The sequence below is a fragment of the Taudactylus pleione genome, unplaced genomic scaffold (genome assembly GCF_031769625.1).
Source record: "Taudactylus pleione unplaced genomic scaffold, aTauple2 ptg000393l, whole genome shotgun sequence".
Classification (NCBI taxonomy): domain Eukaryota; kingdom Metazoa; phylum Chordata; class Amphibia; order Anura; family Myobatrachidae; genus Taudactylus; species Taudactylus pleione.
In genome coordinates this window covers 9,584,444-9,656,532 of record NW_028284794.1, presented here as the reverse complement: position 1 = coordinate 9,656,532, position 72,089 = coordinate 9,584,444, and the positions used below count along the sequence as shown (strand labels likewise).

General features: G+C 46.9%; 1 protein-coding gene across 1 annotated transcript; it reads right to left on the bottom strand.

Annotated features, from left to right (window-relative positions):
- Positions 1-29,311: 29,311 nt before the first annotated feature.
- Positions 29,312-69,831, bottom strand: LOC148507466 (histidine N-acetyltransferase-like). The gene is made up of 4 exons (XM_088446047.1): positions 69,776-69,831; positions 41,795-42,153; positions 30,354-30,578; positions 29,312-30,159 (listed from the first exon to the last, which is right to left on the bottom strand). Exons 2-4 carry the CDS (start codon positions 41,990-41,992, stop codon positions 29,608-29,610), a joined length of 975 nt encoding a protein of 324 aa, XP_088302173.1. The 5' UTR covers positions 41,993-42,153; positions 69,776-69,831; the 3' UTR covers positions 29,312-29,607.
- Positions 69,832-72,089: the final 2,258 nt, after the last annotated feature.

The window sequence follows — 72,089 nt, the reverse complement described above, 5'->3', positions numbered from 1 at the left end:
GCAGAGACACAGGGGGCATGTGCTGCAGAGAAACAGGGGGCATGTCCTGCAGAGATACAGGGGCATGTGCTGCAGAGACACACGGGACATGTGCTGCAGAGAAACAGGGGGCAAGTGCTGCAGAGACACAGTGGGCATGTGCTGCAGAGATACATGGGGCATGTGCTGCAGAGACACAGGAGGCATGATCTGTATGGAAACAGGAGGCATGTGCTGCAGAGATACAGGGGGCATGTGCTGCAGAGACACAGGGGACATGTGCTGCAGAGACACTGCAGAGGCACAGGCATGTGCTGCAGAGACACAGAGGCATGTGCTGCAGAGACACAGGGGGCATGATCTGTATGACACGGGGCATGAGCTTCAGAGAAACAAGGCATGAAACTGCAGACACACAGGGGGCATATGCTGCAAAGACACAGGGGGCATGGGCTGCAGAGACACAGGTGGCATGATCTGTATGGACACGGGGCATGAGCTTCAGAGAAACAAGGCATGAAACTGTATACAGACAGGGGGCATATGCTGCAAAGACACAGGGGGCATGGGCTGCAGAGACACAGGTGGCATGTGCTGCAGAGACACAGGAGGCATGATCTGTATGGAAACAGGAGACATGTGCTGCAAAGAAACAGGGGGCATGTGCTGCAGAGACACAGGAGGCATGTGCTGCAAAGAAACAGGGGCATGTGCTGCAGAGAAACAGGGGGCATGTGCTGCAGAGATACAGGGGCATGTGCTGTAGAGACACAGGGGACATGTGCTGCAGAGAAACTGGGGGCAAGTGCTGCAGAGACACAGGGGGCATGTGCTGCAGAGATACAGAGGGCATGTGCTGCAGAAACACAGGAGGCATGATCTGTATGGAAACAGGAGGCATGTGCTGCAGAGAAACAGGGGACATGCGCTGCAGAGACACAGGAAAGCATGTGCTGCAGAGAAACAGGGGCATGTGCTGCAGAGACACAGGGGGCATGTGCTGCAGAGAAACAGGGGGCATGTGCTGCAGAGATACAGGGAGCATGTGCTGCAGAGACACAGGGGGCATGTGCTGCTGAGATACAGGGGGCATGTTCTGTATGGACACGGGGAATTTGATGCAGAGACACAGAAGGCATGTGCTCCAGAGACACAGGAGGCATGATCTGTATGGACACATGAGGAATGTGCTGTAGAGAAACAAGGCATGAAACTGCAGAGGCACAGGCATGTGCTGCAGAGACACAGAGGGCATGATCTGTATGGACATGGGGCATGAGCTTCAGAGAAACAAGGCATGAAAATGCAGACACACAGGGGCATGTGCTGCAGAGACACAGGGGGCATGTGCTGCAGAGAAACAGGTGGCATCTGCTGCAGAGATACAGGGGGCATGTGCTGCAGAGACACAGGGTAAATGTGCTGCAGAGACACAGGGGGCATTTGCAGTAGAGATACAGGGGGCATGTGCTGCAGAGACACAGGAGGCATGATCTGTATGGAAACAGGAGGCATGTGCTGCAGAGATACAGGGGGCATGTGCTGCAGAGACACAGGGGACATGTGCTGCAGAGAAACAGGGGGCATGAAACTGCAGACACACATGGGGCATATTCTGCAAAGACACAGGGGGCATGGGCTGCTGAGACACAGGGGGCATGTGCTGCAGAGATACAGGGGGCATGTGCTGCAGAGACACAGGGGATATGTGCTGCAGAGAAACAGGGGGCATGTGCTGCAGAGACACAGGGGGCATGTGCTGCAGAGATACAGGGGGCATGTGCTGCAGAGACACAGTAGGCATGATCTGTATGGAAACATGAGGCATGTGCTGCAGAGAAACAGGGGGCATGTGCTGCAGAGACACAGGGGGCATGTGCTGCAGAGATACAGGGGGCATGATCTGTATGGACAAGGGGAATTTGCTGCAGAGACACAGAAGGCATGTGCTCCAGAGATACAGGAGGCATGATCTGTATGGACACATGAAGAATGTGCTGCAGAGAAACGAGGCATGAAACTGCACAGGCATCTGCTGCAGAGACACAGAGGCATGTGCTGCAGAGACACAGGGAGCATGATCTGTATGGACATGGGGCATGAGAATCAGAGAAACAAGGCATGAAACCGGAGACACACAGGGGGCATATGCTGCAAAGACACAGGGGCATGGGCTGCAGAGACACAGGGGGAATGTGCTGCAGAGATACAGGGGGCATGTGCTGCAGAGACACAGGGGATATGTGCTGCAGAGAAACAGGGGGCATGTGCTGCAAAGACACAGGGGGCATGTGCTGCAGAGATACAGGGGGCATGTGCTACAGAGACACAGGAAGCATGATCTGTATGGAAACAGGAGGCATGTGCTGCAGAGACACAGGCAGCATTTGCTGCATAGACACAGGGGACATGTGCTGCAGAGAAGCAGGGGGCATGTGCTGCAGAGATACAGGGTGCATGTGCTGCTGAGACACAGGAGGCATGATCTGTATGGAAACAGGAGGCATGTGCTGCAGAGACACAAGAGGCATGATCTGTATCTAAACGGGGCATGTGCTGCAGAGAAACAGGGGGCATGTGCTGCAGTGAAACAGGGGGCATGCCCTGCATAGACACAGGAGGCATGTGCTGCAGAGACACAGGGGGCATGTGCTGCAGAGATACAGGGGGCATGAGCTGCATAAACACAGGGGACATGTGCTGCAGAGAAATAGGGGGCATGTGCTGTATAGACACAGGGGGCATGTGCTGCAGAGATACAGGGGGCATGTGCTACAGAGACACAGGAGGCATGATCTGTATGGAAACAGGAGGCATGTGCTGCAGAGACACAGGAGGCATGTACTGCAGTGAAACAGGGGCATGTGCTGCAGAGATAGAGGAGGCATAATCTGTATGGACACATGGGGAATGTGCTACAGAGAAACAAGGCATGAAACTGCAGAGGCACAGGCATGTGCTGTAGAGACACAGAGGCATGTGCTGCATAGACACAGGGGGCATGATCTGTATGGACACGGGGCATGAGCTTCAGAGAAACAAGGCATGAAACTTCAGACACACAGGGGGCATATGCTGCAAATACACAGGGGGCATGGGCTGCAGAGATACAGGTGGCATGTGCTGCAGAGACACAGGAGACATGATCTGTATGGAAACAGGAGACATGTCCTGCAAAGAAACAGGGGGCATGTGCTGCAGAGACACAGGAGGCATGTGCTACAGAGAAACAGGGGCATGTGCTGCAGAGACACAGGGGGCATGTGCTGCAGAGAAACAGGGGGCATGTGCTGCAGAGATACAGGGGCATGTGCTGCAGAGACACACGGGACATGTGCTGCAGAGAAACAGGGGGCAAGTGCTGCAGAGACACAGTGGGCATGTGCTGCAGAGATACAGGGGGCATGTGCTGCAGAGAAACAGGAGGCATGATCAGTATGGAAACATGAGGCATGTGCTGCAGAGAAACGGAGCATGTGCTGCAGAGACACAGAAGGCATGTGCTGCAGAGAAACAGGGGCATGTGCTGCAGAGACACAGGGTGCATGTGCTGCAGAGATACAGGGGGCATGTGCTGCAGAGAAACAGGGAGCATGTGCTGCAGAGACACAGGGGGCATGTGCTGCTGAGATACAGGGGGCATGATCTGTATGTACACAGCAAATTTGCTGCAGAGACACAGAAAGGATGTGCTCCAGAGATACAGGAGGCATGACCTGTATGGACACATGGGGAATGTGCTGTAGAGAAACAAGGCATGAAACTGCAGAGGCACAGAGGGCATGATCTGTATGGATACGGGGCATGAGCTTCAGAGAAACAAGGCATGAAACTGCAGACACACAGGGGCATGTGCTGCAGAGACACAGGGGGCATGTGCTGCAGAGAAACAAGGGGCATCTGCTGCAGAGATACAGGGGGCATGTGCTGCAGAGACACAGGGGATATGTTCTGCAGAGACACAGGGGGCATGTGCTGCAGAGATACAGGGGGCATGTGCTGCAGAGACATAGGAGGCATGATCTGTATGGAAACAGGAGGCATGTGCTGCAGAGATACAGGGGGCATGTGCTGCAGAGACACAGGGGACATGTGCTGCAGAGACACTGCAGAGGCACAGGCATGTGCTGCAGAGACACAGAGGCATGTGCTGCAGAGACACAGGGGGCATGATCTGTATGACACGGGGCATGAGCTTCAGAGAAACAAGGCATGAAACTGCAGACACACAGGGGGCATATGCTGCAAAGACACAGGGGGCATGGGCTGCAGTGACACAGGTGGCATGATCTGTATGGACACGGGGCATGAGCTTCAGAGAAACAAGGCATGAAACTGCAGACACACAGGGGACATTTGCTGCAAAGACACAGGGGGCATGGGCTGCAGAGACACAGGTGGCATGTGCTGCAGAGACACAGGAGGCATGATCTGTATGGAAACAGGAGACATGTGCTGCAAAGACACAGGTAGCATGTGCTGCAGAGACACAGGAGGCATGTGCTGCAAAGAAACAGGGGCATGTGCTGCAGAGAAACAGGGGGCATGTGCTGCAGAGATACAGGGGCATGTGCTGTAGAGACACAGGGGACATGTGCTGCAGAGAAACAGGGGGCAAGTGCTGCAGAGACACAGGGGGCATGTGCTGCAGAGATACAGGGGGCATGTGCTGCAGAAACACAGGAGGCATGATCTGTATGGAAACAGGAGGCATGTGCTGCAGAGAAACAGGGGGCATGTGCTGCAGAGACACAGGAAAGCATGTGCTGCAGAGAAACAGGGGCATGTGCTGCAGAGACACAGGGGGCATGTGCTGCAGAGAAACAGGGGGCATGTGCTGCAGAGATACAGGAGCATGTGCTGCAGAGAAACAGGGGGTATGTGCTGCAGAGACACAGGGGGCATGTGCTGCTGAGATATAGGGGGCATGATCTGTATGGACACGGGGAATTTGCTGCAGAGACACAGAAGGCATGTGCTCCAGAGATACAGGAGGCATGATCTGTATGTACACATGGGGAATGTGCTGTAGAGAAACAAGGCATGAAACTGCAGAGGCACAGGCATGTGCTGCAGAGACACAGAGGGCATGATCTGTATGGACATAGGGCATGAGCTTCAGAGAAACAAGGCATGAAACTGCAGACACACAGGGGCATGTGCTGCAGAGACACAGGGGGCATGTGCTGCAGAGAAACAGGTGGCATCTGCTGCAGAGATACAGGGGGTGTGTGCTGCAGAGCCACAGGGTATATGTGCTGCAGAGACACAGGGGGCATGTGCTGCAGAGATACAGGGGGCATGTGCTGCAGAGACACAGGAGGCATGATCTGTATGGAAAAAGGAGGCATGTGCTGCAGAGATACAGGGGGCATGTGCTGCAGAGACACAGGGGACATGTGCTGCAGAGAAACAGGGGGCATGAAACTGCAGACACACATGGGGCATATTCTGCAGAGACACAGAGGGCATGGGCAGCTGAGACACAGGGGGCATGTGCTGCAGAGATACAGGGGGCATGTGCTGCAGAGACACAGGGGATATGTGCTGCAGAGAAACAGGGGGCATGTGCTGCAGAGACACAGGGGGCATGTGCTGCAGAGATACAGGGGGCATGTGCTGCAGAGACACAGTAGGCATGATCTGTATGGAAACATGAGGCATGTGCTGCAGAGAAACAGGGGGCATGTGCTGCAGAGTCACAGGGGGCATGTGCTGCAGATATACAGGGGACATGATCTGTATGGACAAGGGGAATTTGCTGCAGAAACACAGAAGGCATGCGCTCTAGAGATACAGGAGGCATGATCTGTATGGACACATGAAGAATGTGCTGCAGAGAAATGAGGCATGAAACTGCAGAGGCACAGGCATGTGCTGCAGAGACACAGAGGCATGTGCTGCAGAGACACAAGGGGCATGATCTGTATGGACATGGGTCATGAGCTTCAGAGAAACAAGGCATGAAACCGGAGACACACAGGGGGCATATGCTGCAAAGACACAGGGGGCATGGACTGCAGAGACACAGGGGGAATGTGCTGCAGAGATACAGGGGGCATGTGCTGCAGAGAAACAAGGGGCATGTGCTGCAAAGTCACAGGGGGCATGTGCTGCAGAGATACAGGGGGCATGTGCTGCAGAGACACAGGAGGCATGATCTGTATGGAAACAGGAGGCATGTGCTGCAGAGACACAGGCTGCATGTGCTGCATAGACACAGGGGACATGTGCTGCAGAGAAGCAGGGGGCATGTGCTGCAGAGATACAGGGGGCATGTGCTGCAGAGACACAGGAGGCATGATCTGTATGGAAACATGAGGCATGTGCTGCAGAGAAACAGGGGGCATGTGCTGCAGAGACACAGGGGGCATGTGCTGCAGATATACAGGGGGATGATCTGTATGGACAAGGGGAATTTGCTGCAGAGACACAGAAGGCATGCGCTCTAGAGATAATGGAGGCATTATCTGTATGGACACATGAAGAATGTGCTGCAGAGAAATGAGGCATGAAACTGCAGAGGCACAGGCATGTGCTGCAGAGACACAGAGGCATGTGCTGCAGAGACACAGGGGGCATGATCTGTATGGACATGGGGCATGAGCTTCAGAGAAACAAGGCATGAAACCCGAGACACACAGGGGGCATATGCTGCAAAGACACAGGGGGCATGGGCTGCAGAGACACAGGGGGAATGTGCTGCAGAGATACAGGGGGCATGTGCTGCAGAGACACATGGGATATGTGCTGCAGAGGAACAGGGGGCAAGTGCTGCAGAGACACAGGGGGCATGTGCTGCAGAGATACAGGGGGCATGTGCTGCAGAGACACAGGAGGCATGATCTGTATGGAAACTGGAGGCATGTGCTGCAGAGACACAGGCTGCATGTGCTGCATAGACACAGGGGACATGTGCTGCAGAGAAGCAGGGGGCATGTGCTGCAGAGATACAGGGGGCATGTGCTGCAGAGACACAGGAGGCATGATCTGTATGGAAACAGGAGGCATGTGCTGCAGAGACACAAGAGGCATGATCTGTATCTAAACAGGGCATGTGCTGCAGAGAAACAGGGGGCATGTGCTGCAGAGAAACAGGGGGCATGCCCTGCATAGACACAGGAGGCATGTGCTGCAGAGACACAGGGGGCATGTGCTGCAGAGATACAGGGGGCATGAGCTGCATAAACACAGGGGACATGTGCTGCAGAGAAACAGGGGGCATGTGCTGCATAGACACAGGGGGCATGTGCTGCAGAGATACAGGGGGCATGTGCTGCAGAGACACAGGAGACATGATCTGTATGGAAACAGGAGGCATGTGCTTCAAAGAAACAGGGGGCATGTGCTGCAGAGACACAGGAGGCATGTACTGAAGTGAAACAGGGGCATGTGCTGCAGAGATAGAGGAGGCATAATCTGTATGGACACATGGGGAATGTGCTGCAGAGAAACAAAGCATGAAACTGCAGAGGCACAGGCATGTGCTGTAGAGACACAGAGGCATGTGCTGCAGAGATACAGGGGGCATGATCTATATGGACACGGGGCATGAGCTTCAGAGAAATAAGGTATGAAACTGCAGACACACAGGGGGCATATGCTGCAAATACACAGGGGGCATGGGCTGCAGAGATACAGGTGGCATGTGCTGCAGAGACACAGGAGACATGATCTGTATGGAAACAGGACACATGTGCTGCAAAGAAACAGGGGGCATGTGCTGCAGAGACAGAGGAGGCATGTGCTGCAGAGAAACAGGGGCATGTGCTGCAGAGACACAGGGGGCATGTGCTGCAGAGAAACAGGGGGCATGTGCTGCAGAGATACAGGGGCATGTGCTGCAGAGACACACGGGACATGTGCTGCAGAGAAACAGGGGGCAAGTGCTGCAGAGCCACAGTGGGCATGTGCTGCAGAGATACAGGGGGCATGTGCTGCAGAGAAACATGAGGCATGATCAGTATGGAAACATGAGGCATGTGCTGCAGAGAAACGGGGCATGTGCTGCAGAGACACAGGAGGCATGTGCTGCAGAGAAACGGGGGCATGTGCTGCAGAGACACAAGGGGCATGTGCTGCAGAGATACAGGGGGCATGTGCTGCAGAGAAACAGGGAGCATGTGCTGCAGAGACACAGGGGGCATGTGCTGCTGAGATACAGGGGGAATGATCTGTATGTACACGGCAAATTTGCTGCAGAGACACAGAAAGGATGTGCTCAGAGATACAAGAGGCATGATCTGTATGGACACAAGGGGAATGTGCTGCAGAGATACAAAGCATGAACCTGCAGAGGCACAGGCATGTGCTGCAGAGACACAGGGGGCATGATCTGTATGGACATGGGGCATGAGCTTCAGAGAAACAAGGCATGAAACTGCAGACACACAGGGGCATGTGCTGCAGAGAAACAGGGGGCATGTGCTGCAGAGATACAGGGGGCATGTGCTGCAGAGACACAGTGGATATGTGCTGCAGAGACACAGGGGGCATGTGCTGCAGATATACAGGGGGCATGTGCTGCAGAGACACAGGGGACATGTGCTGCAGAGAAACAGGGGGCATGAACCTGCAGACACACATGGGGCATATGCTGTAAAGACACAGGGGGCATGGGCTGCAGAGACACATGGGGCATGTGCTGCAGAGATACAGGGGGCATGTGCTGCAGAGACACAGGGGATATGTGCTGCAGAGAAACAGGAGGCATGTGCTGCAGAGACATGGGGGGCATGTGCTGCAGAGATACAGGGGGCATGTGCTGCAGAGACACAGGGGGTATGTGCTGCAGAGATAAAGGGCGCATGATATGTATGCACACAGGGAATTTGCTGCAGAGATACAGGAGGCATGATCTGTATGGACACATGCGGAATGTGCTGCAGAGAAACAAGGCATGAAACTGCAGAGGCACAGGCATGTGCTGCAGAGACACAGAGGCATGTGCTGCAGAGACACAGGGGGCATGATCTGTATGGACATGGGGCATGAGCTTCAGAGAAACAAGGCATGAAACTGCAGACACACAGGGGGCATATGCTGCAAAGACACAGGGGGCATGGACTGCAGAGAAACAGGTGGAATGTGCTGCAGAGATACAGGGGGCATGTGCTGCAGAGACACAGGGGATATGTGCTGCAGAGAAACAGGGGGCATGTGCTGCAGAGACACAGGAGGCATGTGCTGCAGAGACACAGGAAGCATGATCTGTATGGAAACAGGAGGCATGTGCTGCAGAGACACAAGAGGCATGTGCTGCATAGACACAGGGGACATGTGCTGCAGAGAAACCGGGGGCATGTGCTGCAGAGATACATGGGGCATGAGCTGCAGAGACACAGGAGGCATGATCTGTATGGAAACAGGAGGCATGTTCTGCAGAGACACTAGATGCATGATCTGTATGGAAAGAGGAGGCATGTTCTGCAGAGACACTAGAGGCATGATCTGTATGGAAAGAGGAGGCATGTTCTGCAGAGACACTTGAGGCATGATCTGTATGGAAACGGGGCATGTGCTGCAGAGAAACAGGGGGATGTGCTGCAGAGAAACAGGGGGCATGTGCTGCAGAGACACAGGAGACATGATCTGTATGGAAAGAGGAGGCATGTGCTGCAGAGACACAGGTGGCATGTGCTCCAGAGATACAGGAGGCATAATCTGTATGGACACATGGGGAATGTGCTGCAGAGAAACAAGGCATGAAACTGCAGAGGCACAGGCATGTGCTGCAGAGACACAGAGGCATGTGCTGCAGAGACACAGGGGGCATGTGCTGCAGAGACACAGGAGGCATGTGCTGCAGAGACACAGGAGTCATGATCTGTATGGAAACAGGAGGCATGTGCGGCAGAGACACAAGAGGCATGTGCTGCATAGACACAGGGGACATGTGCTGCAGAGAAACAGGGGGCATGTGCTGCAGAGATACAGGGGGCATGTGCTGCAGAGATACAGGAGGCATGATCTGTATGGAAACAGGAGGCATGTTCTGCAGAGACACTAGAGGCATGATCTGTATGGAAAGAGGAGGCATGTTCTGCAGAGACACAAGAGGCATGATCTGTATGGAAAGAGGAGGCATGTTCTGCAGAGACACTTGAGGCATGATCTGTATGGAAACGGGGCATGTGCTGCAGAGAAACAGGGGGATGTGCTGCAGAGAAACAGGGGGCATGTGCTGCAGAGACACAGGTGGCATGTGCTCCAGAGATACAGGAGGCATAATCTGTATGGACACATGGGGAATGTGCTGCAGAGAAACAAGGCATGAAACTGCAGAGGCACAGGCATGTGCTGCAGAGACACAGAGGCATGTGCTGCAGAGACACAGGGGGCATGATCTGTATGGACACGAGGCATGAGCTTCAGAGAAACAAGGCATGAAACTGCAGAGACACAGGGGGCATATGCTGCAAAGACACAGGGGGCATGGGCTGCAAAGACACAGGGGGCATGAGCTTCAGATAAATGGGGAATGAGCTACAGACTCAGAGGGGGAATGTGCTGCAGAGACAGGTTTTAAATGAAAGGTCGTCAGTAAAAAAGGACAATAAGCAATAGGTCGACACCAGATGGTCGACAGTCCATAGGTCGACAGAGACAACAAGTCAACAGATACAAACGGACGATACACAGAAGGTCAACATGGGTGAAGACCAACAGGTACAAAAGTTCAAGATGTACAGAAGGTCAACATAGAAATAGTCGACACAAAAATGTTTTGCTTTTTGTTTTATTAAAGTTAGTGTTAGGCACTAGGAGAGACTGTTAATGTTAGGCACCAAGGGGAGTGTTAGGGTGAAGATTAGGATTAGAAAACTAAAGAAAACCATGTGCCAACTATTTTTGTGTCGACCTACATCCATGTCGACCTTTTGTGTGTTGACCTTTTGTAACTTTCAACCTTTTGTCCCTGTCCACCTATTGACTGTTGACCATTTTATGTTGACCTATACACTGTGGACCTTTATATTGTCGATCTAATGAACCACACCTGCAGATGCACAGGGGGCTTGTTCTGAAGTGACAAAGGGGGCTTGTGCTGAAGAGAGACAGTGGACATGTTCTGCAGGGACACAGGGGGCATGTGCTGCAGTGACACAGGGGGCACATGCTGCAGAAAGACACACGGGGAATGAGCTGCAGTCACACGGGGTCATGTTCTGCAGAGATACAGGGTGAATGTGCTGTCGGGGCATGGGCTGCAGAGACACAGGTGGCATGTTCTGCCGAGACACAGAGCAAGGGCATGTGCTGCAGAGATTCAAAGGGTATGAGCTGAGGACACACAGTTGGGCATGTGCTGCAGAGACAGAGGGGGCAATAGCTGCAGTTACACAATGGGCATGAGCTGCAGACTCATAAAAGGAATGTTCTGCAGAGACACGGCAGGGGCATGTGCTGCAGCAATACAAAGGGCATAAGCTGCAGAAACATGGGGCATGAGCTGGAGAGACACAGGGGGCATGTTCTGTAGATATACAAGTGGCATGAGCTGCAGACTCACAGGAGGTATGTGCGCAAGAGACTTATGGTACATGAGATGCAGAGAAAAAGATGGTAGTGAATTCTGCCACATCTCTGTACCTACTGGTTAGGGATAGGGGGCCCCCAAAAACATGACTGTACCATGTCTCAAGATTTCTGTTGCTGGCACTGCTTCCATTGCATGGTTTCCCTCACCTTCCCATCTCTCACTCCTATCTCTCACTTTTTATTACATGGGCTCGGGCTATGGTAAGACATTACCCTCCCTCACCTGTGTACTTACACATTCCACTTCCTCACCTCTGTAGTAACACATTATCCTCATTTACCTCTGTAGTAATACATGTCCCTCCTTCCCAAGTGTTGTAACACATTCAACATTTTCCTTCCTCACCTGTGTAGAAATACAATCCCTCCCTCATACCTGTATTAACACATTCCCCTCATTCACACTTGTAGTAACTAATCCCCTCCATCACCTCTGCAGTAACACATTCTCCTCCCTCACCACTGTAGTTACACATTACCCCTGCTCACCCTGTAGTAACACATTCCCCTCTCTCACCTGTGTTGTAACACATTCCCTCCCCTTGCCCCATAGTAACACATTTGACATTCCCCTCCCTCACCTGTGTAGTAACACATTTCCCTTCCAAACCTGTGTAGTAACACATTCCTCTCACATACCTCTGTAGTAACTTATTCCATTCCCTCACCTCTATAGTAACACATTACCCTCCCTCATGTGTGTAACACATTCCCATCCCTCACCTCTATAGTAACACATCCCCCTCTCACTGCTGTTGTAACACATTTTTTTCTCTCACATCTGTAGTACCACATTCCCTTCTCTCTCTATTCAAATAGGGGAGACACACCAACTGCCAGTGATGTATGGCAGCACTCGGGGGTGACAGTTGGTTTTTGAATATTGAACCGTGCTCTAGCCACAAAGAGACAGTCAGGACATTGCACAAGGGGGAGGGAACTCCCTGCTTAGTGGGTACCTACATCCAGGGGCGTAGAGAGCCACATGGGGCCCCGGTAAAGAGGGGGGCGTGGCCTAATTGCAGAAGGCGTGGCCACGCCCCCTTGAAAAAAAAGCTGTGAGCCCCTCAGCCCGGCGCAAAGCCAGTGGGGGGCGCGATCAGTGTGATCGCTCCCCCCTTCAGGCATAGGAGATTGCTGTGGCTGCTGCTTAGTTTGCGCACGCGCACTGCGATGCATATGCATGCGCAGTTCGCAACAATCGGCCGATTGCGTGTGTATAAGCAACTGCGATCCTTGCCGACTCAGACCCTAAAGGCACCATGTAGGGCAACTGCCGATCCGTTGGCAGACAGATCATGCTGTCTCCGCCGGCAATCGTGCGGTCCTCTCAGACCGCACTACATGCCGGCTCCCCCCTCGTCCATTTGAATGGCATCGTACATCGCATCCCAGATCAGATGGTCCTGCAGGAAGACCTGGGGATGCGATGTATGACCCCGCCGAAGCGCACAGCACGATAGCAGGTACGATATCGTGCCCATACATGGCATGATACAGCACCTATATCGTGCCGATCCGTCGGATCAGCATGTATATCGTGCCGTGTATGGGGCCTTAAGTTGTTTCATAAAACTTTAAGGTTTTATCTCCTTAATTTAGATCCTTCCTTATCTTTTTTTTCCTGCATTTTACTGCATTCAAGGAAAGTCCTTACACAGGGTAGTTATCAATGTAACAGCAAAGGGTTACTCTGTGAATGGAAGCATCTAAGGGCTCTATTTACTACAATCCGCATATTGAATGCAGATTGTAATGTGATATTACCATTGCGAATTCAGGCAATATCACAGGGATTTACTACAAATCCCTTGCAGGGACAGAGCTTGCGATAAAGCTCTGTCCCTGCGAATCCCCTTCGGAGCCTTATCACGGTATTTTCGCAAAAATAATAATAATTTAAGTGAAGGTAGAAGAAATTCCAGTCAAATAAAACTTTCAGTATCCTCATCTTACCTTGTCTTATCTCTATTTGCTGTACTAGAAGATTAAACGGGTGTGGTATAGAGATAGACAGTGATTAGTTAGACAATGTCTAGATAGACACCAGATGTTAGACAGTTAATAGTTAGACAGGAAAAAGTTAGACACAAACAAAAGTCAGACACATTAAAGTTAGACATGTAAAAAGGTCGACAGGGTCAAAAGTTCGACATGAAAATGGTCAACAATTATTTTGTTTTGTTTTTTAGCCCTAATCTTCACCCTAAACCTAACCCTAATCCTAAAAAACAACAACAAAAAATGTGTCGACCATTTTTGTGTCGATCTTTTGACCCTGTCGATCTTTTGTACCTGTCAAACTTCTTACATGTCTAACTTTAGTGTGTTTGACTTTTGTCTGTGTCGAACTTTTATCCTTGTCTAACCATTAACTGCCCAACATCTGGTGTCTATCTAGACATTGGCCCTCATTCAGAGCCACTCGCTAGCGGCAGTACAATCGTTCCGAGCGATGTTCGCACATCTGCGCATGCGTACGGTTTTTAGTACGCATGCGCGAACCAGTCAGTGCGGCCGAAAATCATTTGTACGCAATATAGCAAGTGCCTGCTATTTTGAGTGACAGAATGAGGCGTATGTGGGTGGTAACAGGGGAAGGTGCTTGAAAACGGGGAGTGGTGATCCGATCGCAGGCGTGCTTAAAGGTCAAAACGGGCGTTTTATGGGTGTGCATAATTAATACAGCAGCGTCAATGACCACGTCACTTGGTTTTTTTTAACTCAGAACTGCTCGCAAGATTGTGGTAGCAAAAACCAACAACAAGAATAGCGAGCAGTTCATACGCTGTTCGATGTACTCGATTAATCTAATAAATAGCGGACATGACGTATGGTGCGAGCGGCCAGGGGGCGTTTTTATCAAATAAACGAGCGTATGTTTTGCTCGCTCGTTCAGACTTAGAGGTGTGAACAGACTGCAATGTGCGAACGGATCATTTGCATAGCCACCCCTTGTTTTTGAACGAACGAACGCAAATAGCGAACGGCTCTGAATGAGGGCCATTGTCTTAACTAATTACTGTCTGTCTATAGTCTGGAACCCGTTTAAACTGTGTGATCATTGTGACTGGGGTGCCCATCACCTGTTGCAGTGTACCTGATTCCCCATACCTATCCAGACCACTGAATCCCATTTCTGTGGTGATACACAATGGCTACTTATTCATGGTCATGCCTGTACAAGATGACTGCCTACTGATGGCAAATGTTATGCAGGGTGGGTACTTACTAGTGGCCATAGTTGTACAAAATGGCTTTAAGGTGTCTACACACTAGACGAGGGGCTCACAATGCGATATTGTGAGCGATTTCCCTTGAACTCCCCCCGGCAGCTCCCTGGCACTCCAGGACACGATATGGTGCTAAAAAGTGTCCAATCTGACCAATGATCTATCGGCGTACTTAACGATTTCCAGTGCGTTGTGTACAAGATTGGCAGATCTTACATGCTGTAGGCAAGATCTGAAGATGCGATGTATGACCAGCGGGTACACGCATCAGCATCGTGATCGCGAGTGGACACTCACGATTTTTACATGTTTTACCCGATTTGTCATGTCGACACGTCGAAATCGGGTGAATCGTGTAAAATATCGTCTAGTGTGTAGTATGTGTACACACCGTTAGACTAATGTCCAAAGCTGTGCAAGGTATTTATCTTCTAATGTCCACAGCTGTACAAGATGGATATCTACTAATATTCATAACTGTGCAAGTTAGCTATCTACTAATGGCCTAATCTGTGCAAGATGGCTATCTACTAATGTCCAAAGCTGTGCAAGATGGCTACCTACTAATGGCCTAATCTGTGCAAGATGGCTATCTACTAATGGCCTAATCTGTGCAAGATGGCTATCTGCTAATGGCCTAATCTGTGCAAGATGGCTACCTACTAATGGCCTAATCTGTGCAAGATGGCTATCTACTAATGGCCTAATCTGTGCAAGATGGCTATCTGCTAATGGCCTAATCTGTGCAAGATGGCTACCTACTAATGGCCTAATCTGTGCAAGATGGCTATCTACTAATGTCCAAAGCTGTGCAAGATGGCTACCTACTAATGGCCTAATCTGTGCAAGATGGCTATCTACTAATGGCCTAATCTGTGCAAGATGGCTATCTACTAATGGCCTAATCTGTGCAAGATGGCTATCTACTAATGGCCTAATCTGTGCAAGATGGCTATCTACTAATGTCCTAATCTGTGCAAGATGGCTATCTACTAATAGCCTAATCTGTGCAAGATGGCTATCTACTAATGGCCTAATCTGTGCAAAATGGCTATCTACTAATGGCCTAATCTGTGCAAGATGGCTATCTACTAATGGCCTAATCTGTGCAAGATGGCTATCTACTAATGTCCTAATCTGTGCAAGATGGCTATCTACTAATGGCCTAATCTGTGCAAAATGGCTATCTACTAATGGCCTAATCTGTGCAAGATGGCTATCTACTAATGGCCTAATCTGTGCAAGATGGCTATCTACTAATGACCTAATCTGTGCAAGATGGCTACCTACTAATGGCCTAATCTGTGCAAGATGGCTATCTACTAATAGCCTAATCTGTGCAAGATGGCTATCTACTAATGGCCTAATCTGTGCAAGATGGCTATCTACTAATGGCCTAATCTGTGCAAGATGGCTATCTACTAATGGCCTAATCTGTGCAAGATGGCTATCTACTAATGTCCTAATCTGTGCAAGATGGCTATCTACTAATGGCCTAATCTGTGCAAAATGGCTATCTACTAATGGCCTAATCTGTGCAAGATGGCTATCTACTAATGGCCTAATCTGTGCAAGATGGCTACCTACTAATGGCCTAATCTGTGCAAGATGGCTATCTACTAATGGCCTAATCTGTGCAAGATGGCTACCTACTAATGGCCTAATCTGTGCAAGATGGCTACCTACTAATGACCAAAGCTGTGCAAGATGATACCTACTAATGTTATAAGCTTTACAAGATAGGTACCTACTAATAGTCTAAGATGTGCAAGATGGCTATCTACTAACATACATAACTGTATATATACATAACCTACTAATGTCCAAAGCTTTACAAGATAGGTACCTACTAATAGTCTAAACTGTATAAGATAACTACCTACTAATCTCCAGAGCTGTGCCAGATGGCTATCTACTAATATACATAACTGTGCAAGTTAGCTACCTACTAATGTCCAAAGCTGTGCAAGATAGGTATCTACTAATAGTCTAAGCTGTATAAGATGGCTGCCTACTAATGGCCTAATTTGTACAAGATGGCTACCTACTGACAGCCAAAGCTGTGCAAAATGGCTACCTACCAGTGGTGTAACTAGGGTCTTTGGACCCCACGGCAAGATGAAAAACAGAGCCCCGAATGGTGAGTTCGTGCCTAAAAAGTAGCCGTGACCACATGCCACAAGGGGCATGGCCAATGAAACATGAGGGCGTATCAACATTACACACCAACATTTCTCGTCACTCTGGGAACATTCCTTTCCATTCCATATGCGCCTTAATACCCCCAGTAGTAGTGCCCCTTATGAAATGCTCCCAGTAGCAGTGCCCCTTATGCAGTGCCCCCAGTAGTAGTGCCCCTGATGCAATGCCCCCTTATGCAGTGCCCCCAGTAGTAGTGTCCCTTATGCAGTGCCTCCAGTAGTAGTGCCCCTTATGCAATGTCCCCAGTAGCAGTGCCCCTTATGCAGTGCCCCCAGTAGTAGTGTCCCTTATGCAGTGCCCCCAGTAGCAGTGCCCCTTATGCAATGTCCCCAGTAGCAGTGCCCCCAGTAGCAGTGCCCCTTATGCAATGTCCCCAGTAGCAGTGCCCCTTATGCAATGTCCCCAGTAGCAGTGCCCCCAGTAGCAGTGCCCCTTATGCAATGTCCCCAGTAGCAGTGCCCCTTATGCAGTGCCCCCAGTAGTAGTCCCTTATGCAGTGCCTCCAGTAGTGTCCCATTAGCAGTGCCCCTTATGCAATGCCCACTTATGCAGTGCCCCCAGTAGTGCCCCTTATACAGTGCCCCAGTAGCAGTACCCCTTATGCAATTCCCCCTTATGCAATGCCCCCAGTAGTAGTGTCCCTTATGCAGTGACCCCAGTAGTGCACTTTATACAGTGCCCCCAGTAGTATCCTTTACATATAAAACACACAGACACAACAGAAAACACAAAACTATACTTACCCGAATCCCCGCTCTTGCGCCTGCCACCATCCGCGCCTCCCATCCCATTCGGCCAGGGGCGTATCTATAATGGGTGCAGGATGTGCGGGGCACATGGACCCCTGGATCCAGGGGGGCCCCGCACCGCATGCCCTGCACCCATAGTATTACTTACCTCTCCGGAGTCCCGCGGTGGAGTGGGGGTCCGGCAACGTAAAAACGACTGGAAAATGTCCGCCACAGCCATTTTCCTGTCATTTGCGCATGCGCAGTACAGGGAAAATGGCGGCCGTGGCCCTCTAGTGCCCAGAGTCTATAACTCCGGCGCTGGCCACGCACAGCTCAGGTCGCTGCCGGCCACCAGGGAGGAGGGGGCCCATGTCGGAGACTGCACACGGGCCCCCTCCTCTCTAGAAACGCCCCAGCATTCGGCCCTATGGGAGAGACGTCATGACGTCTCTCCCTTCAACCCTTGCGGGAGCTGGAGGGTGGAGCTCATAAGTGAGATCCAGCCCGGTGCGGGCTGTGGGTGCAGCAGCCAATAAGAGCCCGTCTGACTCTTATTGGCTGCAGTGCTAAAACACACATACTGCCGCTGGCGGTGGTTTTTGTTTTACTGTGCAGTGCCAACGGACCGCACAGCCCTGGCGGCACTTCCCGCACAGCCGGGTCCAACATGCTTCACTTGACCCCCCCACGTTACGCCACTGCTACCTACTAATGTCATAAGCTTCACAAGATAGGTATCTACTAATAGTCTAAGCTGTACAAGATGGCTACCTACTAATCTCCAGAGCTGTGCCAGATGGCTACCTACTAATATACATAACTGTGCAAGATGGCTGCCTACTAATGTCATAACCTTTACAAAATAGGTACCTACTAATAGTCTAAGCTGTATAAGATGGCTACCTACTAATGTCATAAGCTTTACAAAATAGGTGCCTACTAATAGTCTAAGCTGTACTTGATGCATACTTGCCGACATTCCTGGGCAGCTTTCCAGGAACAGCAGGAGGGGACCTGCTGCTCTCCTCTTCAGGGGGCGGGGCCAGATGATAGACTGCATTAGGCCCCACCCGCTTTACAGAAACCCTCCCCAGCGATTCGCAGGTCCGCGAGGAGGGGGCGGAGCTAAATGACGCAATTTGCGTCATTTAGCTTCATCCCTTCCCTACGGACCCGAAAACTCCAAGTAAAATCTCCCCATCCTGCCCCCTTCACTAGGAAGTGTGCGGGATGCCAGAGATATGCATACTCTTCTGGGGGTGCGGGGGAGCTACCCACAAAATCGGGAGCCTCCCGCGATCCCCGGGAGAGTAGGCATGTATGGCGTGATGGCGTCCTACTATGGTCAAATCTGTGCAGATGAATGCTTACTAATGTCCAAACCTGTGCAAAATAGCTATCTACTAATATACTTAATTATGCAAGATATTTACCTACAAATATACATAACTGTGCAAAATGGCTACCTACTAATATCCTGTGCAAGCTGTGCAAGATGTCATAAGCCCTCACGTCACTGAGGTCTTGGGTTTGATTTCCACCATAGCCCTAGATGTGTGGAGTTTGTATATTCTCCTCGTGCTTGTGTGGGTTTTCTCCAGGTGCTCTGGTTTCCTCCCATACTACAAAAATATACTGGTAGGTTATTTACTAAGCCCCCCCCTCCCCCTTCCATGGGGGCCGGGACTGATGTGAATGACTAAAAATTCTCTGTAAAAGCACTGCAGAATATGTATACGCTATACAGTGTAAATAACTGGTAATGAATAAATAAATAAGCTTTACAGGATGGCTACAGTGCCTACTAAGCTTTACAAGATGGGTGCCTGCCCATGGTCTAAGCTGTACAAGATGGCTACCTACTAATGTCCAAAGTTGTGCAAGATGGCTACCTATGTTCACAGCTGTGTAAGATGGCTAGCTGCTAGTACCTAAAGTCACCGCCATGCTCACCATATTGTATAAGTTGAACTACAAGCGTCTTTTCAAAGCTGCAACTAAGATGGCTACTCGTTGGTTATCAGAATTGACCAAGATGGCCGCCACCCTCATCCCATTGCATTAGGCAGGGCTGAAACCCTTTCCCTTAGTAGTAATTACACCACACAGGTGAGGAGAAAAATATATGTTTAATAATGGTTTTTAACTCCTCAATTTCAGGAAAAGGAAAAGGCCAGGGGGGTCACAAAAGGGGAATAGAAATCATATTAATGTGTGCCAGCCCCCTGTCACTCAGTAAGTGCACTTCACACCCCTGAAATAATCATTCGCCCCTCTTCCCTCTGTGCTATACAACCACATACAAAATGCTTTTGTGCAAATACATATTTACAAGTACTGGAGGAAAAAACTGTGAATAAAAGGGGGAAGGGGTTGTGACCAACACCAATTACTGAAGGGTAAGTGGGAAATGCAGTTGCAGGGGAGCCAACAGGAGGTGGCGCTGTCCAGCCAAACAGATCTCTTGTATGTACATTGTTATTATCAGATCAGCCAAACAGGTTTCCCTGCCCACTAGAGCTTACAATCTAATTTATGGTACAGGGGAGGACAACATGCCAAAAAAAAAGATGCAGACACTGGGATTCGATCCACGTTCTCCAGCAAGTCTCAGTGTCATAGTTATGAAGTCAGTGACCTTTATTTTTTTATCCATCTCTTGTATAGCTGTATAAGTTCCCGACCTACAAAGCATCAATTATAAGTTAATTTAAAGCATTACACAGAGAAGTGGGGGTGGGGGGGGGAGCAGTGATACAACAGGTGTTTAATACATATATATAATTACAATATTAGAGTTTATGTTACATATATGCTCCTCATTTGTGCTATTGCACCCACTGTTAATTAGGGTAAACTATCAGGAGTGAGTGAAAAGTTGGGACTGTGGTATTTTATATGAAGGGGAAAGATAATAAGTGGATATAAATACATACTATCAGTAGGTAGGTATTTGGTGTCACACTGACACCTTGTGGTCAGAGTGGGAATAGCAACAAGGAGACCGTAATGTCTTTGACAGCTCCCATTGGTCTCTGTATCGTATCTACAGACACTTTAAAAAGCAAAAACAAGTCAAAATAAGCCCCTCCCATGATCCACCCAAACTACGCAGAAAGCCACTCATTATATAGTAAATGCCATCCTACGTTGAGGTCATTGTGACACCAACAGCACACACAATGTAAGAGCCTTCTGTGATGATTACAGTAACCAGCTGCCAAATGTTTATAATTTCCATGAACAGTCCCAGGATTTAAGCCTTTGTCCCTGCATTTTGCAGCCCCTGAAAAACAAAAAGGCCCTATTTTTGGAGAATGCTGAAATGCATTATATGTTTTCTCTTTTTCTGATTATAAAGTGCAATATTCAGGATATAATCCTATTATCTGGCCTTCATGAGTTAATATGGCCATGGAGGTCGTTTAGCGAAAACTGGGCCACAGGTGCAGACAATTACGTTTTGTGGCATTTTTAGATAAATGCAGGTTAGGACTATATACAGTGTCCCAATATTTTGTTTCTTTTTCAGAACGAGATTCTTTAGATGAAATTCAAAGGTAATTCAGATGCTGACATAAATAGCGGGGCTGGCCCGAGCAGTCATTTTGGTGGGCAAAGGAAAATTGTAATTAATGAAGAGAGTGTCCAAATACTTTTAGTAACATGGACACTTTAAGGGCCTGATTCTGAGCTGAACGCTCTGACCAGAGCGCTCGCTCTGAATCAGAGCCCTCCTCCATGAAAATGGAGCGTCCTCTAGGACGCTCGTATAGCTGTGGGTGACCACCCACAGCATATGCGAGCGGCCAAAAAGAAGATGGTCGCGATGGTCTTGACCATCACGACCATCGGGCTTGCGACGGAGACCCTGCGGTAGGGTCTCGCTGCCGCAAGCCCAGGAGTGATTTTGGCTCTATCAGAGCCAAAATCACTCCCACTGACATCACTAGTGATGTCAGTTGGTGCCGGCTTCAGACGGTAGGCATTCCCATGGGAACGCCTCCGTCTGGCAGGCACGCCCCCGGCACGCCACCAAAGGGGGCGTGCTGTCAATCAACATCGACAGCACGCCCCCTTTGGTGCGAGACCCGGAGCGATGGAAAGCCCGTCGCTCCCCGGGTCTTGCGCATGCGCACGACGGAGCTCCCTCCGTCGTGCGCATGTGCAGTGGGGAACATCGACCCGCTTGCGAGCGTCCTGACGCTCACGAGCGGGTCTGAATGACCCCCTAAGTCCCATGAGTTGCCCAAACACCGCCTCCATCTGCCAAGTCATGCCCGCTTGTGTTTAAGCTCACCCCACTTGAGCGTGAGCATCGGCCAAAATCGGCACAGTTGGGATGTTTGTGGTGGTCTTTGAAGTAAACATCGACCCCTTTCCCCACCATGTGCATCTCTACAGATCCGCAACACTCGAAACCGAGGGAAGAATGTTTTTATTTTTAAACGTGTCGGTTCCCGCACGAAAATATGACCGCAAAAAAAGAAAAAAATAGGCAAACAAACAAACAGGCGCATTTGCACAAAATAGAACCAGCCGAGCTCACGTATATGATAAATGCACCTTCATATTTTTAGAGCTGCTGATAGATTTCAGTGACAGATCAATCGGGAATAATGTAATTCTGCTGTAGTTATATGAGGAAAGGGTGGCATTGGGGTTACCATTACAGGTATTTCATAAGTGACCCCTTCTATTTAAATATAACAGATAATGGGAGAAATTGATGGTTCAAGAGAAAATTATATAAATCGCGTTCACTGACGCCGCTCGTGACGCTCTAATTACACGCCCATGAGACGCCCCCCTTTTTTTTTTTTACACTCACTTCAGGCCACCTCCCAGATGCCGCCCAGGGCTTTCCGCCTCCAGGTCAAATGGGAGCGATTCCATACACAACTGTACGTTCAGCGGAACGCACGCGCCTTAGGGCTTTCCAAGGCTTTTTGCACATGCGCAGCAGCAATTAAACGCTCAACTGCGCAAACATTGACACTTACTCCACCTCTCAATCAGGTCCAGAATTATGTCCTATGGGGGTCAATGTACTAAAGTACCAACCAACCAGCTCCTGTCATTTTTCAAACACAAAATGTAAAGTGACAGCTAGGAATTGATTGGTTGGTTCTTTATCTCTCTCCACTTTACTCCAAGGCTTAGTACATACAGTAGCCCCAAATTTTAAACCCCTAAATTTGCCTCTTAAGCTGGGTACACACTTACTGATGTGTACTGGGACAATATGTCGGTACCGCAGGTAGATATTGAGCGATGTAATGAACAAGGTTCATTACCTGCAAAGGCGCCGCATACGATATCGTCTGGTTGGCCGCTCAGCGCGGCCGACATGACGATATCGCGTGTGACCGCCGGAGCACGCAGATTGTCCTTACAGATTATGCTTTCCACACGATCTGTCGTTCCGATCTGCGTCAGAGCGATAGATTGTTCAATGGATGGCAGAGCGTGCATCCAGCTGTAGATTGTATTGCTTGTGTATGGTTTAAACTTTCCCTTTGAAACTTTTTGGTTTTAATTTTTTTTTGTTTTTGTTTTAGAAAAACATTTCCATTGTGGGGCTATAATGAATGACGATGATCATTATAATAATAATGACTTTATTTTTTAGTACCCTATTCCCCTGAGGACACCATCTTTGTGATCGACCCCTAATATACATTGATCGCCAGCAATATTGGCATCAGCTGTTTTGCCATTGGGAACACTTTGAATTTCTGCTAAATTTCGTTTTTCACAGCTGGTGAATTAATTAATGAAAGGTCGCAATTACATATTGGGGGGGCAGGGGAATCGTCTCTTATAATACCATTTCCTGACATTCTATTTAAACATTTCTTAACAGAACAATAGTGTGCAGCTGCGGATTATTGTGGCACCATATAAATATACAAACTGGTAATAACAACTAATTACAGGAATATATGCAACCCCGAAAGAATCTTTTCTCTGTCATCACGGACGTGCTTCATGTCCACCTTTCTGGATACTTTTGCTTTGTAATGTTAAACACAGAAGACCGGTACAGAACTTCCTTAGATGCTGGTACAGTTTGTCTAAAGATTACCTGGGCCATAAAAATAAATCTTATTCTGACTGCTGAGGGAGTTGGGGTGATGCGGAGAGGAATGAGAGGGGTCTGCTCTGTACTAAAACATATGTAATGGCAGTATCATTAAAACTAGAAACATTTATGTGAAAACCAATATAACAAAAACTCATCAGCAATGCATCATTTTAACGATTTCAATTGTTTTGTTCCTTTTTGTTGTCGTTGATCTTAATGAAATGCAGTACATTAGATTAACCTGCAGGTGTCACTATTGCCCTGTCTTTCGGACAACAGCTCAAGTTCTTCCCATCGCTCTGTATAGAGGAGTGGCAACAGTGACACCTGCAGGCTACAATTGGAAAAACATGTTGTACAAACTTGCTGATAAACGGGGTCAATTTACTAAAGTGAGAGTTTATAGAAGTGGAGATGTTGCCCATAGCAACCAATCAGATTCTACTTAACATTTAACTAGCACCTTCTAGAAGATAGTAGCTAGAAACTGACTGGTTGCTATGGGCAACAACTCCACTTCTAAAAACTCTCACTTTAGTAAACTTACCCCAACATTTGAATGGTTCAATACATAGCAGTGGCAATAGCCATATTTCAATTAGCTAAAACAGCCTTATGATATACACCGTCTGCTGGTATAATATATATATATATAGCCCAATCCTAGGAAATATAAGAGTTAGTGTGGAACAATGGTGTCAGCACTCAGGCAGTATGGTCGCTGTTCAACCCATTGTCCTTTATTTGCATTTACTTATATAGCGGCAGAATATGCAGTTGTCCTTCATAGTTGGTAATTATACAGTATGCTGGGGCTATTTTGGTGTTAAGGGGCTATAAGAAGTAACCTGTAAAATAGGAGAATGGGTTGCACGTTACATATTTTACACTGGTCTGCTACAAATGAAATATCTTTCACATCAGCAAATGGAGTTAGGTTGGAAAATTGGAGGAAGCATCTGACACATAGGGCCGTATTCAATTAGGCTGCGAAAACCCGTTCTCTGCTAAACTTTTGCGCCGATGACGACATTTTCGCCGATTCCACTTTTCCCCGTATTCAATTTGGCCAACTTTTCGCCGGTGCGATCAGTCAATGCGTCAGACTCGGCGAAAAAGTATCACCTATGGCGAGAAAAAGTGCAGAATTGGGGTTTTGGGGTACAAACTTCTAAAAACCACCCTGCACCCCTTGGACAGTCCCCCAAAGGTAATCTGTGTCAACGTTTTTTTAAAAAGTACTTAGGACACCCCAAAAAAGTACTTTCGTTTTGGCGCGCAAAAATAAACAAAGTTGGGGGCAAACTTCTAAACTAGCGAAATAGACTCAGGGGGGGTCCCCAAGTAGGCCCCAGGTGTTGTTTTGATTGCAGGTAGTTACGGCAGGTGGATGTTTCATGTTTTTTAATATTTCATGTTAGCAACTTTAAAATATGCTTGCACCCATTTTCATGTACCCCAAATTTGATGGGACTACTTATTTTGCCAAAAAAACCCCTAAATGCTATTCTTCACCACCTTCTTAAAAACGCAAAACAGTACCTATTGAGACCGTTTAAAGACCCCACATATCTTTAACAGGGCTATTTTGGGGGTACCCAAAGTAAACCCCCATGTCAGAGCATCTTTTTGGGGGTGTCAGGCTGATTTTCCCAAAAATGACTGCACTTTTTTGCCGATTTCGTTATTCCCGGGTCCCGTTTTCGCCGATTTGGAATTGAATACGTATTGAATACGGGGACGAGCGCGATAAGTTTTCGACAGCAAAACCTCCGATGACGGCGAAAACTCCAGCAACTGACTTTTCGCTCCTAATTGAATGCGGGAATTAGTCTTGTTGTTTAAACCTCCTATTCCAAAACGTCACCTTCTAGTACCTGATTAAGCATCCTCAAAACATTTATTGTACAATTACCTGGCAATTTATATATTAAACTCTCCACACTCAGCAATTCCAGGACCCCCCTTCCCACACACAAAATGCATCGTTTACTACAATCTACTTTAAAAGCCAGGGGCGGCATGTTAACATATCCATTGCCTTAACAATGTCTCTCGGTCATATAGTTATTCATCTGTACCAAAAGAAAGACACACAGAAAACGCCTTTGAATCTTAATGATTGTTAATTAACTTAGGGATAATATTAACATTTTGTTTTAGGATAATGTCGTCACTACGCGGTTTTTCAACGCATAAACGCAAGGAGTGGACGCCTTCTTCATGTTTTACAGGAGGTTCATTACGTGTTATAGTAAGTGCGTGCACAAGGTAGGGTTAGCTTGCAGGTCAGCAGGAAGTAGTGTATCAGAGTAAGTGCTTACACGGGGGGGTAATAAATGCGCACAGTGAGCGAGTGGTGGGACACGCAGTATTTGTACGGTAAGTGCATACACAGGCAAGTGCTTAGAAAGTAGTTATGTATAAAATGTCACATTGGCATGGCAGACAGGTTGCCTGGAAGGTCATCTTTATTCGTTATGTAAGATCTGGAAACACCAGGTCTATTATTTTGTGCCACTGGCTCCCACTGTGCAGTCTGTGGAGAAAATAATTGTATGTACCTAGGACACCCAACATCACGGGATGAAAACTGTATATGGGGATTTACACTAAAGCAGCCTTCCTGGGTAAGGTGCTCCCATCGCCGGAGCCCCACACACTGTACGCTGGAACCATTTTCCCAGTGTTCCTTTAAGTAGTATTACTGTAGATCCCCATTTTAAAATGGCCGCCGAAATGGGTGTGAGCAGGAGGACCAATAGAAAGCTGCAATCTGCAGGAAGGCGGCTTGTTAGTGCTCCGCACGGTCACACTGCACTATGCCGCTTCACACAGCAGCGGAGCCGTAGACAAAATGGCGGCATGGGGCAGCCCCCGGGGCTCCAGGGAAGGGGGAACGGAGGGTTGGGGGAATTGCTTTTAAGGGTTATAGGTGAGAGTGCATTCTCAGTGGTGTAAGAAAGGAAGGATAACAGCTTAGCTAGCAAACAGTGAGGAAACAGACAACAAAAACACCACGACAGCGACGCGTTTCACTGTCTGTCTCAGAGATAGAGAGATGTCTGATACTTGCAGTCATTGTGCTGGGTGCACTGACAGTATGCTCCATAGCTGCCCCATGGCAGGTTCAGGAGTTCGGCCAGAGTTAGCGTGTCATTCAGTCTGATGACCTCCTTGTCTGCGGCAACAGCATGCAAGTAAGGTGCACTGGTTGGCTGTCCTCTGATGTCATAGGTTGATGCAAATAAGGTGCACTGGTTGGCTGTCCTCTGATGTCATACTGTAGGTTGATCAGATAACTGGGGAAAGGTGTTAGAAGTTGAACATAGATAGCAGAACAGTAAGATCATTAACGTCCTTTTCATGTACTGGGAGATGTATTGGGGATGATGGTGGGTCAGGCGCATCTGCGACGGGGCAGTTTGCAGACCTGACTCAGAACCAGGCCCATTGTTTACAAGAGTCCCCGATCTGTCAGATTTAAGGGCTCGGCCGGACACAAATCGCTTCCTACAAGGTCTAGGCATGACGACTGCTAATCCCGATCTGTAGACGATCTGGACCTTTCCTATGTTAATTGGGACTAATGCGTAATGCGGTTCTTCCTGTGGGAGGCGGTTGGTCAACCGCACTAATCACGCCATAGAGCAGGAGTATTTAACATGCAGCCCTGCAGCCGTTGTGGAACTACACATCCCAGCATGCCCTGGCACAGATTTGCTATTAGGGACTGCTAAAACTGTGGCAGGGCCTGCTGGGATGTGTAGTTCCACAACAGCCGGAGGGCTGCATGCTAAAGATGAAAATATAATATAGGATCTGGATAATTACAATTTTGGCCACATGTGTGACCTCTGGTCAGGCGTCCACATCTGCCCATGGGCACCTCCTCCTGCTGAACATGACATACCCTTCCAGCAAGATGGCGGCTCTCAATGGCACACAGTGGAGTAAAGAGAATTCACCGTGACAGGGAGACTCTGAACAATCCGTGTTGGCTGCCGTGCACAGAAGTCAATGCAGCGGGCAGGATGCCAGAAGCACATTGCCTTCCATTCATAGCAGCAGAGAATATGGATTATTTCATGCAAATCCCTAAGCGTGCTCCAGTTATCCTGTCAGTGGTATCCTAGCTAAGGATTCCAGTGACATCTAATGGTGGTGACTATATGTATATTCCATGGGCTATTCATACTGTCGCTGTGTGTATATAGTGCTAGTGGCAATCTGCCGTTACTCTATGTTTCCCCCTATGGTTAAATGCACACGTGGTTACTGAGTGTCTATAGGGCACCTACTGTGGGCACTACATGTCATTACCACAGTGGCGGCAGCCATTTTGTGGCCTGAACCAATATTCATGCGACACTTTAGTATAGACAATGCTCGTACCTCAGTGCGGTCGCTGGGCCTGACTTAGCAACCAACGCTAATGCAATCGCAACTGCGATCGCCTACTGATCGCAGTTGCCAAAATAGGCTAATGCCTGCCAAAGCACGGCCGACATAAAGACGCCCACAGCTGCTCTCTCATATCCGTCTAACGTCGCTCTTCTGCCAAAACATCGCACGTCGGCCAGTCACGCAGAATTTACAACAAGTCTAACCAGCGCAAACACTGCCAGTCTCCTCGCACGCAGAGCGCTATCATACCGCGTATGCGATCGCAGCAGCTAATTTATGCACGCCCAGGGAACGACGTTCCAACAGACAGGCGCGCCTGCGGTTTTCCTGCCACCCCCCCAGTCACCGCCCCCAAACGTTGGCAACCTGTCACTCACTCTGCGATGGCACGATGGCAAACAATCGCTCGATCTGCGTCCATCATTACCTTCGCTGCTGAATCAGGCCCACTGATCCTTAGTGAATTGATATACTAGGCTGGAATATTGGTTTAGCCCACAACATGGACGTCCCCAGGTGTGTATAGTCAGCAGGCGCACTCTAACGTCCGGATGTGCAGTGCAAATTATTGCATACTTAATTCTCATATACAGCTAAATATTACACCTAGCTATCTGCATTTACACTAAAAAAAGGCTTATGTGTATGTATATATACACGGTACAATACATTACCCTTACCCTCTTTCTGTAAAAAGTACAATAAATATATATATAAATATATTTTATCACACAAAACTCCCTACCCACCCTTACTACTCCTCACACTCCCCTAAACATACCCTCACACATTATAGTGCAATCTTAGCAACAGAGCATGTAGAGAAAGGCCTCTTCTCATCAGTAGTTTCCATATATATATATTAGAGATGTGTGGGTCCGGATATCTGAAATCCGAACACACCCGAATTTAGGGGTTACGAACAGACCCAGGTTAAGGTTCGGATTCACCTTTATGATCTGGTTTGGATCTGTTGCCGAGTTGGAACTTGGATTTACAAAAACTAACTTGGGTTTTGGATTCGGACATTTTAGCTGTTTTCACCGATTTTTATCCGAATGCAAAACCAAAACCCAGATCTGAAACCAAAACACAGGGACCCACGCATATCTCTAATATATATCCTGTATATATATATATATATATATATATATATATATATAATATTATGTATGTGTGTATATTTGCACATTAATGTATCATCTAGCTACCGGTATAGCATTGCTATGACTAGAGGTTGCTAAACGTGATGTGGGATTTAGTTCTGGTGGGGGATGGGCTAAGCATATAATTGTGGGTAGTTAGCGTGTAAGGGGGCGGTGTATATTTAATGGGTGAGCCCGGCTACAGGAAGTGGTTAGTAAAACAAGGGCATTTCCCACCCTCATTGTGCATATGGGGATATTTCAGGAGCCCCATAGTCCCTCTATATATCGGCCTCTAGTAGATATTGCTCTGTGTACCCTTTTTCCAGCTGTAAACCCAGTGTGGAGGTGCAAAACTCAGCCATGGGCCTCCACATAGTAGGGGGCAGGAAGAGCTGACACTTCACATCGCCCGGCAGCGAGGAGACATGAGCAGCCAGGTGGGAGAGTAACTGCTCCTGGGCCCCTCGCAAGCCAGAACCGAAGACGTCGATGTTGAGGTAGAAGCAGAGGGGCCCGGCCGGGACAGGAAACGGCGGGGTGCAGAGAGTAGCCACCCGCGGCCGGACCCTGTCGTCCGCCATCCAGCGGATGGACTTGCGGCGCACCAGGTCATAGTTGTCAGGCAGGGCCTGGAACGGTTGCCAGTCCTGGACTAGGGTCTGGCTGGGCAGAAGATTCTTCAGCAGGCCGCCCTGCTCCAGGAACACTCCGCGGACTTCCTCGGGAGACAGGAGGATGGGTGGAGGTGGGCGAGATGGCCCAGGGGGCAGTGAGATGGAAGGTAAACGAGAGGAAAGGTCAGGTGCATTAAAACGGACAAGCAGTATGCCCTGCGTAAGGAGATCAAAGAGAACAGTGTAAGACGAAGGAGAGATGTTGATATGGACAAAAAGGGCAAAGGAGACAAGGACAGAGAGAAAGAGAAAAACAACCGTTAAACATTTCACTCTTCACACAGTAATAATTAATAAGTACGGCACGTCCTACCCAAACGCTGCCGCCATCTCCTCTCACCACGCCATACCTGCTTCGCAATGACTCTATATTTGTTCATCTCCTTGGCAGTCAGCTTGTCATCTCTTGTCAACCTCATTACTCCCACACTTGGGTATCGGTGTTTCACCAGTTGGCAACAGAACCTTTGTAGCACTCCCGCCACTCCTCTGCCGCGCTCCCATGGTGCCACACGGAGCCCCTCCAAAAGGGCGGTCTCCCCTCCATCCACCACAAACATAGAGAGGAGGCCAATCTGAGATTGAAGATAAAACATTAGGGGCTCCATGCTCAGGACCTGTCCACCTCTGACCTACCCAGAGAGGAGGTATCATTTTTATTAGGAACTAGCGACAACATTCAGTGGTGCATTTAGGAGAGGGGGGTTTCGTATTGCCCAGAAACCTGATAGTAGTTTTCTGGGTCAGAAGGAGAAAACTGCTTGTAGGAACCTCACAATTAATGTTGGCATGAAGAAACTGTAACACTTTATAGTCTAATTATCATCTTTACGGGAAACTGACGATTTTTTTATTAACTTGGGCTGCTCTAGTATATTGTTCTTGTTATATTTTGTCTCAAGTGTATTGTTTTACTTACATTTTGGCTCTAGTTTATTTCTAACTATAACAATAATTGTGAACATTTTTTATACATTAAATAGATGTGAGGGGTCTTAATTTTGTACAAAGTATTGTATTCATTTGGTGGGGTGATCAAGATGGATTTATGTAACAGAGGTTGATATTATGCGGGGTTTTATTTTACATTAATGTACAGTACCTCATTCTTTCTTTATTATTATTTAACGCATGTTATTACATTTAAATTTATATACATTGGGCTTGATTCTCTACGGATCGCTATTGCGATTACGCGGGCAGTTCAACTGCGATAGTATGCTAATCCATTGCGATCGCTATGCCGTCGCTGCACTACATAAGGACGTCCACTTTACCTTACACATATCCGTAATGTTTAGCAAGATTGCGAAACCATCGGTACAATCGAGTACCATCGCAGCCTCACGGACACTTGCATAGGTCTGACCATACTCAGGAAATGCTAACCTCATCGCACGCTATGAGCCCTCAGGCTGCGTACGGCATCGCAGTGGATCATATATGCACGCCCCGGCAACAGAGTTGGAAAGCACTGACGCGCCTGCGTTTCCCTGACCACGCCTTCCGTCATCACCCACAAACGGCACTTCCTGTCAATCACTCTGCGATGGGTCTACGGAGTCACTTTCGATCACAGTCCCGATCGCAGTGGTCGATTCGCGCACGTGCACTGCGATGCATGCGCAGAACCCAACAATCATCCGATTACGTGCGTGTTCGCAATTGTGATCCTTGCTGAATCAGGCCCATTGTGCTTTTCTAATATGTTTTTTTTGCTTTGTTTCTAAAGTGTTCGGACAACCGTAGAAATCCTGCGTTTGAAGCAGATGTACTGTCACTAGTTCTTAGTGTAGCAATAGACTGCCTTCTTATCGCCGTGAATATTTGTACGACGCCACCACGCATGATGGCTGCTTCCCCTATACGAAGAGTGCACTCTCAGCTCGTTGTACATTGGGTAACATTACCGGGCACAGCCTCTGGCGAGCTTTCAAAAAAATTGTTCTACTTATCCTTTTTGCAAAAATGTTGACCTAGGGAGAAAATTAATCATAATTGTTTTATTTTCGCCTTCTCAAGGAAGAGGGACAAGTTATACTGGTGCTCGACAGTGAATCAGGTAACAAGAGGGCCAAATGGTGGTATGAATTATAGAGAACAAGTCACATTTTGTTTCCTGACTGGCTTTTGTAGTGTATGTGTACAACAAATCGGAGTTTCCTTGGCTCCTTCCGCTCGGGAGAAAGCATACAGAAGCACAGCATGTTATATGCAAATACAGGGACCCTATGGCTATGGGAAAGTCAGTCAATTGTCTGTATTATATTCTCTCCCCGTGGAGAACTTTCTTATGTCACAGCTCTCCAGCCTCACCAATCACACTGGGCCCCCACAATTGCAGATAGCACACTGTATTCTCGGCATACCAAACGGCTATATAACATTATACAACAGTAAATAAAAGTACATTAAGAAAAATTAAGTAAAATTAAAATTCATTAATAATAATTCAATTAGGTAAATATTAAGAATATTCAGTAAATTCAGAGAAGCCAAAATATCTGTATTCTATGGGGATATATTTACTAATATGCGGGTTTTTAGAAATGAAGATGTTGCCCTAGGAGTACACCCGTGCTGGGCCTCAAGGTTCTGGGGGGCCCCGAGGTGAGCGTGCCATCGGGCAGCCGCCGGGTATGCAAAACAAAAATGGATTAACAAGGCCCCCCAAAGGGCCCCCTCCGGTAAACCCCATCATTTGGACCTGGTTCAGTCCCCATCCAGTCCCCGTACTGTGGCGCAACGCACATATGAATGGCGTCACTGCAGATGACTCTACCGTTCCATATCCTGCCGCTGCATCTGAGGAGCAGGGAGAAAGGATCAGGCGCCGCAGGGTGAATGGAACCCAACAGCAGTAAGTTTCACCACCACTGTAGAACCTCCAGCTCCACTGTAACAGACTGTGTAGGTAAGACGGTGTGTTTATACTTTATTTAATTTTGGGAGGGATGTGTGGGTTGTGTGGAGCAGGGATTGAAGGGGGATGGGGGGGCTGGGAGATCAATGTAATGGGCCCCAAGATTTCTGTTGCCGGCCCTGCCCATAGCAACCAATCAGATTCTAATTAACATTTAACTAGCTCCTTCTAGAACAGCGTTTTTCAACCACTGTGCCGTGGTGGTCAGCTCAAAGCACTTGTATTGTAGTGTGTTTTATTCATACTTGCCTACCCTCCCGATTTGGTCGGGAGCCACCTGAAAATCGGGGGCCGCTCCTGATCTCCCAGGAAAGCAGGCAATTCTTCAAGCTGCCGCGCACCCCTCCTATCACCCCCGCAATAACCCCTGCAACCCCCACAGCGGGGGGGCCGGTGATGCGATTTGCTTCATTTTGGCCCCGCCCCCTGCTTCACAATACCTATTTTATCGGGATTGTGTAGCGGGTGCGAGGCCAAACTGACGCAATCGCGTGACCCCACCACGTGCTGTCACCTGCCCGGCCACTCCCCCTTGTCCCAGCCATGCCCCCACCTATTCTGCCGATCTGGCTGCTCCCTCCCAGAAGGAGCAGCCATAAAGTTGGCAGGTATGGTTTTATTCCTAAGGGGCCAATGTAGTGTGTTTTATTCCTGTGGAGGCCAATGTAGTGTGTTTTATTCCTGAAGAGGCCAATGTAGTGGGTTTTATTCCTGTGGAGGCCAATGTAGTGTGTTTTATTCCTGAGGAGGTCAATGTAGTGTGTTTTATTCCTGAGGAGGCCAATGTAGTGTGTTTATTCCTGAGGAGGCCAGTGTAGTGTGTTTTATTCCTGAGGAGGCCAATGTAGTGTGGTTATTCCTGAGGAGGCCAATGTATGTGTGTTTTATTCCTGAGGAGGTCAATGTAGTGTGTTTTATTCCTGAGGAGGCCAATGTAGTGTGTTTATTCCTGAGGAGGCCATTATAGTGTGTTTTGTTCCTGAGGAGGTCAATGTAGTGTGTTTTATTCCTGAGGAGGCCAATGTAGTGTGTTTATTACTGAGGAGGCCATTGTAGTGTGTTTTATTCCTGAGGAGGTCAATGTAGTGTGTTTTATTCCTGAGGAGGCCAATGTAGTGTGTTTATTCCTGAGGAGGCCATTGTAGTGTGTTTTATTCCTCTGGAGGCCAATGTAGTGTGTTTTATTCCTGAGGAGGTCAATGTAGTGTGTTTTATTCCTGAGGAGGCCAATGTAGTGTGTTCATTCCTGAGGAGGCCAGTGTAGTGTGTTTTATTCCTGAGGAGGCCAATGTAGTGTGGTTATTCCTGAGGAGGCAAATGTATGTGTGTTTTATTCCTGAGGAGACCAATGTAGTGTGTTTTATTCCTGTGGAGGCCAATGTAGTGTGTTTTATTTCCGAGGAGGCCAATGTATGTGTGTTTTATTCCTGACAAGGCCAATGTAGTGTGTTTTATTCCTGTGGAGGCCAATGTAGTGTGTTTTATTCCTGAGGAGGCCAATGTAGTGTGTTTTATTCCTGAAGAGGCCAATGTAGTGTGTTTTATTCCTGAGGAGGCCAATGTAGTGTGTTTTATTCCTGAGGATGCCAATGTAGTGTGTTTTATTCCTGTGGAGGCCAATGTAGTGTGTTTTATTCCTGAGGAGGCCAATGTAGTGTGTTTTATTCCTGTGGAGGCCAATGTAGTGTGTTTTATTCCTGAGGAGGTCAATAAGTGTGTTTTATTCCTGAGGAGGTCAATGTAGTGTGTTTTATTCCTGAGGAGGCCAATGTAGTGTGTTTTATTCCTGAGGAGGCAAATTATTCCTGAGGAGGCCAATGTAGTGTGTTTTATTCCTGAGGAGGCCAATGTAGTGTGTTTTATTCCTGAGGAGACCAATGTAGTGTGTTTTATTCCTGTGGAGGCCAATGTAGTGTGTTTTATTCCTGAGGAGGTCAATAAGTGTGTTTTATTCCTAAGGATGCCAATGTAGTGTGTTTTATTCCTGTGGACGCCAATGTAGTGTGTTTTATTCCTGAGGATGCCAATGTAGTGTGTTTTATTCCTGTAGAGGCCAATGTAGTGTGTTTTATTCCTGAGGAGGCCAATGTAGTGTTTTATTCCTGTGGAGGCCAATGTAGTGTGTTTTATTCCTGAGGAGGTCAATAAGTGTGTTTAATTCCTGAGGAGGTCAATGTAGTGTGTTTTATTCCTGAGGAGGCCAATGTAGTGTGTTTTATTCCTGAGGAGGCCAATGTAGTGTGTTTTATTCCTGAGGAGGCCAATGTAGTGTGTTTTATTCCTGTGGAGACCAATGTAGTGTGTTTTATTCCTGTGGAGGCCAATATAGTGTGTTTTATTCCTGAGGAGGTCAATAAGTGTGTTTTATACCTAAGGATGCCAATGTAGTGTGTTTTATTCCTGTGGACGCCAATGTAGTGTGTTTTATTCCTGAGGAGGCCAATGTAGTGTGTTTTATTCCTGTGGAGGCCAATGTAGTGTGTTTTATTCCTGAGGAGGTCAATAAGTGTGATTTATTCCTAAGGATGCCAATGTAGTGTGTTTTATTCCTGTGGACGCCAATGTAGTGTGTTTTATTCCTGAGGACGCCAATGTAGTGTGTTTTATTCCTGAGGTGGCCAATGTAGTGTGTTTTATTCCTGAGGAGGCCAATGTAGTGTGTTTTATTTCCGAGGAGGCCAATGTATGTGTGTTTTATTCCTGACAAGGCCAATGTAGTGTGTTTTATTCCTGTGGAGGCCAATGTAGTGTGTTTTATTCCTGAGGAGGCCAATGTAGTGTGTTTTATTCCTGAAGAGGCCAATGTAGTGTGTTTTATTCCTGAGGAGGCCAATGTAGTGTGTTTTATTCCTGAGGAGGCCAATGTAGTGTGTTTTATTCCTGTGGAGGCCAATGTAGTGTGTTTTATTCCTGAGGAGGCCAATGTAGTGTGTTTTATTCCTGAAGAGGCCAATGTAGTGTGTTTTATTCCTGAGGAGGCCAATGTAGTGTGTTTTATTCCTGTGGAGGCCAATGTAGTGTGTTTTATTCCTGAGGAGGCCAATGTAGTGTGTTTTATTCCTGTGGAGGCCAATGTAGTGTGTTTTATTCCTGAGGAGGTCAATAAGTGTGTTTTATTCCTGAGGAGGCCAATGTAGTGTGTTTTATTCCTGAGGAGGCCAATGTAGTGTGTTTTATTCCTGAGGAGACCAATGTAGTCTGTTTTATTCCTGTGGAGGCCAATGTAGTGTGTTTTATTCCTGAGGAGGTCAATAAGTGTGTTTTATTCCTAAGGATGCCAATGTAGTGTGTTTTATTCCTGTGGACGCCAATGTAGTGTGTTTTATTCCTGAGGAGGTCAATAAGTGTGTTTTATTCCTGAGGAGGTCAATGTAGTGTGTTTTATTCCTGAGGAGGCCAATGTAGTGTGTTTTATTCCTGAGGAGGCCAATGTAGTGTGTTTTATTCCTGAGGAGGCCAATGTAGTGTGTTTTATTCCTGAGGAGACCAATGTAGTGTGTTTTATTCCTGTGGAGGCCAATGTAGTGTGTTTTATTCCTGAGGAGGTCCATAAGTGTGTTTTATTCCTAAGGATGCCAATGTAGTGTGTTTTATTCCTGAAGAGGCCAATGTAGTGTGTTTTATTCCTGAGGAGGCCAATGTAGTGTGTTTTATTCCTGAGGAGGCCAATGTAGTGTGTTTTATTCCTGAGGAGGCCAATGTAGTGTGTTTTATTTCCGAGGAGGCCAATGTATGTGTGTTTTATTCCTGACAAGGCCAATGTAGTGTGTTTTATTCCTGTGGAGGCCAATGTAGTGTGTTTTATTCCTGAGGAGGCCAATGTAGTGTGTTTTATTCCTGAAGAGGCCAATGTAGTGTGTTTTATTCCTGAGGAGGCCAATGTAGTGTGTTTTATTCCTGAGGAGGCCAATGTAGTGTGTTTTATTCCTGTGGAGGCCAATGTAGTGTGTTTTATTCCTGAGGAGGCCAATGTAGTGTGTTTTATTCCTGAAGAGGCCAATGTAGTGTGTTTTATTCCTGAGGAGGCCAATGTAGTGTGTTTTATTCCTGTGGAGGCCAATGTAGTGTGTTTTATTCCTGAGGAGGCCAATGTAGTGTGTTTTATTCCTGTGGAGGCCAATGTAGTGTGTTTTATTCCTGAGGAGGTCAATAAGTGTGTTTTATTCCTGAGGAGGCCAATGTAGTGTGTTTTATTCCTGAGGAGGCCAATGTAGTGTGTTTTATTCCTGAGGAGACCAATGTAGTCTGTTTTATTCCTGTGGAGGCCAACGTAGTGTGTTTTATTCCTGAGGAGGTCAATAAGTGTGTTTTATTCCTAAGGATGCCAATGTAGTGTGTTTTATTCCTGTGGACGCCAATGTAGTGTGTTTTATTCCTGTGGAGGCCAATGTAGTGTGTTTTATTCCTGAGGAGGTCAATAAGTGTGTTTTATTCCTGAGGAGGTCAATGTAGTGTGTTTTATTCCTGAGGAGGCCAATGTAGTGTGTTTTATTCCTGAGGAGGCCAATGTAGTGTGTTTTATTCCTGAGGAGGCCAATGTAGTGTGTTTTATTCCTGAGGAGACCAATGTAGTGTGTTTTATTCCTGTGGAGGCCAATGTAGTGTGTTTTATTCCTGAGGAGGTCCATAAGTGTGTTTTATTCCTAAGGATGCCAATGTAGTGTGTTTTATTCCTGTGGACGCCAATGTAGTGTGTTTTATTCCTGAGGAGGCCAATGTAGTGTGTTTTATTCCTGTGGAGGCCAATGTAGTGTGTTTTATTCCTGAGGAGGTCAATAAGTGTGTTTTATTCCTGAGGATGTAAATGTAGTGTGTTTTATTCCTGTGGACGCCAATGTAGTGTGTTTTATTCCTGAGGAGGCCAATGTAGTGTATTTTATTCCTGAGGTGGCCAATGTAGTGTGTTTTATTCCTGAGGAGGCCAATGTAGTGTGTTTTATTTCCGAGGAGGCCAATGTATGTGTGTTTTATTCCTGACAAGGCCAATGTAGTGTGTTTTATTCCTGTGGAGGCCAATGTAGTGTGTTTTATTCCTGAGGAGGCCGATGTAGTGTGTTTTATTCCTGAAGAGGCCAATGTAGTGTGTTTTATTCCTGAGGAGGCCAATGTAGTGTGTTTTATTCCTGAGGATGCCAATGTAGTGTGTTTTATTCCTGTGGAGGCCAATGTAGTGTGTTTTATTCCTGAGGAGGCCAATGTAGTGTGTTTTATTCCTGTGGAGGCCAATGTAGTGTGTTTTATTCCTGAGGAGGCCAATGTAGTGTGTTTTATTCCTGTGGAGGCCAATGTAGTGTGTTTTATTCCTGAGGAGGCCAATAAGTATGTTTTATTCCTGAGGAGGCCAATGTAGTGTGTTTTTTTCCTGTGGAGGCAATGTAGTGTGTTTTATTCCTGTGGAGGCCAATGTAGTGTGTTTTATTCCTGAGGAGGTCCATAAGTGTGTTTTATTCCTAAGGATGCCAATGTAGTGTGTTTTATTCCTGTGGACGCCAATGTAGTGTGTTTTATTCCTGAGGAGGCCAATGTAGTGTGTTTTATTCCTGTGGAGGCCAATGTAGTGTGTTTTATTCCTGAGGAGGTCAATAAGTGTGTTTTATTCCTAAGGATGCCAATGTAGTGTGTTTTATTCCTGTGGACGCCAATGTAGTGTGTTTTATTCCTGAGGAGGCCAATGTAGTGTGTTTTATTCCTGAGGTGGCCAATGTAGTGTGTTTTATTCCTGAGGAGGCCAATGTAGTGTGTTTTATTTCCGAAGAGGCCAATGTATGTGTGTTTTATTCCTGACAAGGCCAATGTAGTGTGTTTTATTCCTGTGGAGGCCAATGTAGTGTGTTTTATTCCTGAGGAAGCCGATGTAGTGTGTTTTATTCCTGAAGAGGCCAATGTAGTGTGTTTTATTCCTGAGTAGGCCAATGTAGTGTGTTTTATTCCTGAGGATGCCAATGTAGTGTGTTTTATTCCTGTGGAGGCCAATGTAGTGTGTTTTATTCCTGTGGAGGCCAATGTAGTGTGTTTTATTCCTGTGGAGGCCAATGTAGTGTATTTTATTCCTGAGGAGGCCAATGTAGTGTGTTTTATTCCTGTGGAGGCCAATGTAGTGTGTTTTATTCCTGAGGAGGCCAATAAGTATGTTTTATTCCTGAGGAGGCCAATGTAGTGTGTTTTTTTCCTGTGGAGGCCAATATGTGTGTATATTATTTTTATGTGGGAGCGAATGTTTATGTTTTTTAATTAGTCACGCACACCCAGGGCCGCCATCAGGGGGGACTGCCGGGCCTCCAGTCCCGGGCCCGGAGCGTGGCAGCAGCAAGCTGGCAAGGAAAATCATCAGCGCTGCGGCATGTAAACAATGGAGCTGGCCATGAGCCAATCATAGCTCACAGAACGGCAACCTATCAGAGTAGCCTCTCCTGATTGGCTGCTGCTCCGCGAGCTGTGATTGGCTCACGGTCGGTTCCAATTACAGCTCACGGAGCGGCAGCTAATCAGAAGCAGCTGCTCTGATTGGCTGCCGTTCTACGAGCTATGATTGGCTCATGGCCAGCTCAATAGTTCACATGCCGCATCGCTGATGCTCTCTCTCCCACCCAGTGCATTCCTCGCCCCTCTCTCTCAGGACAGGAAGTACTATGAAAAGAGCAGGTATGTTGATCCTGCTTTGTGCCCCCCGTGAGTCCAGCCAGGCTGCCCACCCCCCAGTCCAGCCAGCCTGCCCACCCCCCAGTCCTGCCATCCAGCCTTCCCTGCACTGCCCCCTAGTCCTGCCAGTCTGCCCACCCCCTAGTCCAGCCAGCCATCCTGCCTTCCCTGCACTGTCCCCCCCAGTCCAGCCAGCCTTCCCTGTCCGCTCCCCCATCCCCAGTCCAGCCAGTCTGTCTTCCCTGCCCAACCTCCATTCCAGCTAGCCTGCCTACTTTCTCTGCCCCCTCCCCAGTCCAGCCAGCCTTCATTCCCTGCCCACCGTACCACAGTCCAGCCAGCCCTCTAGTTTAGTCAGCCTACCTTCCCAGCCCCTCCCTCAATCCAGCCAGCCTTCCCTGCGCTCCTACCCCCTCCTAGTCCTGCCAGCCAGCCTGTCTTCCCTGCTCCAGTCCAGCCAGTCTTCCCTGCAGCCCCTCATCCCCAGCCTGCCTGCCTTCTCTGCCTTGCCTCTCCCCTAGTCCAGCTGGCCTTCCCTGCCCTTTGCCCCCCCCGAGACCAACCAGCCTTCCCTTCTTTATGCCACCCCAATTTACTCTTGCCAGCCCAGTGCCCCCACTTGTCCAGCCTTCCCTGCCCTGTGTCCCCACAGTAATGTCCATCCTTCCCTGCCATTTACCCCCCCACCACCATGTTTAGCATCCCTGTTTTATGCACCAATAGATGCACCACCCCCGAAGTAGCTCCACCCACATCCACAGCTCCAGGCAAAGTCTGCCCTATGCCCCGGGGGGCCCTGTCTATTTTGTTAGTACTGGGCCCCACAATTTCTGATGGCAGCCCTGCGCACACCGCATTGCCGGATAGTGTGCCTTGGCAATTTTAAAATCTTGTGTAGTGTGCCTCCAGTTGAAAAAGGTTGAAAATCACTATTCTAAAAGATAATAGCTAAAATCTGATTGGTTGCTATGGGCAACATCTCCATTTCTAAAAACTCTCACTTTGGTAAATATACCCCCTACTAAATAGTCTGTAATACAATATACAGTACAGTATGTCTCTCTCAAACTATAATTCCCTTAGGACAATGCTCTTCTGATCTCTTCGGCGGTTAGTATTCACATTCTGGGAATCTTTCAGTGATGATTAATATGAAAAGTAAAGGAGTTAGGGGGAGATTTATCAAAGCTTGGAGGGGGATAAAGTACCAACCAATCAGCTCCTGACACTTTACAGGTTGTGTTTGAAAAATGACAATTATGGAGCTGATTGGTTGTTGTTACTTGTTCTCTCTCCAAGGCTTAGTAAATCTGCCTCCTAAATCTTTCTCTACTTTAACTCTCTCCAAGCTTTGATATATCTGCCCCAAAATCTAACAGATGTCCTTGAGAGAGAAACGATGGCTGCCGTCTGAGCGTTAGGGTTAGTGTCAACATACAGAAGCCACGCAATGTTCTCGGAATCAGAAAGATGAAGATAATTATGAGGAACATGCTAAGGGTGGATGTCTTTGGTGTTTGAAGCTGACAACAAACATTCCAAGTGGATCATTCAGTCTGATCTTTGCTTAGAAAAAAAATGTAAGAGAAAAAAATAATTTACGTTTTAAATATATATATATATATATATATATATATATATATATATATACATATGTGTCCTCATACACCTTTACTTTTTTGCTTCATTTGGCACAGGTTGCCAGCATGGCTAAGATGCTGCAAGGCACCTAGCAATTGGATAAATCCCAATTTTATTTTCCTGCAAAAGTATTCATATAAAGTAGCGGATCAAAGTAGCAAAATATAAGAAAAATCACAAGGTGTAGCTAATGTGCAGATTCAAAGTCATGGCACGTTTGGCCATATGGCTAGATTTTAGGAAACGTGTATGTGGACACATCTGTGTATATATATATATATATATATATATATAATCACATTAAAGCTGATTGGTGCATGCATTGTAATGGTGCGCGTACAGTATAATGACCCTACAACTCAACAGTGTGCACTCAGTGGCTGGTTTGGAAATTAAAACAACTCATATCTGCCACCAGCTTTGGAGAAAGAAGACAGTGAAAGTAATGAGGTTTGACAAGTTTAAACCAAATGATGACAGCACTATGTAGGATGGTTGACAGGACCATGAAAGACAGAAGAGAGAGCTCAATGGATTTTAGAACACAGATGAGAATGTATGTTTCTGCCAATCATTAAGTTTCCTTACAACATCTCCTCCCTTCTTGGCTAGAACCACCATCCTGTCCTTCTCATTGACCCAGCTGTGGTATCGACTTGGCAGGTAATCCAGTCCTCCGTATATGCCGTGAGACATAGACAGAACTTCTTCGAATTCCTTCTCCGTGGCCAAGACAAATTCCAAATCCCCATCCTGGGGGGCTCCAGGGATCGCCTCAAGCTTCATGTGGGGGCTACTGGAGCCGTAAAAGCCACGGGAGAGAGAAAGGGAGCCACGGAAGCAAAGAAGGAGTTCGCCAGAGAGGGTGAACCGCAGGGCCGGAAGGTACCAGAGGACCTGGAGTTATCGGGAAAGATGGGTCCAGGCAGTCAGATGTCACAGGAGATCTATGGTAGAAAAAGTAGCACAGGACTTTAAAAAAATTAACAGGTGGAGGAAACAGGTTAAATTAAATTATGCTTCTTCTCCTTATTTATTTTACCCTTCTAAAGTTTCCACATAAGTTGGTCAAAATATTGGGAATTTGTCCTAACATCATAGCATCTCTAGCTCCAAAACAAACCCATTACTGCAATGAGACCTAATCAAATTCATTTATGTTGGTAAATGTATTTGGATGATGGTCACCAGTGGTCTGAGGTAGAGTCATCTTCTGATGAAACCAGCAGGCCCAAATTTTATTTACCAGAAGGGACCCTGTAGATTATTCTAGACACCAAATGGTCAGATCTCATCAAATTTGGACAAATTGGACAATGATGATGTCGCAGCTTGTACCATTTGTGTGCCCAGTATCATGTCCCTTTTTCATTAGAATTTAGTAAAAATTGCGGAGAACTTCCACAAGGCCGCAATCTTGTGGTTGCTTGGCAGAGGTGCAACGTTCACATTTCTCTTTTGCTTCAGCACTGCGCACCGAGGGCTTGAGTCCGAGGTAGCTCCATATATGGCATTGAATAGTGAGTACTAGAAAACTGCGCAGAAGCTAAATCAAACATCTTTGTCCATCGCCAGACAATTATGAGTCAGATGGATGTTGGCAGGAACTCATCTTGCGTGACTTGGGCGTTTTTGGGTGGCAACATCTCGTGGGAATGTCGTGGGCGTGTAGCTACAGTTTTGTGCTACACTGAGTCATGGGTAAGGAGACGGAAAGCCAGTTTTTTGTTGGATCTCTTGCTTGGTTCAAGTACAGATGATATTGATGATGGTTGCGGAGTGGCTTCTCACTTGAAGCTGTACGGACACTGACATTAGCATAAGATAGAAAATCTGGCCGCCGCAGCTTATCGCAATTGCAGCCACTTTGCGTCCTGTAAATTCGCACTTTGCAGAATTTCTATTCTACACATAGTTGGGACAACGACGGTCCACTCATTGTGTGGCGTAGTCGGGGTAGGGCTGAGGACACTTAAGGACGAAATCCTCCAGCAGAATTGCCCAAATGCAAACTCTGAAAACGTTTTGTGGAAACGGTTTTGAAAATTTAGCTCTTCTCCTCTATCAGATGCAGAGGAAAGTCTTATCATCAATTGACCCTGAATAACGGTAATGCAGGATACTTACAATGTTTGATTGCTAAAATGCGTGGCAGTTATAGGCAATTATTACTGCCAACCATTCTGAATTGGATAGGAAGCATGTGAAATGGGTTCCGTGTTTAAATTTATGTACTGCCCTTATCACATGTGACCCGAGGGTAATAAAGGAAAATTATACTCATAGGAGTTAAGGTACAATGCTACCGAAGTACTGTCTCTGGGTAATTATGGCAAAGCCTTGCATCACATCATTGGGGTGCTTGATGATGAAGCAGGATCTTGATGGGGTGCAATTACTCAGTGAGTAGGGTTGATATTTGCAAAGAGATTGAAAGCTCAGTCTGCAGTCTACACTTATTCTAGATGTTTGAATAAAATGCAAACAAATGTAACCCAACGAGAAGGTGAATGACTGACCATATTATGTTGACCAGCAAAAAGTAGCCATTTTAAAAAGGGAATATTCCTTGTCAGCATTTACCGCATTGCCCCCTCAACTGATGACCAGCCATCTTGTATCTCTTCCTTAAGCTGGTTACACAACACGTAATGTATCGTACGATATATCATTCCGACGTGGATAGGAACGATATATATTATACATCGTATCGTGCGCACGTCCGATCTGTTGTTTCCAATGGTCGTTCATTGTATTCTCCCATTGCTGTCCTGCAAGGCAGATGGGATGATACAATGAATGACACAGTGCTGTTATATGGAGCATGTAACCATACATTGCATCATCGTACGCCAGATGGCGCAGTGTGTATCATTACATCGGTAGCTGCATGGGTCTATTATATAAGCAGTCTGTGTTTGGGGATGGCATACCAGCTAGCATTAGATCACAGTGACAAACAGTCTATTCTTATTACCAAATTGGGGAAACCTGAATCAGCTCCCTCCTGACCTGAAGTAAAAAGTTAATTGAAAAAAGTAAAACAAATCAGTGAATAAAAAAATACACAAGAAAATTCATGCAAAATCCCATCTCCCCCAATTCACTCCCCACGCCACATCCTGTGTGGCACTGACGTGTTGGGTAAGCATATCACAAACTCATTGGTATATGATGTCACTTCAATAAACTTTGGGCCTGATTCAGACCCGGTCGCAAGCACTGAGTGCTTGCAACCGGGTTGATGGTGGCCCAGAGTGCATGCGCACGATGGAGCCGGCTCCGTTGTGCGCATGCGCGAGACCCGGATAGCGACGGGCAAGCCGTCGCTCCGGGTCTCGTACCAAAGGGGGCGTGCTGTCGATGTTGAGTGACATCACGCCCCCTTTGGTGGGCGGGCCCGGAGGGTGGCTGCCCAGGAGGCATTCCCATGAGAACGCCTACAAGTGATGTCAGTGGGAGAGCTTTCGGCTCTGTTTAAGACGAAAGCTCTCTGGGGCTTGCGGCACCGAGACCCTACCACAAGGGTCTTGTCGCAAGCCCGATGGTCACGATAGTCTTGACCATCACGACCATCTTCCTGGCAGCTCGCTATAGCTGTGGGTGGTCTCCTACAGCTATGCGAGTGGCCAGGAGGCCTTTCTATAAAAAAAAGGCCCGGCCCTGATTCAGAGCGAGTGCTCTGTCAGAGCAACTGGCTCTGAATCAGGGCCTTTGTCCCAACCCATAATGAAAAAGCAACAACGTTGCAAAGTTCTGTGCTGTAAAATATTGCTGTAGTACTTTCATAGCTTTCTCTGTAACACGTTTGTCTATGAAGCAGTTCTACTGCTCTAGGGTCAGTGGTAGAGGTAATGAGTTGATACAGGGAAGAGAGGATCCAAGACAGAGGACTAGTGGCCGAGGTATTTAGAGACAGAGATAAATGACAGACTGAAAATAACAGACAGTAACAAAAAAAAAGTAATAGAAGGTATGAGTGACCTGGGAAATGAGAGAGAGAGAAGGAATAAGTGACCTGGGAAATGAGAGAGAGAGAGAAGGAATGAGTGACCTGGGAAATGAGACAGAGAGAAGGAATGAGTGACCTGGGAAATGAGAGAAAGAGAAGGAATGAGTGACCTGGGAAATAAAAGAGGGAGAAGGAATGAGTGACCTGTGAAATGAGAGAGAAGGAATGAGTGACCTAGGAATTGAGAGAGAGAGAGAGAGAGAGAGAGAGAAGGAATGAGTGACCTGGGAAATGAGAGAGAGAGAAGGAATGAGTAACCTGGGAAATGAGAGAGAGAGAAGGAATGAGTGACCTAGGAAATGAGAGAGAGAGAAGGAATTAGTGACCTAGATAATGAGAGAGAGATAAGGAATGAGTGACCTGGGAAATGAGAGAGAGAAGGCAAAAGTGACCTGGGAAATGAGAGAGAGAGAAGGAATGAGTGACCTGGGAAATGAGAGAGAGAGTAGGAATGAGTGAACTGGGAAATGAGAGAGAGGGAATGTCACCTGGGAAATGAGAGAGAGAGAAGGAATGAGTGACCTGGGAAATGAGAGAGAGAGAAGGAATGAGTGACCTGGGAAATGAGAGAGAGAAGGAATGAGTGACCTGGGAAATGAGAGAGAGAGAAGGAATGAGTGACCTGGGAAATGAAAGAGGGAGAAGGAATGAGTGACCTGGGAAATGAGAGAGAGAAGGAATGAGTGACCTAGGAATTGAGTGAGAGAGAGAGAGAAGGAATGAGTAACCTGGGAAAAGAGAGAGAGAGAAGGAATGAGTGACCTGGGAAATGAGAGAGAGAGAGAAGGAATGAGTGACCTGGGAAATGAGAGAGAGAGAGAAGGCATGAGTGACCTGGGAAATGAGAGAGAGGGAATGAGTGACCTGGGAAATGAGAGAGAGAGAAGGAATGAGTGACCTGGGAAAAGAGAGAGAGAGAAGGAATGAGTGACCTGGGAAATGAGAGAGCAGGAATGAGTGACATGGAAAATGAAAGAGGTTGAAGGAATGAGTGACCCAGGAAATGAGAGAGAGAAGGAATGAGTGACCTAGGAAATGAGAGAGAGAGAGAGAAGGAATGAGTGACCTGGGAAATGAGAGAGAGAGAGAAGGAATGCGTGACATGGCAAATAACAGAGAGAGAAGGAATGAGTGAACTAGGAAATGAGAGAGAGAGACAGAAGGAATGAGTGACCTGGGAATTGAGTGATAGAAGGAATTAGTGACCTAGGAAATAAGAGAGAGAGGAGGAATGAGTGGCCTGGGAAATGAGGGGAGAGAAACAGAGAGAAGGAATGAGTGACCTAGGAAATAAGAGAGAGAGGAGGGATGAGTGACCTGGGAAATGAGAGAGAGAGAAGGAATGAGTGACCTGGTAAATGAGAGAGAGAGAAGGAATGAGTGACCTGGGAAATGAGAGAGAGAGAAGGAATGAGTGACCTGGGAAATGAGAGATAGAAAGAATGAGTGACCTAGGAAATGAGAGAGAGAGAAGGAATGAGTGACCTGGGAAATGAGAGAGAGAGCAGGAATGAGTGACCTAGGAAATGAGAGAGAGAGAAGGAATGAGTAACCTGGGAAATGAGGGGAGAGAAATAGAGAGAAGTAATGAGTGACCTAGGAAATGAGAGAGATAGAAGGAATGAGTGACCTGGGAAATGAGAGAGAGAGAAGGAATGAGTGACCTGGGAAATGAGAGAGAGAGAAGGAATGAGTGACCTGGGAAATGAGAGAGAGAAGGAATGAGTGACTTGGGAAAAGAGAGAGAGAGAGAGAGAAGGACTGAGTGACCTCAGAAATGAGAGAGAGAGAAGGAATCAGTGACATGGGAAATGAGAGACAGAGAAGGAATGAGTGACCTAGAAAATTAGAGAGAGAGAGAGAGAAGGAATGTGTGACCTGGGAAATGAGAGATAGAAGGAATGAGTGACCTGGGAAATGAGAGAGAGAAGGAATGAGTGACTTGGGAAATGAGAGAGAGAGAAGGAATGAGTTACCTGGGAAATGAGGGGAGAGAAAGAGAGAGAAGGAATGAGTGACCTGGGAAATGAGAGAGAGAGAAGGAATGAGTGACCTGGGAAATGAGAGAGAGAAGGAATGAGTGATCTAGGAAATGAGGAAAGAGAAACAGAGAGAAGGAATGAGTGACCTGGGAAATGAGTCACAGTAGGAATTAGTGACCTGGGAAATGAGAGAGAGAGAAGGAAAGAGTGACCTGGGAAATGAGGGGAAAGAAACAGAGAGAAGGAATGAGTGACCTAGGAAATGAGAGAGAGAGATGGAATGAGTGACCTGGGAAATGAGAGAGAAGGAATGAGTGACCTGTGAAATGAGAGAGAGAGAAGGAATGGATGACCTGGGAAATGAGAGAGAGAAGGAATGAGTGACCTAGGAAATGAGAGAGAGAGAAGGAATGAATGACCTGGGAAATGAGGGGAGAGAAATAGAGAGAAGGAATGAGTGACCTAGGAAATGAGAGAGATAGAAGGAATGAGTGACCTGGGAAATGAGAGAGAGAGAAGGAATGAGTGACCTGGGAAATGAGAGAGACAGAAGGAATGAGTGACCTAGGAAATGAGAGAGAGAGAAGGAAAGAGTTACCTGGGAAATGAGGGGAGAGAAAGAGAGAGAAGGAATGAGTGACCTGGGAAATGAGAGAGAGAGAAGGAATGAGTGACCTGGGAAATGAGAGAGAGAAGGAATGAGTGACCTGGGAAATGAGAGAGAGAAGGAATGAGTGACCTAGGAAATGAGAAAAAGAGAAGGAATGAGTGACCAGGGAAATGAGGGGAGAGAAACAGAGAGAAGGACCGAGTGACCTGGAAAATGAGTCATAGAAGGAATTAGTGACCTGGGAAATGAGAGTGAGAGAAGGAATGAGTGACCTGGGAAATGAGGGGAGAGAAACAGAGAGAAGACATGAGTGACCTAGGAAATGAGAGAGAGAGAAGGCATGAGAGACATGGGAAATGAGAGAGAGAGAAGGAATGAGTGACCTAGGAAAAGAGAGAGAAGGAATGAGTTACCTGGGAAATGAGAGAGAGAGAAGGAATGAGTGACCTGGGAAATGAGAGAGAGAAGGAATGAGTGAACTAGGAATTGAGAGAGATAGAGAGAGAGAGAGAAGGAATGAGTGACCTGGGAAATGAGAGAGAGAGAAGGAATGAGTGACCTGGGAAATGAGAGAGAGAAAAGGAATGAGTTACCTGGGAAATGAAAGAGGGAGAAGGAATGAGTGACCTAGGAAATGAGAGAGAGAAGGAATGAGTGACCTAGGAATGAGTTACCTAGGAATTGAGAGAGAGAGAGAGAGAGAGAGAGAGAGAAGCAATGAGTTACCTGGGAAATGAGAGAGAGAGAAGGAATGAGTGACCTGGGAAATGAGAGAGAGAGAAGGAATGAGTGACCAAGGAAATGAGAGAGAGAGAGAAGGAATGAGTGACCTGGGAAATGAGAGAGAGAGAGAAGGAATTAGTGACCTAGGAAATGAGAGAGAGAAAAGGAATGAGTGACCTGGGAAAGGAGAGAAAGGGAATGAGTGACCTGGGAAATGAGAGAGAGAGAATGAATGAGTGACCTGGGAAATGAGAGAGAGAGAAGTAAAGAGTGACCTGGGAAATGAGAGAGAGAGAAGGAATGAGTGACCTGGGAAATGAAAGAGGGAGAAGGAATGAGTGACCTATGAAATGATAGAGAGAAGGAATTAGTGACCTAGGAATTGAGAGAGAGAAGGAATGAGTGACCTGGGAAATAAGAGAGAGAAGGAATGTGTGACCTAGGAAATGAGAGAGAGAGAGAAGGAATGAGTGACCTGGGAAATGAGGGGAGAGAAACAGAGAGAAGGAATGAGTGACCTGGGAAATGAGTGATAGAATGAATTAGTGATCTAGGAAATGAGAGAGATATGGAATGAATGGCCTGGGAAATGAGGGGAGAGAAAAAAAGAGAAGGAATGAGTGACCTGGGAAATGAGAGAGAGAGAGAGAGAGAGAAGGAATGAGTGACCTGGGAAATGAGAGAGAAGGAATGAGTGACCTGGGAGATGAGAGAGAGAGAAGGAATGAGTGACCTGGTAAATTAGAGAGAGAGAGGGAATGAGTGACCTGGAAAATAAGAGAGAGATTTATCTGGGAAATGAGAGAGAGCAGGAATGAGAGACATGGGAAATGAGGGGAGAGACATAGAGAGAAGGAATGAGTGACCTGGGAAATGAGTGATAGAAGGAATGAGTGACCTAGGAAATGAGAGAGAGAGAAGGAATGAGTAACCTGGGAAATGAAAGAGAGAGAAGGAATGAGTGACCTGGGAAATGAGAGAGAGAGAAGGAAATGAGGGGAGAGAAACAGAGAGAAGGAATGAGTGACCTGGAAATGAGTGATAGAAGGAATGAGTGACCTAGAAAATGAGAGAGAGAGAAGGAATGAGTGACCTGGGAAATGAGAGAGAGAGAAAAGGAATTAGTGACCTGGGAAATGAGAGGGAAGGAATGAGTGACCTGGGAAATGAGAGAGAAAGAAGGAATGAGTGACCTGGGAATTGAGAGAGAGGAGGAATGAGTGACCTGGGAAATGAGAGAGAGAGAGAGATAAAATGATTAACCCTGCAAAACACCCTGCTTTTTGTACTCCACAAACACGTAGTCTCACAATGGAAGGAATGAGTGACCTGGGAAATGAGAGAGAGAGAAGGAAATGAGGGGAGAGAAACAGAGAGAAGGAATGAGTGACCTGGAATTGAGTGATAGAAGGAATGAGTGACCTAGAAAATGAGAGAGAGAGAAGGAATGAGTGACCTGGGAAATGAGAGAGAGAGAAAAGGAATTAGTGACCTGGGAAATGAGAGGGAAGGAATGAGTGACCTGGGAAATGAGAGAGAGAGAAGGAATGAGTGACCTGGGAAATGAGGGGAGAGAAACAGAGAGAAGGAATGAGTGACCTGGGAAATGAGTGATAGAATGAATTAGTGATCTAGGAAATGAGAGAGATATGGAATGAATGGCCTGGGAAATGAGGGGAGAGAAAAAGAGAGAAGGAATGAGTGACCTGGGAAATGAGAGAGAGAGAGAGAGAGAGAGAGAGAAGGAATGAGTGACCTGGGAGATGAGAGAGAGAGAAGGAATGAGTGACCTGGTAAATTAGAGAGAGAGAGGGAATGAGTGACCTGGAAAATAAGAGAGAGATTTATCTGGGAAATGAGAGAGAGCAGGAATGAGAGACATGGGAAATGAGGGGAGAGACATAGAGAGAAGGAATGAGTGACCTGGGAAATGAGTGATAGAAGGAATGAGTGACCTAGGAAATGAGAGAGAGAGAAGGAATGAGTAACCTGGGAAATGAAAGAGAGAGAAGGAATGAGTGACCTGGGAAATGAGAGAGAGAGAAGGAAATGAGGGGAGAGAAACAGAGAGAAGGAATGAGTGACCTGGAAATGAGTGATAGAAGGAATGAGTGACCTAGAAAATGAGAGAGAGAGAAGGAATGAGTGACCTGGGAAATGAGAGAGAGAGAAAAGGAATTAGTGACCTGGGAAATGAGAGGGAAGGAATGAGTGACCTGGGAAATGAGAGAGAAAGAAGGAATGAGTGACCTGGGAATTGAGAGAGAGAAGGAATGAGTGACCTGGGAAATGAGAGAGAGAGATAAAATGATTAACCCTGCAAAACACCCTGCTTTTTGTACTCCACAAACACGTAGTCTCACAACGCTAACTAGCGTCTTTTCCCAAAACCCCAATACTTACACACTACACACTTACATAAAAGCTTCCCTAGTATTAACGTGTAATATTCAAAGTTTATTCAGTATTATTAATGTTGTGAAATAAATGTAATTTGATATCTAAGGTTTAGTACATGGTAAGCAGATAGTGTTTGGTGTTGTACTGATCTACTGTGTCTTTGCAGATTTCCGGTACCATCGGTGAGAAGATCGCAACATGTGTCTGCAAACTATGGACTATAGAGATTTAAACATTAAAATGTACTCTGTAATGTAAACAGCTTAGATTTAGTATGCAGCGGGAAAAAGGACACAAAGGGCTGTTGGAGGCTGGATTGTGTCCATTCGAAATGACCTATGAACTATACTGTAACAGAGGAACCAGGAAAAAGAACCAATGGAATCATGCCACTGTTCTATTGTATTGCCTATCTCTGCTAGTGTATATATGTGGGCTTTCTAAACTTGGATGCCAGTCTTCTTGCCTTGCTGTTGACGGAGGTTTCTATATTGATGCCGGTATCTGGGTCCAAAGCGCGTGCGTATGTAACAACTGTACCGTGGGTCTGTATGATTTATTTGCGCTAACTCTCTTTAGATCACAGTGTCTAACCATCTGTTTTTATATTGAATAATAACTTTTTGTGCTTTGGAACCACACTAAAGTCTGAAAGCATTTATTTCTTGTACGACTCATTACGCTAAATAGCGACAATTTTAGAAGTTATAGGTAGGTAGGAATCGATAGGTAGGAATCCATATGGAAAATAAGAGAGAAGGAATAAGTGACCTGGGAAATGAGAGAGAAGGAATGAGTGCCTGAGAAATGAGAGAGAGAGAAGGAATGAGTGACCTGGGAAATGAGGGGAGAGAAAGAGAGAGAAGGAATGAGTGACCTGGGAAATGAGAGAGAGAGAGAGAAGTGATGAGTGACCTGGGAAATGAGAGAGAGAGAAGGAATGAGTGACCTAGGAAATGAGAGAGAAGGAATGAGTTACCTGGGAAATGAGAGAGAGAGAGAGAGAGAGAGAGAGTAGGAATGAGTGCCCTGTGAAATGAGAGAGAGAGAAGGACTGTGTGACCTTGGAAATGAGTGATAGAAGAAATGTGTGACCTGGGAAATGAGATAGAGAGAAGGAATGTGTGACTGGGAAATGAGAGAGAGAGAGAGAGAGAAAGGATGAGTGACTGGGAAATGAGAGAGAGAGAGAGAGAGAGAGAGAGAGAGAGAAGGAATGAGTGACCTGGGAAATGATAGAGAGAAGGATTGTGTGACTGGGAAATGAGAGAGAGAGAGAGAGAGAGAGAGAGAGAGAGAAGGAATGACTGACCTGGGAAATGAGAGAGAGAGAAAGAATGAGTGACCTAGGAAATGAGAGAGAGAGAAGGAATGAGTGACCTGGGAAATGAGAGAGAGAAGGAATGAGTGACCTGGGAAATGAGGGGAGAGACACAGAGAGAAGCAATGAGTGACCTGGGAAATGAGAGATAAAAGGAATGAGTGACCTGGGAAATGAGAGTGAAGGAATGAGTGACTTGGGAAATGAGAGAGAGAGAGAGAGAGAGAAGGACTGAGTGACCTCGGAAATGAGAGAGAGAGAATGAATGAGTTACCTGGGAAATGAGGGGAGAGAAAGAGAGAGAAGGAATGAGTGACCTGGGAAATGAGAGAGAGAGAAGGAAAGAGTGACCTGGGAAATGAGAGAGAGAAGGAATGAGTGACCTAGGAAATGAGGAAAGAGAAACAGAGAGAAGGAATGAGTGTCTGGGGAAATGAGTCATAGTAGGAATTAGTGACCTGGGAAATGAGAGAGAGAGAAGGAATGAGTGACCTGGGAAATGAGGGGAAAGAAACAGAGAGAAGGAATGAGTGACCTAGGAAATGAGAGAGAGAGATGGAATGAGTGACCTGGGAAATGAAAGAGAAGGAATGACTGACCTGTGAAATGAGAGAGAGAGAAGGAATGGATGACCTGGGAAATGAGAGAGAGAAGGAATGAGTGACCTAGGAAATGAGAGAGAGAGAAGGAATGAATGACCTGGGAAATGAGGGGAGAGAAATAGAGAGAAGGAATGAGTGACCTAGGAAATGAGAGAGATAGAAGGAATTAGTGACCTGGGAAATGAGAGAGAGAGAAGGAATGAGTGATCTGGGAAATGAGAGAGAGATATGGAATGAGTGACCTGGGAAATGAGAGAGAGAGAAGGAATGAGTGACCTGGGAAATGAGAGAGAAGGAATGAGAGACTTGGGAAATGAGAGAGAGAGAGAGAGAGAGAGAGAGAGAAGGACTGAGTGACTTCGGAAATGAGAGATAGAGAAGGAATCAGTGACCTGGGAAATGAGAGACAGAGAGGGAATGAGTGACCTGGAAATTGAAAGAGAGAGAGAGAGAAGGAATGAGTGACCTGGGAAATGAGAGAGAGAGAAGGAATGAGAGAGTGAGAAGGAATGAGTGACCAGGGAAATGAGGGGAGAGAAACAGAGAGAAGCAATGAGTGACCTGGGAAATGAGAGATAGAAGGAATGGGTGACCAGGGAAATGAGAGAGAAAAGGAATGAGTGACTTGGGAAATGAGAGAGAGAGAGAGAGAGAGAGAGAGAAGGACTGAGTGACCTCGGAAATGAGAGAGATAGAAGGAATGAGTAGCCTGGGAAATGAGAGAGAGAGAGGCAGAATTAGTGACCTGGGAAATGAGAGAGACAGAAGGAATGAGTGACCTAGGAAATGAGAGAGAGAGAGAAGGAATGAGTTACCTGGGAAATGAGGGGAGAAAAAGAGAGAGAAGGAATGAGTGACCTGGGAAATGAGAGAGAGAGAAGGAATCAGTGACCTGGGAAATGAGAGAGAGAAGGAATGAGTGACCTAGGAAATGAGAAAAAGAGAAGGAATGAGTGACCTGGGAAATGAGGGGAGAGAAACAGAGAGAAGGACCGAGTGACCTTGGAAATGAGTCATAGAAGGAATTAGTGACCTGGGAAATGAGAGAGAGAGAAGGAATGAGTGACCTGGGAAATGAGGGGAGAGAAACAGAGAGAAGACATGAGTGACCTAGGAAATGAGAGAGAGAGAAGGAATGAGAGACATGGGAAATGAGAGAGAGAGAAGGATTGAGTGACCTAGGAAAAGAGAGAGAGAAAAGGAATGAGTTACCTGGGAAATGAGTGAGAGAGAAGGAATGAGTGACCTGGGAAATGAGAGAAAGAAGGAATAAGTGACCTAGGAATTGAGAGAGAGAGAGAGAGAGAGAGAGAGAGAGAGAGAAGGAATGAGTGACCTGGGAAATGAGAGAGAGAAAAGGAATGAGTGACCTGGGAAATGAGAGAGAGAAAAGGAATGGGTGACCTAGGAAATGAGAGAGAGAAAAGGAATGAGTGACCTAGGAAAAGAGAGAGAGTGAAGGAATGAGTTACCTGGGAAATGAAAGAGGGAGAAGGAATGAGTGACCTAGGAAATGAGAGAGAGAAGGAATGAGTGACCTAGTAATTGAGAGAGAGAGAGAGAGAGAGAGAGAGAGAGAGAGAAGCAATGAGTTACCTGGGAAATGAGAGAGAGAGAGAAGGAATGAGTGACCTGGGAAATGAGAGAGAGAGATGGAATGAGTGACCTAGGAAATGAGAGAGAGAGAGAAGGAATGAGTGACCTGGGAAATGAGAGAGAGAGAAGGAATTAGTGACCTAGGAAATGAGAGAGAGAAAAGGAATGAGTGACCTGGGAAATGAGAGAGAGAAGGAATGAGTGACCTAGGAATTGAGAGAGATAGACAGAGAGAGAGAAGGAATGACTGACCTGGGAAATGAGAGAGAGAGAAGCAATGAGTTACCTTGGAAATGAGAGAGAGAGAAGGAATGAGTGACCTGGGAAATGAGAGAGAGAGAAGGAAAGAGTGACCTGGGAAATGAGAGAGAGAGAAGGAATTAGTGACCTTGGAAATGAGAGAGAAAAGGAATGTGACCTGGGAAATGAGAGAGAGGGAATGAGTGACCTGGGAAATGAGAGAATGAATGAGTGACCTGGGAAATGAGAGAGAGAGAAGGAATGAGTGACCTGGGAAAAGAGACAGAGAGAAGGAATGAGTGACCTAGGAAATGAAAGAGGGAGAAGGAATGAGTGACCTACGAAATGAGAGAGAGAAGGAATGAGTGACCTAGGAATTGAGAGAGAGAGAGAGAAGGAATGAGTGACCTGGGAAATAAGAGAGAGAAGGAATGAGTGACCTAGGAAATGAGAGAGAGAGAGAGAGAGAGAGAGAGAGAGAAGGAAGGAATGAGTGATCTGGGAAATGAGGGGAGTGAAACAGAGAGAAGGAATGAGTGACCTGGGAAACGAGTGAAAGAAGGAATTAGTGATCTACGAAATTAGAGAGATATGGAATGAGTGGCCTGCGAAATGAGGGGAGAGAAAAAGAGAGAAGGAATGAGTGACCTAGGAAATGAGAGAGAGAGAGAGAGAGAAGGAATGAGTGACCTGGGAAATGAGAGAAGGAATGAGTGACCTGGGAGATGAGAGAGAGAGAATGAATGAGTGACCTGGTAAATTAGAGAGAGAGAGGGAATGAGTGACCTGGAAAATAAGAGAGAGAGAATGAATGATTTATCTGGGAAATGAGAGAGAGAGGAGGAATGAGAGACATGGGAAATGAGGGGAGAGACGTAGAGAGAAGGAATGAGTGACCTGGGAAATGAGTGATAGAAGGAATGAGTGACCTAGGAATTGAGAGAGAGAGAGAGAGAAGGAATGTAACCTGGGAAATGAAAGAGAGAGAAGGAATGAGTGACCTGGGAAATGAGAGAGAGAGAAGGAAATGAGGGGAGAGAAACAGAGAGAAGGAATGATTGACCTGGAAATGAGTGATAGAAGGAATGAGTGACCTAGAAAATGAGAGAGAGAGAAGGAATGAGTGACCTGGGAAATGAGAGAGAGAGAAATGGAATTAGTGACCTGGGAAATGAGAGGGAAGGAATGAGTGACCTGGGAAATGAGAGAGAAAGAAGGAATGAGTGACCTGGGAATTGAGAGAGAGAGAGAGAGAGAAGGAATGAGTGACCTGGGAAATGAGAGAGAGAGAGAGAGATAAAATGATTAACCCTGCAAAACACGTACCATGGTGTACTCCACAAACACGTAGTCTCACAACGCTAACTAGCGTCTTTTCCCAAAAACCCCAATACTTACACACTACACACTTACATAAAAGATTCCCTAGTATTAACGTGTAATATTCAAAGTTTATTCAGTATTATTAATGTTGTGAAATAAATGTAATTTGATATCTAAGGTTTAGTACATGGTAAGCAGATAGTGTTTGGTGTTGTACTGATCTACTGTGTCTTTGCAGATTTCCGGTACCATCGGTGAGAAGATCGCAACATGTGTCTGCAAACTATGGACTATAGAGATTTAAACATTAAAATGTACTCTGTAATGTAAACAGCTTAGATTTAGTATGCAGCGGCAAAAAAGACACAAAGGGCTGTTGGAGGCTGGATTGTGTCCATTCAAAATGACCTATGAACTATACTGTAACAGAGGAACCAGGAAATAGAACCAATGGAATCATGCCACTGTTCTATTGTATTGCCTATCTCTGCTAGTGTATATATGTGGGCTTTCTAAACTTGGATGCCAGTCTTCTTGCCTTGCTGTTGACGGAGGTTTCTATTTTGATGCCGGTATCTGGGTCCAAAGCGCGTGCGTATGTAACAACTGTACTTTGGGTCTGTATGATTTATTTGCGCTAATTGTCTTTAGATCACAGTGTCTAACCATCTGTTTTTATATTGAATAATAACTTTTTGTGCTTTGGAACCACACTAAAGTCTGAAAGCATTTATTTCTTGTACGACTCATTACGCTAAATAGCGACAATTTTAGAAGTTATAGGTAGGTAGGAATCGATAGGTAGGAATCCATATGGAAAATAAGAGAGAAGGAATAAGTGACCTGAGAAATGAGAGAGAGAAGGAATGAGAGACTTGGAAATGAGAGAGAGAGAGAGAGAGAGAGAGAGAGAGAAAGAGAAGGAATGAGTGACCTGGGATATGAGAGAGAAGGAATGAGTGACATGAGAAATGAGAGAGAGAGAAGGAATGAGTGACCTGGGAAATGAGGGGAGAGAAAGAGAGAGAAGGAATGAGTGACCTGGGAAATGAGAGAGAGAGAGAGAAGTGATGAGTGACCTGGGAAATGAGAGAGAGAGAAGGAATGAGTGACCTAGGAAATGAGAGAGAAGGAATGAGTTACCTGGGAAATGAGAGAGAGAGAGAGAGAGAGTAGGAATGAGTGACCTGGGAAATGAGAGAGAGAGAAGGACTGTGTGACCTTGGAAATGAGTGATAGCAGAAATGTGTGACCTGGGAAATGAGATAGAGAGAAGAAATGTGTGACTGGGAAATGAGAGAGAGAGAGAAAGGATGAGAGACTGGGAAATGAGAGAGAGAGAGAGAGAGAGAGAGAGAGAGAAGGAATGAGTGACCTGGGAAATGATAGAGAGAAGGATTGTGTGACTGGGAAATGAGAGAGAGAGAGAGAGAGGAGGAATGACTGACCTGGGAAATGAGAGAGAGAGAAGGAATGAGTGACCTAGGAAATGAGAGAGAGAGGAGGAATGAGTGACCTGGGAAATGAGAGAGAAGGAATGAGTGACCTAGGAAATGAGAGAGAAGGAATGAGTGACAAGGGAAATGAGAGAGAGAGAGAGAGAGAGAGAGAGAAGGAATGAGTGACCTGGCAAATGAGAGAGAAGGACTGTGTGACCTTGGAAATGAGTGACAGAAGAAATGTGTGACCTGGGAAATGAGATAGAGAGAAGGAATGAGTGAATTGGAAATGAGAGAGAGAGAGAGAAGGAATGAGTGACCTGGGAAATGAGAGAGAAGGAATGAGTGACCTGAGATATGAGAGAGAAGGAATGAGTGACCTTGGAAATGAGGGGAGAGAAAGAGAGAGAAGGAATGAGTGACCTGGGAAATGAGAGAGAGAGAGAGAGAGAGAGAGAGAGAGAGAGAGAAGTGATGAGTGACCTGGGAAATGAGAGAGAGAGAAGGAATGAGTGACCTAGGAAATGAGAGAGAAGGAATGAGTTACCTGGGAAATGAGATAGAGAGAGAGAGAGAGTAGGAGTGAGTGACCTGGGAAATGAGAGAGAGAGAAGGACTGTGTGACCTTGGAAATGAGTGATAGAAGAAATGTGTGACCTGAGAAATGAGATAGAGAGAAGAAATGTGTGACAGGGAAATGAGAGAGAGTGAGAGAGAAAGGATGAGTGACTGGGAAATGAGAGAGAGAGAGAGAGAGAAGGAATGAGTGACCTGGGAAATGATAGAGAGAAGGATTGTGTGACTGGGAAATGAGAGAGAGAGAGAGAGAGAGAGAGAGAAGGAATGACTGACCTGGGAAATGAGAGAGAGAGAAGGAATGAGTGACCTAGGAAATGAGAGAGAGAGAAGGAATGAGTGACCTGGGAAATGAGAGAGAAGGAATGAGTGACCTAGGAAATGAGAGAGAAGGAATGAGTGACATGGGAAATGAGAGAGAGAGAAGGAATGAGTGACCTGGCAAATGAGAGAGAAGGACTGTGTGACCTTGGAAATGAGTGACAGAAGAAATGTGTGACCTGGGAAATGAGATAGAGAGAAGGAATGTGTGACTGGGAAATGAGAGAGAGAGAGAGAGAAGGAATGAGTGACCTGGGAAATGAGTGAGAGAGAAGGAATGAGTGACCTGAGAAATGAGAGAGAGAGAAGAAATGAGTGACCTGGGAAATGAGAGAGAAGGAATGAGTGACCTGGGAAATGAGAGAGAGAGAAGGAATGGGTGGCCAGGGAAATGAGAGAGAGAAGGAATTAGTGACCTAGGAAATGAGTGATAGAAGGAATTAGTGACCTTGGAAATGAGAGAGAGAGAATGATTGAATGAGTGACCAGGGAAATGAGTGACAGGCAGAATGAGTGACCTGGGAAATGAGAGAGAAGGAATGAGTGACCTGGGGAATGAGAGAGAGAGAAGGAATGAGTGACCTGGGAAATGAGAGAGAGAAGGAATGAGTGACCTGGGAAATGAGAGAGAGAGAAGGAATGAGTGACCAGGGAAATGAGATAGAGAGAAGGAATGAGTGACCTGGGAAATGAGAGAGAGAGAAGGAATGAGTGACCTAGGAAATGAAAGAGAAGGAATGATTGAATGAGTGACCAGGGAAATGAGTGACAGGCAGAATGAGTGACCTGGGAAATGAGAGAGAAGGAATGAGTGACCTGGGGAATGAGAGAGAGAGAAGGAATGAGTGACCTGGGAAATGAGAGAGAGAAGGAATGAGTGACCTGGGAAATGAGAGAGAGAGAGAAGGACTGTGTGACCTTGGAAATGAGTGACAGAAGAAATGTGTGACCTGGGAAATGAGATAGAGAGAAGGAGTGTGTGACTGAGAAATGAGAGAGAAGGAATGAGTGACCTAGGAAATGAGAGAGAAGGAATGAGTGACCTGGGAAATGAGAGAGAGAGAGAGAGAGAGAGAGAGAGAGAGAGAGAAGGAATGAGTGACCTGGGAAATGAGAGAGAGAGAAGGACTGTGTGACCTTGGAAATGAGTGATAGAAGAAATGTGTGACCTGGGAAATGAGATAGAGAGAAGGAATGTGTGACTGGGAAATGAGAGTGAGAGAGAAGGAATGAGTGACCTGAGAAATGAGAGAGAGAAGAAATGAGTGACCTGGCAATTGAGAGAGAAGGAATGAGTGACCTGGGAAATGAGAGAGAGAGAGAGAGAGAGAGAGAGAAGGAATGGGTGGCCAGGGAAATGAGTGATAAAAGGAATTAGTGACCTAGGAAATGAGTGATAGAAGGAATTAGTGACCTAGGAAATGAGAGAGAGAGAATTAATGAGTGACCTGGGAAATGAGTGACAGGCAGAATGAGTGACCTGGGAAATGAGAGAGAAGGAATGAATGACCTGGGGAATGAGAGAGAGAGAAGGAATGAGTGACCTGGGAAATGAGAGAGAGAGAAGGAGTGAGTGACCAGGGAAATGAGACAGAGAGAAGGACTGTGTGACCTTGGAAATGAGTGATAGAAGAAATGTGTGACCTGGGAAATGAGATAGAGAGAAGGAATTAGTGACCTGGGAAATGAGAGAGAGAGAAGGAATGAGTGACCTAGGAAATGAGAGAGAAGGAATGAGTGACCTGGGAAATGAGAGAGAGAGAAGGACTGTGTGACCTTGGAAATGAGTGATAGAAGAAATGTGTGACCTGGGAAATGAGATAGAGAGAAGGATTGTGTGACTGGCAAATGAGAGAGAGAGCGAAGAAATGAGTGATCTGGGAAATGAGAGAGAGTTTGAATGAGTGACCTGGGAAATGAGAGAGAAGGAATGAGTGACCTGGGAAATGAGAGAGAGAGAGAATGAATGGGTGGCCTGGGAAATGAGTGTTAAAAGGAATTAGTGACCTAGGAAATGAGTGAGAGAGAAGGAATTAGTGACCTAGGAAATGAGAGAGAGAGAAGGAATGAGTGACCTGGGAAATGAGAGAGAGAGAGAAGGAATGAGTGACCTGGGAAATGAGAGAGAGAGAAGGAATGAGTGACCTGGGAAATGAGAGAGAGAGAGAGAGAGAGAGAGAGAGAGAGAGAGAGAGAGAGAAGGAATGGGTGACCTGGGAAATGAGTGATAAAAGGAATTTGTGACCTAGGAAATGAATGATAGAAGGAATTAGTGACCTAGCAAATGAGAGAGAGAGAATGAATGAGTGACCTGGGAAAAGACTGGCAGATGGAATGAGTGACCTGAGGAATGAATGACAGGTAGAATGAGTGACAGAAAGAATTAGTGACCTGTGAAATGAGTGACAGAAGGAATGATTGGTAGAAGGAATTAGTAACCTGGGAATGAGGTACCTGGGAAATGAGTGACAGGAGGAATGAGAGACATGGGAACTGAGTGGTGGAAGGAATGAGAGACCTGTGAAATGAGTGACAGGAGGAATAAGTGACTTGGGAAATGGGTGACAGAAGGAATGAGTGATATAAGGAATGAGTAACCTGGGAATTAGGTACCTGGGAAATGAGTGACGGAAGGAATGATTGATATAAGGAATGAGTAACCTGGGAAATGAGTGACCTGTGAAATGAGTGACAGGAGGAATAAGTGACTTGGGAAGTGATTGGCGGAAGAAATGAGTGACAGAAGTAGTGACATAGGGAATACACAACCGAAGTGACTGATAGAAGGAATGAGTGATAGAGGGATGATTGATTGAAGGATTGACACTGGGGAATAAGTGATCAAAATTAGTGACAGAAGGTATGTGTGACCTGGGGAATGACTAACAGGAATAATGAGTGACAAATGGAATGAATGATAGTGGGAATAATGAGCGACAGATGAAATGACTGATAGAGGGGTGAGTGATGAAAGGAGTGACAACAGGATATGTATCTGATGTGAGAGATAGAAGGAATGAATGATAGAGGGATGAGTGATGGAATGACTGACACAGGGTATAGTGACTGAGATGAGTGACAGGTGGAATGAAAGATAGAGGGATGAGTGAATGCATGACTAACACAGGGAATAGTGAGTGAGATGAGTGACAAATGGAATGAATGATAAAGAGATAAATGAAAGAGGGATAAGCGATAGAGGGAATAGTGACTATAATGAATGACAGATAGAATTAATGATAGAGGGATAAGTGATAGAGGGAATAGTGACTGAGATGAGTGACAGATGGAATGAACGATAGAGGGATAAGTGATAGAGGGAATAGTGAGTGAGATGAGTAACTGATGGAATGAACGATAGAGGGATAAGTGATAGAGGAAATAGTGAGTGAGATGAGTGACGGATGGAATGAGTGATAGAGGGAATAGTGACTGACATGAGGGACAAATGGAATGAACGATAGAGGGATAAGTGATAGAGGGAATAGTGAGTGAGATGAGTGATGGATGGAATGAGTGATAGAGGGAATAGTGACTGACATGAGGGACAGATGGAATGAATGATAGAAGGATAAGTGATAGAGGGAATAGTGACTATAATGAATGACAAATGGAATGAATGATAGAGAGATGAGTGATAGAGGGTATAGTGAGTGAGATGAGTGACAGGTAGAATGAATGATAGAGGGATGAGTGATGGAATGACTGACACAGGGAATAGTGAGTGAGATGAGAGGAGTGACATATGGAATGAATGATAAAGAGATAAGTGATAGAGGGAATAGTGACTGAGATGAGTGATGGATGGAATGAGTGATATAGGGAATAGTGACTGACATGAGGGACAGATGGAATGAATGGTAGAGGGATAAGTGATAGAGAGAATAGTGAGTGAGATGAGTGATGGATGGAATGAGTGATAGAGGGAATAGTGACTGACATGAGGGACAGATGGAATGAATGATAGAAGGATAAGTGATAGAGGGAATAGTGACTATAATGAATGACAGATGGAATGAATGATAGAGAGATGAGTGATAGAGGGTAGAGTGAGTGAGATGAGTGACAGGTAGAATGAATGATAGAGGGATGAGTGATGCAATGACTGACACAGGGAATAGTGAGTGAGATGAGAGGAGTGACATGGAATGAATGATAAAGAGATAAGTGATAGAGGGAATAGTGACTGAGATGAGTGACAGATGGAATGAATGATATAGGGAATAGTGACTATAATGAATGATTGATGGAATGAATGATAAATAAATGAATTATAGAGGGTATAGTTACTGAGATGAGTGACAGGTGGAATGAATTATAGAGGGATGAGTGATGGAATGACTGACACAGGGAATAGTGAGTGAGATGAGAGGAGTGACATATGGAATGAATGATAAAGAGATAAGTGATAGAGGGAATAGTGACTGAGATGAGTGACAGATGGAATGAATGATATAGGGAATAGTGACTATAATGAATGATTGATGGAATGAATGATAGATAAATGAATTATAGAGGGTATAGTTACTGAGATGAGTGACATGTGGAATGAATGATAGAGGGATGAGTGATGGAATGACTGACACAGGGAATATTGAGTGAGATGAGTGACATGTGGAATGAATAATAGAGGAATGAGTGATGGAATTCAGGGTATAGTGACGGAGATGAGTGACAGATATAATTAATTATAGGGGAAGGAATAATAACATGCAGTAAAGAGCAGTAAGAGAAACAGCTATAGACCACATGTGCAATAGATGTATAGGAGGAATGGGAAATAAAGTTAATAACAGAAATAGATGACTGGATCGCTGTCACCCGCAGAACAGCCGCACATATCACTGTATAAACTCTATATATAGCCTCATGTAAAGTAATATATATACATTAGCTTGTAGATAATGGTGTCACCGCTCAGTAACCCAGATATCACATCTCACCCCACGACGGCACCCTCTCTCCTAGCAGACACGGAAAACCAATTAGGGAATCGTGACCAAGGTCTGCAAAATAACGCTGGCGTCTCACTGAATAATGCAGCGATGGAACATTCAGTGCTGACATCTTTGCCAAGAGCCAGAGCCGCTTGTGAACGTAAAAAAACATGACTGAATTGCAGAGAAAATGCTCTGTCCTCGTGCTTTGTGCCGTGATGCGCACGTTGTCACCCACAGAACACAGGGTTAGTCCGTCCAGATGGCAGGTGGGGAGGGGGGGTAAGACGCAGAACTGGGCATACATTGCAGATTGTGCGCAAGCAGCAAAAATGCGCCAGATTGTGTAACTAAATTTAAAGTGAGATTTTATTTTGTGGGACAGGATATTATACTATCACCAAATGCTCAATTTACTGTTAACTGTAAATAAACTGTATTACACCACTCATAAACCAATGTTCAGTATAAATAACATAGAGAAATAAATGTATACATCTAGCATGTGCTACAGTCTGTCATATGCAAAAGAAAATGGAACCAGTCAATGCATCCAGGGTTGCGTGACGACGGTGCTGGTAACTGACTGCGACGTGCGTGTTGCGTAAACAGGCAACTGACAGGGGCGTATCTATAATGGGTGCAGGGAGTGCGGGGAACACGGGCCCCTGGGTCCAGGGGGGGCCCGCACCGCACACCCTGCACTCATAGTATTACTTGCCTCTCCCGTCATTTGCGCAGCGGCCATTTTCCCGGTGACCTGTGCATTCATTATAGACTCTGGGCACACTCTAGTGCCCAGACGCTATAACCCTGATGCTGGTCGCGCACAGCTCAGTGCGCTGCTGGCCGCCGGGCGGAGAGGAGGGGGCCTGTGTCGGAGACTGCACACGGGCCCCCTCCTCTCTAGAAACGCCCCTGGCAACTGAGGGCCCCATTTATCAACGAAGGTAAACACCAGCGGAATCTGTCGTTTAGTATCACTGTGATACAAGCGGAAAAATCCACTGATATTTAGCAATACTTACCCCTCCGGCGAGGCCCAGGGAAGTCCTCCTCGTCTGCGAAGGCACCCGCTGGGCTGATGGCTGCCTACCGCTGCCAGCGACAGGAGTCTTGTGAAATGCGCGTGCGCACCCGTCCGTCCGCATATGTGCATGGCACGGTGCCTGGAAGGCTTCGCTGAAGCCGGAAATGCAGCGCCGGGTCCCAAATTACCAGCAATGGGGACTGCATCGCTGTCGCTATTTAAAGATGGTGAGAACAATGCTGTGAAAAACAGTGGTAATGTTTGTTATGTCCAGAAATGATGATATAATAACCCCTTTACCGCGTGCTAAAGGGGTTACGCTTCGATGTTAAATGGAACCCCAGCACCTTACTCCCCACCATCTCATTCACGTTTGCAGTTTTTAGAAGTGAGTTTTAAAAGTGATGTTGCCCATAGCAACCAATCAGATTCTACTTAACATTTAACTAGCACCTTCTAGAAGATAATAGCTAGAATCTGATTGGTTGCTATGGGCAACATCACTTTTAAAACTCTCACTTTAGTACATTTACCCCCCCCCCAGTTTTTCACCTATAGTACCAGCATCGCACTCTTAATGGTGTATTTACTAAAGTGCAGGTTTATAGAAGTGGAGGTGTTGCCCATAGCAACCAATCTGTGCGTAGGAGTCATGCGCTCTTCTGGTCCGTGGTGATTCTCCAAAATTTGGTATCCTGACGGATGTTCTAGGAAAGTGGGTAAGTAAGGTATGAGGGCCTGATTCAGAGGCGCTCACTATTTGCGAGCACTCGCTCTGAATCAGGACGGATTTAAAAATAAAAAAATCCACCTCCAGGCCACTCGCATAGCTGCGGGTGACCACCCACAGCTTTTGTGATCGGCCTGGCGATGGTCACGATTACCGCGACCATCGGGCTTGCGACGAGACCCTTGTGGTAGGGTCTGGGTTCCCGCAAGCCCGAGTGAACTTCCTGCTCTAATAGAGCAGGAAGTTCACTACTGACATCATGAGTGATGTCAGTAGGGCCGCCCACAAACGGCAGGTGTTCCTCCATTTGTTCAGCCACCCCCCTCCTCCCCGCCTACAAAATGAGGCGAGCTGTCAATCAACATCGACAGCCGCCCCGTTTTGTAGCGAGTCCCGGAGCGAGTGAAGATCTCACTCACCCGGGGCTCGCGCATGCACATTGTGCACTGGCCGACCATCGACCCACTTGCGAGCGTTGTGCACTCGCGAGCGGGTCTGAACCAGGCCCTTAGTCCCTTTATTGATTCACAGATTTGTGCATTGGTTTGGCAGGAATCTCACAGCACTACTCGGTGGTGCTGGGGAATCTGCGCCTGATTCAGTATGCATCGCTATTGCTATCGTGGCTGGGATTACGCACGCAGATCTGCTATGAAAATACGCTAATAAATGCTACCGCAATGCCGTCGCACAGCCAGCATATAGACGCCCACTACCTCCCACTACCGCTATCTCTCACATCCGTTATACTTTGCAGTCCTGCGTGTACATCGGGAACATCGAGTAACAAATGACCTTGTCGCATGCAGTGAGTACCTAAGCTGTGTATGCCGTCAAAGTGGCTAATTTATGCAGGCCCAACTAACGGCGTTCAAAAGGGCAGGCACGCCTGCATTTCTCCGACCATTCCCGTCACCATCCCCAAACGCAGACCTGACGTCACTCACTCTGCGATGGCTTTGTATCTGCGTAGGTATTCGCAGAGTGATTGCAATTCTAACTCACGCACACGCACTGCAATGCATACACATGCGCGGTACGCAACAATCGGCCGTCTGCGTGCGCTATCGCAATAGTGATCCATGATGAATCAGGCCCTTTGCTCCTCCCACTATATAATGCTCAGACTGTGGCTTCCTGCTGCCTCTATTCCCCTCATTGCATCATGTCACTACCCCTGTCACATGCAGCCCTGTCCTCACTAACATCACCCATCTCCTGATATACTCTGTGCTGCTGGGGTCTCTTCATTCCTCTATATAACTCTCAGTCTGTGGCTTCCTGCTGCCTCTACTCCCCTCATTGCATCATGTCACTGCCCCTGTCACATGCAGCCCTGTCCTCACTAACATCACCCATCTCCTGATATACTCTGTGCTGCTGGGTACCCTGCTCTTTCCACTATACAACTCTCAACCTGTGGCTTCCTTCTGCCTCCACTCCCCTCCTCACATCATGTCACTGCTCCTGTCACATGCAGCCCTGTCTTCACTAACCCATCGCTCATCTCCTGATATACTCTGTGCTGCTGGGACTCTCCCTTTCGCTATATAACTTACAATCTGTGGCTTCCTGTGGTCTCAATTCCCTTCCACACATCATGTCACTGCCCCTGTCACATGCAGCCTTGTCCTCACTAACACATTACTCATCTCCTGATATACTCTGTGCTGCTGGACAATCCTGCTCCTTCCTCTATATAACTCTCAGTCTGTGGCTTCCTGCTGCCCCCATTCCCCTCCTCACATCATGTCATTACCCCTGACACATGCAGCCCTGTCCTCACTAACATTACTCATCTCCTGATATACTCTGTGCTGCTGGGGACTCTCCCTTCCTCTATATAACTCTCAGTCTGTGGCTTCCTGCTGCCCCCAATCCCCTCCTCACATCATGTCACTGCCCCTGATGCATGCAGCCCTGTCCTCACTAACACATCACTCATCTCCTGATATACTCTGTGCTGCTGGGGCCCCTGCTCCTTTCTCTATATACCTCTCAGTCTGTGGCTTCCTGCTGCCCCCATTCCCCTCCTCACATCATGTCACTCCCCTGTCACATGCAGCCCTGTCCTCACTAACATTACTCATCTCCTGATATACTCTGTGCTGCTGGGGACTCTCCCATCCTATATATAACTCTCAGTCTGTGGCTTCCTGCTGCCCCCATTCCCCTCCTCACATCATGTCACTGCCCCTGTCACATGCAGCCCTGTCCTCACTAACATTACTCATCTCCTGATATACTCTGTGCTGCTGGGTACTCTCCCTTCCTATATATAACTCTCAGTCTGTGGCTTCCTGCTGCCCCCATTCCCCTCCTCACATCATGTCACTGCCCCTGTCACATGCAGCCCTGTCCTCACTAACACATCACTCATTTCCTGATATACTGGGGAGATGCAGGAAGGGGAGAAATGCTATGCACTCTGGGACTTAGTTGCGGTGGGTAACGCCATCTTCCAGGTGGCGTTACGCATATAAGCCTATGGGCTTCTTTCCGCAGTGCTGTGAGAGGGATCCAATCGGATCCCTCCCAGCAACCCCTATGGCACGTGCATCCTTCTGCGCATGCGCAGAAGCACGCCGGAGGGGCTTCTGGGTCTTTGACCCGGAAGTCCCTCCATCGCAAAGCGCTGCTCTTACCGACAGAGCGGTCCGTTGCGGGGATCATCATGCATACCAGCATTACCAATGCTGGCATGCATGCGATGACTGGCAGAATGCATCCAGCCCACTATGTGCTACTGTGGGACTCTTCCTTCCTCTATATAACTCTCAGTCTGTGGCTTCCTGCTGCCCCCATTCCCCTCCTCACATCATGTCACTGCCCCTGACACATGCTGCCCTGTCCTCCCTAACACATCACTCATCTCCTGATATACTCTGTGCTGCTGGGGCCCCTGCTCCTTCTTCTATATAACTCTCAGTCTCTGGCATCCTGCTGCCCCACTCACATCATATCACTGCCCCTGTCACATGCAGCACTGTTCTTATTGGAAACCCTGCTCTTCCGCTATATAACTCTAAGGGTAAAATTTGCTAAGCGGCGCGTTCTAAATCTTGGCGGCTTGGTGGCGGTTTTGCTATCCGCAGAATTACTTAAGTCAAAACCGCTGCAAAACAAATGTTAGAATAGAATAGAACAGGCTGTAATTTAGAAACCGCAGCCAACCCCCCTGGGGTATAGAACCCACCGTCAAACCGCCACTAAACTGCAGGGGTTTAGAAACCGCCGCTTAGTAAATTTTGCCCTAAGTCTGTGACTTCATGCTGCCTCTATTCCCCTCATCACATCATGTCCCTGTCACATGCAGCCCTGTCCTCACTAACAAATCCCTCATCTCCTGATATACTCTGTGCTGCTGGGGACCCTGCTCCTTCCAATATATAATTAGTCTGTGGCTTCTTGCTGCCTCCATTCTCCTCCTCACATCATGTCCCTGTCACGTGCAGCCCTGTCCTCACTAACAAATCCCTCATCTCCTGATATACTCTGTGCTGCTGTGGACCCTGCTCCTTCCAATATATAATTAGTCTGTGGCTTCTTGCTGCCTCCATTCTCCTCCTCACATCATGCAATTGCCCCTGTCCTCAGTAAGGGGTCTATTCTTTCTGTTCATTATCGGGGTGCGAATATTAACATTCTAAGCGCCCGAGCAATTCATCACTGCTCCAGTGCGGAGACAGCTGAAAATTGGAGCAGTGAATCTTTTCACGCATGCGCACAAAAGCTCCGGCGCTCCTCATCTCCTAACATACTCTGTGCTGCTGTGAGCATTCTGTAAAGTCACTGGTTTCCCCCTATATCACCAGTTTTTGTCATTTGGGATTGTGGGGATATAAACCCAGTCTTACGTTAATTTCATAAAACGTAGAAAAGCATAAACTTGAGGGCACACGATGCTTCCCACTGTCAGTACGGTGTGAGACCTCCATCTCGGGGACTGTAATATGTTTGATAAATCAGGCCGTTTTTATGGCTAGAACAGGATGTTTGCCCCCTACCGTGTGATCCCTCCGCCCTCATTAAAATGATCTTGTCTCACAGAAAACAAAATATTTAATGCTGCATCAGAGGCGCTCACGTAGTTAATTCTAGCAGGGACCGCCCCCACTCACTGCAGATTTTGCACCCCACGGATGCCACCCCCTTGAAAGTATTTGGGCTTCGGCACGGAAAAAAAAAAAACAGACGCAATCGCATGCAAATCGGTGCCCAGCCTCGCCAAATAGCGCTTGCACTTACGGTACGTGAACGACTACGGCGGTCAGGTGTCACCTGGCGATACACAGTCCATCTCATCGCTCACTGAGCAGCACGGGGGGGGGAGTGATGAGCCAATGCCAGCCACAGACATAGCGGCCCCGCCATGTAGCAGCGTCTTAGCTACAGCAAGAGATGGTTACATCTGTCACCGCCTCAGACACACTGACAGGTGTCACTTTAAAGTCACAGCACCTCGTTTATCAGTTACATAAGATACCATTGTCCTGACATACCTATTCCAACATGCACTGTTATCTAGGCTTCTCACACAAAGGCTAAAAGCTCAGAGCGCTCACCTGCTGTAATACACAGACATCAATGCACATACCCCCCCCCCACTCCCCCTAATACACAGGCATCAGGACACATACCCCCCCATTCCCAGTAATACACAGGCATCAGGACACAGAGCGGGTATCCGGCATCTCAGCAGTTATCAGCAGTGCAGGACAAGTTACCTCAGAGCTGGGTGGCTGTCTCTGGTATTCCTCCTATGTCCTGCGCTCTCTCTCTCTCTCTCTCTCTGACTGCCTGTGCATCAGTCTGCCTATATCATCCTGCCGTGCCCTCCCCAATCAAAAATCCCTTTTTCTGCTCCCCTCCCCCCCTATATGGAAGAAAGAACAGCAGCCCCCCCCCCCTATTTCACTCCCCCCCTCCCTCATCCATCTCTCTCCCTCTCTCTCCATCCCCTCCCACATCCAGTGATTTTACCAGCTTCCACTGAGGATGCCTGAGAGGGACGGGCATAGAGATGCCACATGGAGGGAGGGAAAGATGCTGGGCCGTGGGGGGAGGACTGAGAGGTGGGCAAGGAGAAGAAGAGGTGCATTCATCAACTGGCACTTGTCCCCCTGGGCGATGGGACGTATCGCTCCCTCACCTCCCCTGCCAGTGGACAATAAAAGAGGATGTCTGTACCAGCCACCACAGCGAGGGGTAAAGGGGCTCTCTTTCTGTTCTGTCCTTGAACAAGGTGCCCGCTTGGTGACTTGCAGTTGGGGAAACAAGGAGGTAGCTAGGTAGGGGGCGACACTTTGAGAGAATGGGAGACAAGTGATACAAGGGGGATGGAGGGGGAATAAACAGATAGGTCCCTAAACTGATATAACCCCAGACACAACGTCACCCGATGGGGTTGTAGGAAATTGTGCTGTATACAGAATACAAATTCGGGGTTACTGGGATATCGACAAAAAATGGACCCGAACCTCCCTACACCTGTCTCCTTAACAACCAGTCCTCTCCGTACCAAACAGATATTTATGGGTACCCCAGCCCACTTACTTTCAAAATGAGTAATTTCAAATCCAAATTCAGTATAATCGTTTTGTTTTGCGATGTTTGCCGCTCTATATAGTGATTGGTCCGTTGCGCAGGCCTTTATCTAACTTTACTCAGACCAAGGGCCTAATTCAGCCAGGATCGCTAATGTGATGGCAGTTGCCATCGCTTACGCAAGTCTGCTGCGAGAGTACGCTAATGTTTGCCATTGCAAAGCACTCGCAAAGGACAACATGCAGAGACGCCCACTTCCCCTCTCTCACATCCGTAATACCTTGCAATCCGGCCAAAACATCGGTGACATCGAGTACCATCGGAGCCACTCGCACAATTATGACAGGTCAGATCTCACTTACAAATTGATAACTTTCTTGTACGCAGTGAACACTCAAGCTATGTATGGCATCTCAGTGGCTAATCTATGCACGCTCCTGTAACGGCGTTCAAACGCGCTGGCACGCCTGCGTTCGGCCGACCACTCCCTGTAACCACCCACAAACAGCACTTCCTGTCAATCGCTTTATGAATTTGCCTGATCTCTGCCATCGCTTTTTGTGTTTGAAAAATGACAGTTGGGAGCTGATTGGCTGGTACCTTATCACTTTTCACTCTACACTTTTCACTTCTAATGGAGCATACACACGGTCAGATTTGTCAGACTTGTCAGATTTGTCAGATGAACGATTGAACGATTGAACGATTTTTGACTGCATTAAAATGAATGGAATCGTCCAAGTCTGACTGCAAACACATCAGATGTCAGAAATCGTTATCTGACAAACGGGAACGCGCATCGTTGATCGTCCATCGTTCAGGCATGTCAGATATGAACGATTTTCCATCAGATATGAACGACTGAACGATTTTTAAATCGTTATCGTCCATATCTGAAGAAAAAATCTGATCGTGTGTATGCACCATTACACTGCTTAGTAAATAGACCCCTTAGGGTGATAGGCCTGAAGGTAGCTTGGCCTGTAAACAATAAAGTAGGGTTTTAAAACATGCAGTAAAATCTGTGACAAAATGGCGGCACAAATGTCATAGTAAATGTAGAATATGGGAGGCAGGAACTCTGCAGCGGTTACCAGTGGAGTATTATCACTTTACGATAATAAACCTGAAACGCCAAACAGCAGGAGGACTCATGCCTGGTCAGGTTTCAGTGGCCAGGTACAATGCCACATAATGGGCACAGTTTACAAACCCTTCTCTATAGCAGCGCTCAGGCCGACACAAAATGGCTGTATGGAAAATGACAGAGCAGGTGTGAAGCAACACAGATTTCCACAGGGATTCCACAGTATGTGGTGCAGCCACTGAGTGACACAGACACATGGGGGCATTGCCAAAACTGTTGTGCAGGCTGGCAACAGCCCAGCACCAGGCACAGAGTGCAGTCTAGTGACAGTAGAGATGAGAGGAGTTCTCTAAACTGTACTGCAGAATGGGCCTGATTCAGCTTGGATGGCAATTGCAAACATCAAC

What these genes read in the sequence shown, in the direction of transcription:
- LOC148507466 (XM_088446047.1), bottom strand. Translation starts at nt 41,992, where the DNA reads ATGAAGCTTGAGGCGATCCCTGGAGCCCCCCAGGATGGGGATTTGGAA. An exon ending in CCAAGAAGGGAGGAGATGTT is followed by an intron (nt 30,579 to 41,794) that starts GTAAGGAAACTT and finishes CTTCAATCTCAG; the next exon opens with ATTGGCCTCCTCTCTATGTT. An exon ending in ATAGAGTCATTGCGAAGCAG is followed by an intron (nt 30,160 to 30,353) that starts GTATGGCGTGGT and finishes CTCCTTACGCAG; the next exon opens with GGCATACTGCTTGTCCGTTT.